The sequence below is a fragment of the Cetorhinus maximus genome, unplaced genomic scaffold, assembly GCF_964194155.1.
Source record: "Cetorhinus maximus unplaced genomic scaffold, sCetMax3.hap1.1 HAP1_SCAFFOLD_936, whole genome shotgun sequence".
Lineage (NCBI taxonomy): Eukaryota > Metazoa > Chordata > Chondrichthyes > Lamniformes > Cetorhinidae > Cetorhinus > Cetorhinus maximus.
Window position 1 is genome coordinate 19151 of NW_027596878.1, and position 72089 is coordinate 91239.

The window sequence follows — 72089 nt, forward strand, 5'->3', positions numbered from 1 at the left end:
CTCACTCCCCGCACCCTTTAATATCCCACCCAGTCTAATCCCACCCTCCCCCTCACTCCCGGCACCCTTTAATATCCCACCCAGTCTAATCCCGCCCTCTCCCTCACTCCCCGCACCCTTTAATATCCTACCCAGTCTAATCCCACCTCCCGCTCACTCCCCGCACCGTTTAATATCCCACCCAGTCTAATCCCACCCTCCGACTCACTCCCCGCACCCTTTAATAACCCACCCAGTCTAATCCAACTCTCCCCCTCACTCCCCGCACCCTTTAATATCCCACCAACTCTAACCCCATACTCCCCCTCACTCCCCACAGCCTTTAATATCCCACCCAGTCTAATCCCACCCTCCCCCTCACTCCCCACACCCTTTAATATCCCACCCAGTCTAATCCCACCCTCCCCCTCACTCCCGGCACCCTTTAATATCCCACCCAGTCTAATCCCACTCTCTCCCTCACTCCCCGCACCCTTTAATATCCCACCCAGTCTAATCCCACTCTCCCCCTCACTCCCCGCACCGTTTAATATCCCACCCAGTCTAATCCCACCTCCCGCTCACTCCCCGCACCGTTTAATATCCCATCCAGTCTAATCCCACCCTCCGACTCACTCCCCGCACCCTTTAATAACCCACCCAGTCTAACCCAACTCTCCCCCTCACTCCCCGCACCCATTAATATCCCACCCACTCTAACCCCATTCTCCCCCTCACTCCCCACACCCTTTAATATCCCACCCAGTCTAATCCCACCCTCCGACTCACTCCCCGCACCCTTTAATAACCCACCCAGTCTAATCCAACTCTCCCCCTCACTCCCCGCACCCTTTAATATCCCACCCAGTCTAATCCCACTCGCCCCCTCACTCCCCGCACCGTTTAATATCCCACCCAGTCTAATCCCACCTCCCGCTCACTCCCCGCACCGTTTAATATCCCATCCAGTCTAATCCCACCCTCCGACTCACTCCCCGCACCCTTTAATATCCCACCCACTCTAATCCCATTCTCCCCCTCACTCCCTGCACCCTTTAATATCCCACCCAGTCAATTCCCACTCACCCCGTCACCCTTTAATATCCCATCCAGTCTAATCCCACTCTCCCCCTCATTCCCCGCACCCTTTAATATCCCACCCAGTCAAATTCCACTCTCCCCCTCACTCCCCACACCCTTTAATATCCACTCAGTCTAAACCCACTCTCCCCCTCACTCCCCACACCATTTAATATTCCACCCAGTCTAATCCCACTCTCCCCCTCACTCCCCGCACTCTTTAATATCCCTCCCACTCTAATCCAACTCTCCCCCGCACTCCCCGCACCCTTTAATATCCCACCCAGTCTAATCCCACTCTCCCCCTCACTCTCCGCACCCTTAAATATCCCACCCAGTCTAATCCCACTCTCCCCCTCACTCTCCGCACCCTTAAATATCCCACCCAATCTAATCCAACTCTCCCCCTCACTCCCCACACCCTTTAATATCCCACTCAGTGTAATCCCACTCTCCCCCTCACTCCCCACACCCTTTAATATCCCACCCAGTGTAATCCCACTCACCCTTTAATATCCCACCCAGTCTAATCCCACTCTCCCCCTCACTCCCCATACCCTTTAATATCCACTCAGTCTAAACCCACTCTCCCCCTCACTCCCCACACCATTTAATATTCCACCCAGTCTAATCCCACTCTCCCCCTCACTCCCCGCACTCTTTAATATCCCTCCCACTCTAATCCAACTCTCCCCCGCACTCCCCGCACCCTTTAATATCCCACCCAGTCTAATCGCACTCTCCCCCTCACTCCCCGCACCCTTTAATATCCCACCCACTCTAATCCCACTCTCCCCCTTACACCCTACACCCTTTAATATCCCACCCAGTCTAATCCCACTCTCCCACTCACTCCCCGCCCCCTTTAATATCCCACCCAGTCTAATCTCACTCTACCCCTCACTCCCCGCAGCCTTTAATATCTCACCCAGTCTAATCCCATTCCCCCCTCACTCCCCACACCCTTTAATATCCCACCCAGTCTAATCCCACTCTCCCCCTCACTCCCCGCACCCTTTAATATCCCACCCAGTCTAATCCCACTCTCCCCCTCACTCCCCGCACCCGTTCATATCCCACCCACTCTAACCCCATTCTCCCCCTTACGCGCTGCACCCATTAATAACCGACTCAGTCAAATCCCACTCACCCCCTCACTCTTTAATATCCCATCCAGTCTAATCCCTCTCTCCCCCCTCACTCCCTGTAACCTTTAATCCCCCATCCAGTCTAATCCCACTATTCCCCTCACGCCCTGCAACATTTAACGTCCCATCCAGTCTAATCCCACTCTCCCCCTCACTCTCCACAACCTTTAATATCCCACCCAGTCTAATCCCACTCTCCCCCTCACTCTCCGCACCCTTAAATATCCCACCCAATCTAATCCAACTCTCCCCCTCACTCCCCACACCCTTTAATATCCCACCCAGTGTAATCCCACTCTCCCCCTCACTCCCCACACCCTTTAATATCCCACCCAGTGTAATCCCGCTCACCCTTTAATATCCCACCCAGTCTAATCCCACTCTCCCCCTCACTCCCCATACCCTTTAATATCCACTCAGTCTAAACCCACTCTCCCCCTCACTCCCCACACCATTTAATATTCCACCCAGTCTAATCCCACTCTCCCCCTCACTCCCCGCACTCTTTAATATCCCTCCCACTGTAATCCAACTCTCCCCCGCACTCCCCGCACCCTTTAATATCCCACCCAGTCTAATCGCACTCTCCCCCTCACTCCCCGCACCCTTTAATATCCCACCCAGTCAAATTCCACTCTCCCCCTCACTCCCCACACCCTTTAATATCCACTCAGTCTAAACCCACTCTCCCCCTCACTCCCCACACCATTTAATATTCCACCCAGTCTAATCCCACTCTTCCCCTCACTCCCCGCACTCTTTAATATCCCTCCCACTCTAATCCAACTCTCCCCTGCACTCCCCGCACCCTTTAATATCCCACCCAGTCTAATCGCACTCTCCCCCTCACTCCCCGCACCCTTTAATATCCCACCCACTCTAATCCCACTCTCCCCCTTACACCCTACACCCTTTAATATCCCACCCAGTCTAATCCCACTCTCCCACTCACTCCCCGCCCCCTTTAATATCCCACCCAGTCTAATCTCACTCTACCCCTCACTCCCCGCAGCCTTTAATATCTCACCCAGTCTAATCCCATTCCCCCCTCACTCCCCACACCCTTTAATATCCCACCCAGTCTAATCCCACTCTCCCCCTCACTCCCCGCACCCTTTAATATCCCACCCAGTCTAATCCCACTCTCCCCCTCACTCCCTGCACCCTTTAATATCCCACCCAGTCTAATCCCACTCTCCCCCTCACTCCCCGCACCCTTTAATATCACACCTAGTCTAATCCCACCCTCTCCCTCACTCCCCGCACCCTTTAATATCCCACCCAGTCTAATCCCACTCAACCCCTCACTCCCCACACCCTTTAATATCCCACCCAGTCTAATCCCACTCTCCCCCTCACTCCCCACAACCTTTAATATCCCACCCAGTCTAATCCCACCTCCCCCTCACTTCCCACACCCTTTAATATCCCACCCAGTCTAATCCCACCCTCCCCCTCACTCCCCGCACCCTTTAATATCCCACCCAGTCTAATCCCACCCTCCCCCTCACTCCCGGCACCCTTTAATATCCCACCCAGTCTAATCCCGCCCTCTCCGTCACTCCCCGCAACCTTTAATATCCCACCAACTCTAACCCCATACTCCCCCTCACTCCCCACAGCCTTTAATATCCCACCCAGTCTAATCCCACTCTCCCCCTCACTCCCCACACCCTTTAATATCCCAATAAGTCTAATCGCACCCTCCCCCTCACTCCCGGCACCCTTTAATATCCCACCCAGTCTAATCCCACTCGTTCCCTCACTCCCCGCACCCTTTAATATCCCACCCAGTCTAATCCCACTCTCCCCCTCACTCCCCGCACCGTTTAATATCCCACCCAGTCTAATCCCACCTCCCGCTCACTCCCCGCACCGTTTAATATCCCATCCAGTCTAATCCCACCCTCCGACTCACTCTCCGCACCCTTTAATAACCCACCCAGTCTAATCCCACTCTCCCCCTCACCCCCCGCACCCGTTCATATCCCACCCACTCTAACCCCATTCTCCCCCTTACGCGCTGCACCCATTAATAACCGACCCAGTCAAATCCCACTCACCCCCTCACTCTTTAATATCCCATCCAGTCTAATCCCTCTCTCCCCCCTCACTCCCTGTAACCTTTAATCCCCCATCCAGTCTAATCCCACTATTCCCCTCACGCCCTGCAACATTTAACATCCCATCCAGTCTAATCCCACTCTCCCCCTCACTCTCCGCAACCTTTAATATCCCACCCAGTCTAATCCCACTCTCCCCCTCACTCTCCGCACCCTTAAATATCCCACCCAATCTAATCCAACTCTCCCCCTCACTCCCCACACCCTTTAATATCCCACCCAGTGTAATCCCACTCTCCCCCTCACTCCCCACACCCTTTAATATCCCACCCAGTGTAATCCCGCTCACCCTTTAATATCCCACCCAGTCTAATCCCACTCTCCCCCTCACTCCCCATACCCTTTAATATCCACTCAGTCTAAACCCACTCTCCCCCTCACTCCCCACACCATTTAATATTCCACCCAGTCTAATCCAACTCTCCCCCTCACTCCCCGCACTCTTTAATATCCCTCCCACTGTAATCCAACTCTCCCCCGCACTCCCCGCACCCTTTAATATCCCACCCAGTCTAATCCCACTCTCCCCCTCACTCCCCGCACCCTTTAATATCCCACCCAGTCTAATCCCACTCTCCCCCTCACTCCCCACACCCTTTAATATCCACTCAGTCTAAACCCACTCTCCCCCTCACTCCACACACCATTTAATATTCCACCCAGTCTAATCCCACTCTTCCCCTCACTCCCCGCACTCTTTAATATCCCTCCCACTCTAATCCAACTCTCCCCCGCACTCCCCGCACCCTTTAATATCCCACCCAGTCTAATCCCACTCTCCGCACCCTTAAATATCCCACCCAATCTAATCCAACTCTCCCCCTCACTCCCCGCACCGTTTAATATCCCACCCAGTCTAATCCCACTCTCCCCCTCACTCCCCGCACCCTTTAATATCCCACCCAGTCTAATCCCACTCTCCCCCTCACTCCCCGCACCCTTTAATATCCCACCCGGTCTAATCCCGCTCTCCCCCTCACTCCCCGCACCCTTTAATATCCCACCCAGTGTAATCCCGCTCTCCCTCTCACTCCCCCCACCCTTTAATATCCCACCCAGTCTAATCCCACTCTCCCCCTCACTTCCCGCACCCTTTAATATCCCACACAGTCAAATTCCACTCTCCCCCTCACTCCCCGCACCCTTTAATATCCCACCCAGTCTAATCCCACTCTCCCCCTCACTCCCCGCACCCGTTCATATCCCACCCACTCTAACCCCATTCTCCCCCTTACGCGCTGCACCCATTAATATCCGACCCAGTCAAATCCCACTCACCCCCTCACCCTTTAATATCCCACCCAGTCTAATCCCTCTCTCCCCCCTCACTCCCTGTAACCTTTAATCCCCCATCCAGTCTAATCCCACTATTCCCCTCACGCCCTGCAACATTTAACATCCCACCCAGTGTAATCCCGCTCTCCCTCTCACTCCCCCCACCCTTTAATATCCCACCCAGTCTAATCCCGCTCTCCCTCTCACTCCCCCCACCCTTTAATATCCCACCCAGTCTAATCCCACTCTCCCCCTCACTTCCCGCACCCTTTAATATCCCACCCAGTCAAATTCCACTCTCCCCCTCACTCCCCACATCCTTTAATATCCACTCAGTCTAAACCCACTCTCCCCCTCACTCCCCACACCATTTAATATTCCACCCAGTCTAATCCCACTCTCCCACTCACTCCCCGCACTCTTTAATATCCCTCCCACTCTAATCCAACTCTCCCCCGCACTCCCCGCACCCTTTAATATCCCACCCAGTCTAATCGCACTCTCCCCCTCACTCCCCGCACCCTTTAATATCCCACCCACTCTAATCCCACTCTCCCCCTTACACCCTACACCCTTTAATATCCCACCCAGTCTAATCCCACTCTCCCACTCACTCCCCGCCCCCTTTAATATCCCACCCAGTCTAATCTCACTCTACCCCTCACTCCCCGCAGCCTTTAATATCTCACCCAGTCTAATCCCATTCCCCCCTCACTCCCCACACCCTTTAATATTCCACCCAGTCTAATCCCACTCTCCCCCTCACTCCCCGCACCCTTTAATATCCCACCCAGTCTAATCCCACTCTCCCCCTCACTCCCTGCACCCTTTAATATCCCACCCAGTCTAATCCCACTCTCCCCCTCACTCCCCGCACCCTTTAATATCACACCTAGTCTAATCCCACCCTCTCCCTCACTCCCCGCACCCTTTAATATCCCACCCAGTCTAATCCCACTCAACCCCTCACTCCCCACACCCTTTAATATCCCACCCAGTCTAATCCCACTCTCCCCCTCACTCCCCACAACCTTTAATATCCCACCCAGTCTAATCCCACCTCCCCCTCACTTCCCACACCCTTTAATATCCCACCTAGTCTAATCCCACCCTCCCCCTCACTCCCCGCACCCTTTAATATCCCACCCAGTCTAATCCCACCCTCCCCCTCACTCCCGGCACCCTTTAATATCCCACCCAGTCTAATCCCGCCCTCTCCCTCACTCCCCGCACCCTTTAATATCCCACCAACTCTAACCCCATACTCCCCCTCACTCCCCACAGCCTTTAATATCCCACCCAGTCTAATCCCACTCTCCCCCTCACTCCCCACACCCTTTAATATCCCAATAAGTCTAATCGCACCCTCCCCCTCACTCCCGGCACCCTTTAATATCCCACCCAGTCTAATCCCACTCGTTCCCTCACTCCCCGCACCCTTTAATATCCCACCCAGTCTAATCCCACTCTCCCCCTCACTCCCCGCACCGTTTAATATCCCACCCAGTCTAATCCCACCTCCCGCTCACTCCCCGCACCGTTTAATATCCCATCCAGTCTAATCCCACCCTCCGACTCACTCTCCGCACCCTTTAATAACCCACCCAGTCTAATCCAACTCTCCCCCTCACTCCCCGCACCCTTTAATATCCCACCCACTCTAACCCCATTCTCCCCCTCACTCCCCGCACCCTTTAGTATCCCACCCACTCTAATCCCATTCTCCCCCTCACTCCCTGAACCCTTTAATTTCCCACCCAGTCAATTCCCACTCACCCTTTCACCCTTTAATATCCCATCCAGTCTAATCCCACTCTCACCCTCATTCCCCGCACCCTTTACTATCCCACCCAGTCAAATTCCACTCTCCCCCTCACTCCCCACACCCTTTAATATCCACTCAGTCTATACCCACTCTCCCCCTCACTCCCCACACCATTTAATATTCCACCCAGTCTAATCCCACTCTCCCCCTCACTCCCCGCACTCTTTAATATCCCTCCCACTCTAATCCAACTCTCCCCTGCACTCCCCGCACCCTTTAATATCCCACCCAGTCTAATCCCACTCTCCCCCTCACTCTCCGCACCCTTAAATATCCCACCCAATCTAATCCAACTCTCCCCCTCACTCCCCGCACCGTTTAATATCCCACCCAGTCTAATCCCACTCTCCCTCTCACTCCCTGCACCCTTTAATATCCCACCCAGTGTAATCCCACTCTCCCCCTCACTCCCCGCACCCCTTTCATATCCCACCCAGTCAAATTCCACTCTCCCCCTCACTCCCCACACCCTTTAATATCCACTCAGTCTAAACCCACTCTCCCCCTCACTCCCCACACCATTTAATATTCCACCCAGTCTAATCCCACTCTCCCCCTCACTCCCCGCACTCTTTAATATCCCTCCCACTCTAATCCAACTCTCCCCCGCACTCCCCGCACCCTTTAATATCCCACCCAGTCTAATCGCACTCTCCCCCTCACTCCCCGCACCCTTTAATATCCCACCCACTCTAATCCCACTCTCCCCCTCACACCCTACACCCTTTAATATCCCACCCAGTCTAATCTCACTCTACCCCTCACTCCCCGCATCCTTTAATATCCCACCCAGTCTAATCCCACTCTCCCTCTCACTCCCCCCACCTTTAATATCCCACCCAGTCTAATCCCACTCTCCCCCTCACTCCCCACACCCTTTAATATCCCACCCAGTCAAATTCCACTCTCCCCCTCACTCCCCACACCCTTTAATATCCACTCAGTCTAAACCCACTCTCCCCCTCACTCCCCACACCATTTAATATTCCACCCAGTCTAATCCCACTCTCCCCCTCACTCCCCGCACTCTTTAATATCCCTCCCACTCTAATCCAACTCTCCCCCGCACTCCCCGCACCCTTTAATATCCCACCCAGTCTAATCGCACTCTCCCCCTCACTCCCCGCACCCTTTAATATCCCACCCACTCTAATCCCACTCTCCCCCTCACACCCTACACCCTTTAATATCCCACCCAGTCTAATCTCACTCTACCCCTCACTCCCCGCATCCTTTAATATCCCACCCAGTCTAATCCCACTCTCCCTCTCACTCCCCCCACCCTTTAATATCCCACCCAGTCTAATCCCACTCTCCCCCTCACTCCCCACACCCTTTAATATCCCACCCAGTCAAATTCCACTCTCCCCCTCACTCCCCACACCCTTTAATATCCACTCAGTCTAAACCCACTCTCCCCCTCACTCCCCACACCATTTAATATTCCACCCAGTCTAATCCCACTCTCCCCCTCACTCCCCGCACTCTTTAATATCCCTCCCACTCTAATCCAACTCTCCCCCGCACTCCCCGCACCCTTTAATATCCCACCCAGTCTAATCGTACTCTCCCCCTCACTCCCCGCACCCTTTAATATCCCACCCACTCTAATCCCACTCTCCCCCTCACACTCTACAGCCTTTAATATCCCACCCAGTCTAATCCCACTCTCCCACTCACTCCCCACACCCTTTAATATCCCACCCAGTCTAATCCCACTCTCCCCCTCACTCCCCGCACCCTTTAATATCCCACCCAGTCTAATCTCACTCTCCCCCTCACTCCCTGCACTCTTTAATATCCCACCCAGTCTAATCCCACCCTCTCCCTCACTCCCCGCACCCTTTAATATCCCACCCACTCTAACCCCATTCTCCCCCTCACTCCCCGCACCCTTTAATATCCCACCCACTCTAATCCCATTCTCCCCCTCACTCCCTGCACCCTTTAATTTCCCACCCAGTCAATTCCCACTCACTCCGTCACCCTTTAATATCCCATCCAGTCTAATCCCACTCTCCCCCTCATTCCCCGCACCCTTTAATATCCCACCCAGTCTAATCCCCCACTCCCCCCTCACTCCCCGCACCCTTTTATATCCCACCCAGTCTAATCCCACTCTCCCCCTCACTCTCCGCACCCTTAAATATCCCACCCAATCTAATCCAACTCTCCCCCTCACTCCCCGCACCGTTTAATATCCCACCCAGTCTAATCCCACTCTCCCTCTCACTCCCTGCACCCTTTAATATCCCACCCAGTGTAATCCCGCTCTCCCTCTCACTCCCCGCACTCTTTAATATCCCTCCCACTCTAATCCAACTCTCCCCCGCACTCCCCGCACCCTTTAATATCCCACCCAGTCTAATCGCACTCTCCCCCTCACTCCCCGCACCCTTTAATATCCCACCCACTCTAATCCCACTCTCCCCCTCACACCCTACACCCTTTAATATCCCACCCAGTCTAATCTCACTCTACCCCTCACTCCCCGCATCCTTTAATATCCCACCCAGTCTAATCCCACTCTCCCTCTCACTCCCCCCACCCTTTAATATCCCACCCAGTCTAATCCCACTCTCCCCCTCACTCCCCACACCCTTTAATATCCCACCCAGTCAAATTCCACTCTCCCCCTCACTCCCCACACCCTTTAATATCCACTCAGTCTAAACCCACTCTCCCCCTCACTCCCCACACCATTTAATATTCCACCCAGTCTAATCCCACTCTCCCCCTCACTCCCCGCACTCTTTAATATCCCTCCCACTCTAATCCAACTCTCCCCCGCACTCCCCGCACCCTTTAATATCCCACCCAGTCTAATCGCACTCTCCCCCTCACTCCCCGCACCCTTTAATATCCCACCCACTCTAATCCCACTCTCCCCCTCACACCCTACACCCTTTAATATCCCACCCAGTCTAATCTCACTCTACCCCTCACTCCCCGCATCCTTTAATATCCCACCCAGTCTAATCCCACTCTCCCTCTCACTCCCCCCACCCTTTAATATCCCACCCAGTCTAATCCCACTCTCCCCCTCACTCCCCACACCCTTTAATATCCCACCCAGTCAAATTCCACTCTCCCCCTCACTCCCCACACCCTTTAATATCCACTCAGTCTAAACCCACTCTCCCCCTCACTCCCCACACCATTTAATATTCCACCCAGTCTAATCCCACTCTCCCCCTCACTCCCCGCACTCTTTAATATCCCTCCCACTCTAATCCAACTCTCCCCCGCACTCCCCGCACCCTTTAATATCCCACCCAGTCTAATCGCACTCTCCCCCTCACTCCCCGCACCCTTTAATATTCCACCCACTCTAATCCCACTCTCCCCCTCACACTCTACAGCCTTTAATATCCCACCCAGTCTAATCCCACTCTCCCACTCACTCCCCACACCCTTTAATATCCCACCCAGTCTAATCCCACTCTCCCCCTCACTCCCCGCACCCTTTAATATCCCACCCAGTCTAATCTCACTCTCCCCCTCACTCCCTGCACTCTTTAATATCCCACCCAGTCTAATCCCACCCTCTCCCTCACTCCCCGCACCCTTTAATATCCCACCCACTCTAACCCCATTCTCCCCCTCACTCCCCGCACCCTTTAATATCCCACCCACTCTAATCCCATTCTCCCCCTCACTCCCTGCACCCTTTAATTTCCCACCCAGTCAATTCCCACTCACTCCGTCACCCTTTAATATCCCATCCAGTCTAATCCCACTCTCCCCCTCATTCCCCGCACCCTTTAATATCCCACCCAGTCTAATCCCACACTCCCCCCTCACTCCCCGCACCCTTTTATATCCGACCCAGTCTAATCCCACTCTCCCCCCTCACTCCCCGCACCCTTTAATATCCCACCCAGTCTAATCCCACTCTCCCCCCTCACTCCCTGTAACCTTTAATCCCCCATCCAGTCTAATCCCCCTCTCCCCCTCACTCCCCGCACCCTTAAATATCCCACCCAGTCTAATCCCACTCTCCCCCTACTCCCCGCACCCTTTAATATCCCACCCAGTCTAATCCCACTCACCCCCTCACTCCCCACACCCTTTAATATCCCACCCAGTCTAATCCCACTCTGCCCCTCGCTCCCCACACCCTTTGATATCTCTCCAAGTCTAATCCCACCCTCCCTCTCACTCCCCGCACTCTTTAATATCCCACCCAGTCAAATCCCACTCACCCCCTCACCCTTTAATATCCCACCCAGTCTGATCCCACTCTCCCACTCACTCCCCGCACCCTTTAATATCCCACCCAGTCTAATCTCACTCTACCCCTCACTCCCCGCACCCTTTAATATCCCACCCAGTCTAATCCCACTCTCCCCCTCACTCCCCACACCCTTTAATATCCCACCCAGTCTAATCCCACTCTCCCACTCACTCCCCGCACCCTTTAATATCCCACCCAGTCTAACCTCACTCTACCCCTCACTCCCCGCACCCTTTAATGTCCCACGCAGTCTAATCCCACTCTCCCCCTCACTCCCCTCACCCTTTAATATCCCAACCGGTCTAATCCCACACTGCCCCTCACTCCCCGCACCCTTTAATAACCCACCTAGTCTAATCCCATTCTCCCGTCACTCCCCGCACCCTTTAATATCCCGCCCTGTCTAATCCCACTATCCCCCTCACTACCCGCACCCTTTAATAGCCCACCCAGTCATTCCCCCTCTCCCCCTCACTCCCCACACCCTTTAATATCCCACCCAGTCTAATCCCACTCTCCCCCTCACTCCCCGCACCCTTTAATATCTCACCCAGTCTAATCCTACTCTCCCCACACTCCCCGCACCCTTTAATATCCCACCCAGTCTAATCCCACTCTCCCCCTCATCCCCACACACTTTAATATCCCACCCAGTCTAATCCCACTCTCCCCCTCATCCCCACACCCTTTAATATCCCACCCAGTCTTACCCCACTCTCCCCCTCACTCCCCTCATCCTTTAATATCCCACGCAGTCTAATCCCACTCTCCTCCTCACTCCCCACACCATTTAATAACCCATCCAGTCTCATCCCACTCTCCCCCTCATTCCCCGCACCCTTTAATATCCCACACAGTCTAATCCCTCTCTCCCCCTCACTGCCTGCAACCTTTAATATCCCACCCAGTCTAATCCCACTCTCCCCCTTCCCTCCCTGTAACCTTTAATACCCCATCCAGTCTAATCCCACTATTCCCCTCACGCCCTGCAACATTTATCATCCCATCCAGTCTAATCCCACTCTCCCCCTCACTCCCCGCACCCTTTAATATCACACCCAGTCTAATCCCACTCTCCCCCTCACTCCCCTCACCCTTTAATATCCCACGCAGTCTAATCCCACTCTCCCCCTCACTCCCCACACCATTTAATATCCCACCCAGTCTAATCCCACTCTCCCCCTCACTCCCCACACCCTTTAATATCCCACCCAGTCTAATCCCACTCTCCCCCTCACTCCCCGCACCCTTTAATATCACACCCAGTCTAATCCCACTCTCCCCCTCACTCCCCTCACCCTTTAATATCCCACCCAGTCTATTCCCACTCTCCCCGCACCCTTTAATATCCCACCCAGTCTAATGCCACTCTCCCCCTCACTCCCCGCACCCTTTAATATCCCACCCAGTCTAATCCCACCCTCCCCCTCACTCCCCGCACCCTTGAATATCCCACCCAGTCTAATCCCACCCTCCCCCTCACTCCCCGCACCCTTTAATATCCCACCCAGTCTAATCCCACTCTCCCCCTCACTCCCTGCACCCTTTAATATCCCACCCAGTCTAATCCCACTCTCCCCCTCACTCCCCGCACTGTTTAATATCCCACCCAGTCTAATCCCACTCTCCCCCTCACTCCCCGCACCCTTTAATATCCCACCCAGCCTAATCGCACTCTCCCTCTCACACCCCACACCCTTTAATATCCCACCCAGTCTAATCCCACTCTCCCCCTCACTCCCCACACCCTTTAATATCCCACCCATCTAATCCTACTCTCCCCACACTCCCCGCACCCTTTAATATCCCACCCAGTCTAATCCCACTCTCCCCCTCACTCCCCACACCCTTTAATATCCCACCCATCTAATCCTACTCTCCCCACACTCCCCGCACCCTTTAATATCCCACCCAGTCTAATCCCACTCTCCCCCTCACTCCCCACAGCCTTTAATATCCCACCCAGTCTAATCCCACTCTCCCCCTCACTCCCCACACCCTTTAATATCCCACCCAGTCTAATCCCACTCTCCCCCTTACTCCCCGCACCCTTTAATATCCCACCCAGTCTAATCCCACTCTCCCCGCACCCTTTAATATCCCACCCAGTCTAGTGCCACTCTCCCCCTCACTCCCTGCACCCTTGAATATCCCACCCAGTCTAATCCCACCCTCCCCCTCACTCCCCGCACCCTTTACCATCCCACCCAGTCTAATCCCACTCTCCCCCTCACTCCCCGCTCCCTTTACCATCCCACGCAGTGAGACTGCTGAGTTTCCTGCCACAATGATCACACTTTGAAACAACCTCCTTCATTGTCTGCGGAGTGCTTTGGGATGTTTCAGGTGGTGAAATCTGCTGGAGGAATGGTCGCTGTTGCTTAGACAGTCCAATGGACATCAACTGGCTGCTGGCTGTCAGTAGCACTAACCCAGAGTCAGCTAGCTACACTGTGAAGCATCCCCCTCTCTGCCGCCTGTTTGCAGTTGAACGTGTAGCGCCAGGCACTGAACATGCTGAGCCGCGAGGAAGCGTGCAGGGAGGCTCTGTACACTGATATCAGTCTGCCCACAGGGCGGCGAGGGACACTGCAGTGAGAATCACCCTCTTTCTGCCGGGCTGGGACAGACCTGCGAGAGTTTCAACTGAACATCTCCAGGCGCCTCCCGAACTCCACTCGTTGCACAATCTCTTCCAACTGGTGGCAACTTTCACGTTTCATTATGTTCTCATTTGTCACGGGGTATTAAGAGCCATGGAACCAAGGTGGGTAAATGGAGTTAAGACTGACTGTTCCAGGGGCTCAACACTCTCTCTCCTCCTCCTCCTCCTCGTCGTTTCCTACCTCAGCTCACCCTGCCATAAACTGTGAGGAACGCCAGAGGGCAGCGCTTCCCCATTTAACTGACCAGTGCTGTCAGCGGCAGCAACAACAGTTTGGGTGCATTCTGCAACCTTAACAGGGTTGGACGTCACCCAAAAACACCAATAAATCCGGGAGACAATAGGACAGGTGATCAACAGCTCTTAAAGGAGGACAGAGAGGCGGAGAGGTTTAATGGGGGGCAATTCCAGAGCTTCGGGACCCCAGGAAGCTGAAGGCACGGTGGCCAATGGCGGAGCGATGGGAATCGGGGGATGGTCAAGAGGCCGGAATTGGAGCAGCGCAGAGAACTCAGAGGGTTGTAGGATGTTACAGAGATAGGGAAGGTTGTAGGGGCTGGGGGAGGTTACAGAGATAGGGAGGGTTGTAAGGGCTGGAGGAGGTTACAGAGATAGGGAGGGGTGTAGGGGGCTGGAGGGGGTTACAGAGATAGGGAGGGTTGTAGAGGCTGGAGGAGGTTACAGAGATAGGGAGGGGTGTAGGGGGCTGGAGGGGGTTACAGAGATAGGGAGGGTTGTAGAGGCTGGAGGAGGTTACAGAGATAGGGAGGGTTGTAGGGGTTGGAGGAGGTTACAGAGAGAGGGAGGGTTGTAGGGGCTGGAGGAGGTTACAGAGATAGGGAGGGGTGTAGGGGCTGGAGGAGGTTACAGAGAGAGGGAGGGTTGTAGGGGCTGGAGGGGGTTACAGAGATAGGGAGGGTTGTAGGGGCTGGAGGAGGTTACAGAGATAGGGAGGGGTGTAGGGGCTGGAGGAGGTTACAGAGATAGGGAGGGTTGTAGGGACTGGAGGAGGTTACAGAGATAGGGAGGGGTGTAGGGGCTGGAGGAGGCTACAGAGATGGGGGGGGTAGGGACTGGAGGAGGTTACAGAGATAGGGAGGGTTGTAGGGGCTGGAGGAGGTTACAGAGATAGGGAGGGGTGTAGGGGCTGGAGGAAGTTACAGAGCTAGGGAGGGTTGTAGGGGCTGGAGGAGATTACAGAGATAGGGAGGGGTGTAGGGGCTGGAGGAGGTTACAGAGATAGGGAGGGTTGTAGGGACTGGAGGAGGTTACAGAGATAGGGGTGTAGGGGCTGGAGAAGGTTACAGAGATAGGGAGGGGTGTAGGGGCTGGAGGAGGTTACAGAGATAGGGAGGGGTGTAGGGGCTGGAGGAGGTTACAGAGATAGGGAGGGTTGTAGGGGCTAGAGGAGGTTACAGAGATAGGGAGGGTTGTAGGGGCTGGAGGAGGTTACAGAGATAGGGAGGGTTGTAGGGACTGGAGGAGGTTACAGAGATAGGGAGGGTTGTAGGGGCTGGAGGAGGTTACAGAGATAGGGAGGGGTGTAGGGGCTGGAGGAGGTTACAGGGATAGGGAGGGGTGTAGGGGCTGGAGGAGGTTACAGAGATAGGGAGGGTTGTAGGGGCTAGAGGAGGTTACAGAGATAGGGAGGGTTGTAGGGGCTGGAGGAGGTTACAGAGATAGGGAGGGGTGTAGGGGCTGGAGGAGGTTACAGAGATAGGGAGGGTTGTAGGGGCTGGAGGGGGTTACAGAGATAGGGAGGGTTGTAGGGGTTGGGGGAGGTTATGGAGATAGGGAGGGTTGTAGGGGCTGGAGGAGGTTACAGAGATAGGGAGGGGTGTAGGGGCTGGAGGGGGTTACAGAGATAGGGAGGGGTGTAGGGGCTGGAGGAGGTTACAGAGATAGGGAGGGGTGTAGGGGCTGGAGGGGGTTACAGAGATAGGGAGGGGTGTAGGGGCTGGAGGAGGTTACAGAGATAGGGAGGGGTGTAGGGGCTGGAGGAGGTTACAGAGATAGGGAGGGGTGTAGGGGCTGGAGGAGGTTACAGAGATAGGGAGGGGTGTAGGGGCTGGAGGAGGTTACAGAGATAGGGAGGGGTGTAGGGGCTGGAGGAGGTTACAGAGATAGGGAGGGTTGTAGGGGCTGGAGGGGGTTACAGAGATAGGGAGGGGTGTAGGGGCTGGAGGAGGTTACAGAGATAGGGAGGGTTGTAGGGGCTGGAGGGGGTTACAGAGATAGGGAGGGTTGTAGGGGCTGGAGGGGGTTACAGAGATAGGGAGGGGTATAGGGGCTGGAGGAGGTTACAGAGATAGGGAGGGTTGTAGGGGCTGGAGGAGGTTACAGAGATAGGGAGGGGTGTAGGGGCTGGAGGAGGTTACAGAGATAGGGAGGGGTGTAGGGGCTGGAGGAGGTTACAGAGATAGGGAGGGGTGTAGGGGCTGGAGGGGGTTACAGAGATAGGGAGGGATGTAGGGGTTGGGGGAGGTTATGGAGATAGGTGTGAGCCCATGTAAAGATTTGAAAACAAGGATGAGAAGTTTAAAACGAAGGGATCGTTTGACCGGGAGCCAGTGTGGGTCACTGAGTACCCGGGGCGATGGGTTGTCAGTTCACAAAGTTATCAAGAACTCTCCTGCCTCGGAATAATAAGGGGATAGAACATGGGAAACCGGCTGTGTGTTGGAATAGTTGAGTCTGGAGGTGACAAAGATGTGGGTGATGGTTCCAGCAGCAGATGAGCTGAGGCAGGAGTGGAATCGAGTGAAGTTACAGAGGTGGAAAAAAAGACGGTCTTAGTAGTGGCGCAATATATAGGGTCGAAAGCACGTCTCAGGATCGTACGTGACAGCAAGTTTGCAAAGAGCGTGGTTCAGTGTCAGACAGATACCTGGGAGAGGGAGACAGTCGGTGTCTCCGGACCGGTGATGCTCCCAGACTCTGACCGACCTGCTGGGAGAAGGGCAGGGGGAACACGGGCTGGGCTGGCATCTTCATTCTTTCCTCGCTCCCGGCTCTGGGTCGTCCTCAAGGTGTGTGCCCTCTCAGTGTAGATGGGGCACGGGTCCCCAGGGGTCTGAGTCAGCAGGAGGGTTGGCCTTGTTATCAAAAAGACAAACGAAATGAAAATTTGCAGCACCGAGCCTTAACGTTTGCTCACATGCACCGTCCCCCATCCCTCCCAATCACTCTCCCAGTCTCGGCTTCTCTTCACTGCCTCTCTGTCCCTCTGCTTCTCTCTCTCAGTCCGATGTTCCCCTGCGCCTGCTGCCCTTGTCCTTCTCGGTGGTCGTGGTCAGGTGTTTGGCAGGATCTTTTCGACGAAGCCCCTAGTGAGTTGTAGGAGTGCAGCCTGTCCGAGGGTACCCGCTGCAGCCACCCTTGTGCAGCAGTGAGGGGGGGGGAAGAGTGAATACCAAGGGCAGTGGTTTATCCTCCCCCCCCCCCCCCAACTTTGACCTGGACGGTGTCGAGCTTCTCGAGTGTTGTTGGAGCTGCAACTCACCCAGACAGGTGGAGAGTGTTCTCCAGACCTGTTGCTCCTGGAGCCGGTCTGAGGGGGGTGGTGGGTCAGGAGATGGGGATTGGATCAGAGGGTGAAGTGTCTCAGAGTCCCTTTAAACGGCGGCCTCATCTGTGTCAGCAAAACATTGGGATGAATTGAATCTGACTCTCAGAATAGAACAAGTTCATTCCATTCCAGAGAGGGGGGAGAGACAAACAGAGAGAGAGAGAGAGAGTGTGGGGTGAAACTAGTTGAAGCACCAGACCCAAGTTTTATTTAAATATCACAGTTAAAAGGTTTTGGTGTTCTTTAGGCCCTTGTCTTTAGATAGGGTTTGTTCGGAGTCATGAAGAACGAGGATTATACAATGGTCGATCTGGAGGAGCACACTCCTGATCGTGAAGCCAGCAGAGAACTGACACCGGAACCCACACAACACAGCGGCTCCCCTGAGCAGGAGAACAGAGACCCAAAGGGGATGAATCAGTACCTCAAGGTATTTTAAGCAGCAGGCTCTTTATACCCGGGCAGTTAGCGCCAGGATTCGGGAGGAGAGGAGACGAGGGGGAACTGTCCCAACGTGGGATACTGAAATGTCCAGGGAGACTCAGCGCTGAGACTGGTGCAAAAGATTGAGATTGTGGTGGGGGGGGTCAGGGGTGTGGAAAGGATGGCCAACTGCAGTGCCTGAGGATTAACCCGGGGATCTGTGTGGATCACACACGTGGATCTGCGCGGATCACACACGTGGATCTGCGTGGATCACACTTGGGGATCTGTGTGGATCACACCTGGGGATCTGCGTGGATCACACTTGGGGATCTGCGTGGATCACACATGGGGATCTGCATGGATCACACCTGGGGATCTGTGTGGGTCATACACAGGGATCTGTGTGGATCACACCTGGGGAGAATCAAACATGGGGATCTGTGTGGATCACACCTGGGGATCTGCGTGGATCACACATGGGGATCTGCGTGGATCGCACATGGGGATCTGCGTGGATCATACATGGGGATCTGTGTGGATCACACCTGGGGAGAATCAAACATGGGGATCTGTGTGGATCACACCTGGGGATCTGTGTGGATCACACATGGGGATCTGCGTGGATCATACCTGGGGATCTGTGTGGATCACACCTGGGGATCTGCGTGGATCATACAGGGGGATCTGTGTGGATCACACATGGGGATCTGTGTGGATCACACCTGGGGATCTGCGTGGATCACACACGGGGATCTGCGTGGATCATACAGGGGGATCTGTGTGGATCACACCTGGGGATCTGTGTGGATCACACCTGGGGATCTGCGTGGATCATACAGGGGGATCTGTGTGGATCACACATGGGGATCTGTGTGGATCACACCTGGGGATCTGCATGGATCACACACGGGGATCTGTGTGGATCACACCTGGGGAGAATCAAACATGGGGATCTGTGTGGATCACACCTGGGGATCTGCGTGGATCACACATGGGGATCTGCGTGGATCGCACATGGGGATCTGTGTGGATCGCACCTGGGGATCTGTGTGCATCACACCTGGGGATCTGCGTGGATCATACAGGGGGATCTGTGTGGATCACACTTGGGGATCTGTGTGGATCACACCTGGGGATCTGTGTGGATCACACCTGGGGATCTGCGTGGATCATACACGGGGATCTGCGTGGATCATACACGGGGATATGCGTGGATCACACATGGGGATCTGTGTGGATCACACACGGTGATCTGTGTGGATCACACCTGGGGGTCTGCGTGGATCACGCACGGGGATCTGTGTGGATCACACCTGGGGAGGATCATACACGTGGATCTGCGTGGATCACACCTGGGGATCTGTGTGGATCATACACAGGAATCTGTGTGGATCACACCTGGGGATGATCATACACCTGGGGTTCTGCATGGATCACACCTGGGGGTCTGTGTGGATCACACCTGGGGATCTGCGTGGATCATACACAGGGATCTGTGTGGATCACACCTGGGGAGGATCACACCTGGGGATCTGTGTGGATCACACCTGGGGATCTGTGTGGATCGCACACGGGGATCTGCGCAGATTGCACCCAGGGATCTGCGTAGATCACACCTGGAGATCTGCGTGGATCACACATGTGGATCTGTGTGGATCACACATGGGGAGGCAGGGGAAAGTGGAGAGCGAGGAGATGATGGAGGGGGTGGAATGCGGGAGAGGAATGGGGTAGGGAGAGGTTCAGGGAGGGGATGAGGGAGGGGGTTGGAATGCGGGAGAGGAATGGGGTAGGGAGAGGTTCAGAGAGGGGATGAGGGAGGGGGTTGGAATGCGGGAGAGGGATGGGGTAAGGAAGGTGGAGAGGGCAATGCACGGGGCCTGTGCTGAGAACACTGGATCTGGGAATTGTCTCCATCATTCCTGCAGGTGGATTTCCCCGAGGTTATTGCTGAACCTGCCACTGCTCACAGTTTCGACAAGGTCTGGGCCTCCAGTAATGTCTCCTTCGAAGTCTGCAAACTCTGGACTTATAGGATCATCTCACTGCTCTGTGCCATCCCCGCCTCCATTCTCACCGGCTGTCTCTTCTCCTTGGTCACTTGTCTGCACATATGGTGAGTGTTAATGCCCCACGGGGCAGGGGACACCAGGGGAAGGGACCACGGTGCAGGGGACACCAGGGGAAGGGCCCACGGTGCAGGGGACACCAGGGGAAGGGCCCACGGTGCAGGGGACACCAGGGGAAGGGCCCACGGTGCGGGGGACACCAGGGGAAGGGCTCACGGTGCAGGGGACACCAGGGGAAGGGCCCACGGTGCAGGGGACACCAGGGGAAGGGCTCACGGTGCAGGGGACACCAGGGGAAGGGCCCACGGTGCAGGGGACACCAGGGGAAGGGCCCACGGGGACGGGGACGGGCTCACAGTGCAGGGGACACCAGGGGAAGGGCCCACGGTGGAAGTTTGCAGGTTTTGGGATTTCAGGAAGTCTCGGAAGGAGCGATTGCTGAAGGGTTGGGGGATGTGTGAGTTGCTGGGTCCGTGGAGAAGCTGCTAGGCCATGGGCTGAAGTTCCTGTTTCTTGTTCCTAGGTGCCTGATACCCTGTGTGAGGATCTGTCTCCTCTGTCGGCCTACCTGTCAGAAGGCTTGCCACAGCCTGACGGACATCATCGTCAGTCCGCTCTGCTCCAGCATGGGGCGCTGCTTCCAGAGAGCTCACCTGCACGTGGCCAGATACTAGGAGTCTTCCCAACACAGAGAGTCACCCCAGGCACCAACCACTCCACTCCCCCAGGCCCCAACCACTCCACTCCCCCAGGCCCCAACCACTCCCCCCAGGCCCCAACCACTCCACATCCCCCAGGCCCCAACCACTCCCCCCAGGCCCCAACCACTCCACTCCCCCAGGCCCCAACCACTCCCCCCAGGCCCACAATCACTCCACTCCCCCAGGCCTCATCCACTCCACTCCCCCAGGCCCCAACCACTCCCCTCAGGCCCCAACCACTCCACTCCCCCAGGCCCCAACCACTCCCCCCAGGCCCACAATCACTCCACTCCCCCAGGCCTCAACCACTCCACTCCCCCAGGCCCCAACCACTCCCCTCAGGTCCCAACCACTCCACTCCCCGAGGCCCCAACCACTCCCCCCAGGCCCCAACCACTCCCCCCAGGCCCCAACCACTCCACTCAAGCCCCAACCACTCCACTCCCCCAGGCCCCAACCACTCCACTCCCCCAGGCCCCAACCACTCCCCCCAGGCCCCAACCACTCCACTCCCCCAGGCCCCAACCACTCCACTCCCCCAGGCCCACAATCAGTCCACTCCCCCAGGCCCCAACCACTCCCCCAGGCCCCAACCACTCCCCCCAGGCCCACAATCACTCCACTCCCCCAGGCCCCAACCACTCCCCCAGGCCCCAACCACTCCCCCAGGCCCCAACCACTCCCCCCAGGCCCACAACCACTCCACTCCCCCAGGCCCCAACCACTCCCCCAGGCCCCAACCACTCCCCCAGGCCCCAACCACTTCCCCCAGGCCCACAATCACTCCACTCCCCCAGGCCCCAACCGCTCCCCCAGGCCCCAACCACTCCCCCCAGGCCCACAACCACTCCACTCCCCCAGGCCCCAATTACTCCACTCCCCCAGGCCCCAACCACTCCTTCCAGGCCCCAGCCACTCCACTCCCCCAGGCCCCAATCACTCCACTCCCCCAGGCCCACATGCACTCCCCCCAAGCCCCAGCCACTCCCCCAGGCCCCAACAACTCCCCCAGGCCCCAACCGCTCCACTCCCCCAGGCCCCAACCGCTCCACTCCCCCAGGCCCCAACCACTCCCCCAGGTCCCAATCACTCCCCCAGGTCCCAACCACTCCCCCCAGGCCCACAATCACTCCACTCCCCCAGGCCCCAACCACTCCCCCAGGCCCCAACCACTCCCCCCAGGCCCACAACCACTCCACTCCCCCAGGCCCCAACCACTCCCCCAGGCCCCAACCACTCCCCCAGGCCCCAACCACTCCCCCAGGCCCCAACCACTTCCCCCAGGCCCACAATCACTCCACTCCCCCAGGCCCCAACCACTCCCCCAGGCCCCAACCACTCCCCCCAGGCCCACAACCACTCCACTCCCCCAGGCCCCAATCACTCCACTCCCCCAGGCCCACATGCACTCCCCCCAAGCCCCAGCCACTCCCCCGGGCCCCAACAACTCCCCCAGGCCCCAACCGCTCCACTCCCCCAGGCCCCAACAACTCCCCCAGGCCCCAACCGCTCCACTCCCCCAGGCCCCAACCACTCCCCCAGGTCCCAATCACTCCCCCAGGTCCCAATCACTCTCGCAGGCCCCAACCACTCCCCCAGGCCCACACCCACTCCCCAGGCCCCAACTACTCTCCCAGGCCCACACCCACTCCCCAGGCCCCAACTACTCTCCCAGGCCCACACCCACTCCCCAGGCCCCAACCACTCCCCCAGGCCCACACCCACTCCCCAGGCCCCAACCACTCCCCCAGGCCCACACCCACTCCCCAGGCCCCAACTACTCTCCCAGGCCCACACCCACTCCCCAGGCCCCAACTACTCTCCCAGGCCCACACCCACTCCCCCAGTCCCCAACCACTCTTGCAGGCCCCAGCCACTCTCGCAGGCCCCAACCACTCCCCCAGGACCCAACCACTCCCCCAGGACCCAACCACTCCCCCAGGCCCACACCCTCTCCCCCAGGCCCACACCCTCTCCCCCAGGCCCACACCCCCTCCCCCAGGTCCACACCCCCTCCCCCAGGTCCACACCCTCTCCCCCAGGCCCACACCCCCTTCCCCAGGCCCACACCCACACCCCCAGGCCCACCCCACTCCTGCTTTCTAGGACCCCCATTCCTTCTCCCAGCCTCGAACCACATAAGGGCCGCCAATGATATTATAGTTTGCCCCCCTTCTTCTCCTCCCTCCCCCCTCCTTGTCCCCCACAGCCTGCCTGGGCTCACATGTGGGTCACAGGGGGAACCGAAGAGAGTCAGGAGATGAGTTGGCGGGGGTGCGGGGCTGGGGGTGGAGTTACGGGGCGGAGGCAGCAATCGCTGCACAGGAGGGGAAGGGAAACCAGTACCGGGCTAGCAAGAGTCTCTCTAATTCAATATTGGGAAGACAAAAAGCCACCTTCTGCAATCCCCCTCAAACCTCCGGTTGACAGATTCCCCATCTCCATTCTTCTCCCTGGTAACTGTCTGGCTGTGAACCAGACTCTTCACAACCTGAGCCCATGGTCGCTCCCATCCACCTTCACTCTCGAACACCGCCCAGCTCCACCCAGTCTCAGCTCATCCGGCTGCTCAAACCCTAGCCCAGCGCCCTCGCTACCTCCACACTCGACTATCCCCACACACTCCCACATTCCACACTCCCTAAACTTCAGCTCATCAGCAACTTTGCTGCACCCCCCCCCCCAGTGTCCCAACTCACACCGAGTCCCGTTCACCCGTCACCCCCCCCACCTGTGCTCGCTGACCCAAATTGGCTCCCGGTCCGGCAACACCTCCATTTTCAAATTCACACCCTCGTTTTCAAATCCTTCCATGGCCTCCTCACTCCCCTATCTGTAACCTCCTCCAGTCCCTATACCCCTCCCTATCTCTGTAACCTCCTCCAGTCCCTATACCCCTCCCTATCTCTGGAACCTCCTCCAGCCCCTACAGCCCTCCCTATCTCTGTAACCTCCTCCAGCCCCTACAACCCTCCCTATCTCTGTAACCTCCTCCAGCCCCTACAACCCTCCCTATCTCTGTAACCTCCTCCAACCCCTACAACCCTCCCTATCTCTGTAACCTCCTCCAGCCCCTACAACCCTCCGAGATCTCTGCGCTCCTCCAATTCCGGCCTCCCATCGCTCCGCCATTGGCGGCCGGGCCTTCAGCTGCCTGGGGAGCCCTAAGCTCTGGAATTCCCTCCCTAAACCTCTTCACCTCTCTCTCTCTCTCCCTCTCCTCCTTTCAGATGCTCCTTTAAACCGACCTCTTGGACCGAGCTTTGGGCCACCTGTCCCTGACATCTCCCTGTGTGTCTCAGTGACTGATGTTGTTGATAACACTCCTGTAAATGCCTTGTGATGTTTTACTGTGTTAATGGAGCCGTATGCATACAAGTTGTTTTTATTAAAAATGGTAGGCAATCAAACAATTATTAAATAATCTTCTGGATTATCTTTGAATTGTGTGTAACGTCAGGGATTGTAGAATCCACAGTTACTGTGAGGGAAGTATAAACAGGGACGAATAGAGAATAATTTATTTCTGACAACATTGAATATCAGGTACACTGGCTGGGATTCTGCCCGTGTGTTCATTACACCCGGACTCCCTCTGGTTACCCATCGGACTCTCTCCGGATACCCACCGGTCTCTGTATGGTTACCCAACGGACTCCCTCCGGATACCCATCGGACTCTGTATGATTACCCATCGGACTCCCTCCAGATACCCATCAGACTCTGTAAGATTACCCACCGGACTCTGTATGGTTACCCATCGGACTCTGTATGGTTACCCATCGGACTCTGTATGTTTACCCACCGGACTCTGTATGGTTACCCATCGGACTCCTTCCAGATACCCATCGGACTCTGTATGGTTACCCATCGGACTCCCTCCAGATACCCATCGGACTCTGTATGGTTACCCATCGGATTCCCTCTTGTTACCCATCGGACTCTGTATGGTTACCCATCGGACACCCTCTTGTTACCCATCGGACTCTGTATGGTTACCCATCGGACTCTGTATGGTTACCCATCGGACTCCCTCTGGATACCCATCGGATTCCCTCTTGTTACCCATCGGACTCTGTATGGTTACCCATCGGACTCCCTCCGGATACCCATCGGACTCTGTACGGTTACCCATCGGATTCCCTCTTGTTACCCATCGGACTCCCCCTGGTTACCCATCGGACTCTGTATGGTTACCCACCGGACTCCCTCTGGATACCCATCGGACTCTGTATGGTTACCCATCGGACTCTGTATGGTTACCCACCGGACTCCCTCTGGATACCCATCGGACTCTGTATGGTTACCCATCGGACTCCCTCCGGATACCCATCGGACTCTGTATGGTTACCCATCGGACTCTGTATGGTTACCCATCGGACTCTGTATGGTTACCCATCGGACTCCCTCTTGTTACCCATCGGACTCTGTATGGTGACCCATCGGACTCTATGGTTACCCATTGGACCCCCTCCGGATACCCATTGGACTCAGTATGGTGACCCATCGGACTCTGTATGGTTACCCATCGGACTCTGTATGGTTACCCATCGGACTCTGTATGGTTACCCATCGGACTCCCTCTGGATACCCATCGGACTCTGTACGGTTACCCATCGGACTCTGTACGGTTACCCATCGGACTCCCTCCGATTACCCATCGGACTCCTTCCGGTTACCCATCGGACTCCCTCCGGTTATCCATCGGACACCCTCCGGATACCCATCGGACTCTGTATGGTTACCCATCGGACTCCCCCTGGATACCCATCGGACTTTGTATGGTTACCCATCGGACTCCCTCCGGTTACCCATCGGACTCCCTCCGGTTACCCATCGGACACCCTCCGGATACCCATCGGACTCTGTATGGTTACCCATCGGACTCCCTCCGGTTACCCATCGGACACCCTCCGGTTACCCATCGGACACCCTCCGGATACCCATCGGACTCTGTATGGTTACCCATCGAACTCCCTCCGGTTACCCATCGGACTCCCTCCGGTTACCCATCGGACTCCCTCCGGTTACCCATCGGACTCTGTATGGTTACCCATCAGACACCCTCCGGATACCCATCGGACACCCTCCGGATACCCATCGGACTCTGTATGGTTACCCATCGGACTCCCTCCGGATACCCATCAGACTCTGTATGGTTACCCATCGGACTCTGTATGGTTACCCATCGGACTCTGTATGGTTACCCATCGGACTCCCTCTTGTTACCCATCGGACTCTGTATGGTTACCCATCGGACTCCCTCTTGTTACCCATCGGACTCTGTATGGTGACCCATCGGACTCTATGGTTACCCATTGGACTCAGTATGGTGACCCATCGGACTCCCTCTTGTTACCCATCGGACTCTGTATGGTGACCCATTGGACTCTATGGTTACCCATCGGACTCCCTCCGGATACACGTCGGACTCTGTACGGTTACCCACCGGACTCCCTCTGGATACCCATCGGACTCTGTATGGTTACCCATCGGACTCCCTCCGGATACCCATCGGACTCTGTATGGTTACCCATCGGACTCTGTATGGTTACCCATCGGACTCTGTATGGTTACCCATCGGACTCTGTATGGTTACCCATCGGACTCTGTATGGTTACCCATCGGACTCCCTCTGGATACCCATCGGACTCCCTCTGGATACCCATCGGACTCTGTACGGTTACCCATCGGACTCTGTACGGTTACCCATCGGACTCCCTCCGGTTACCCATCGGACTCCCTCCGGTTACCCATCGGACTCCCTCCGGTTACCCATCGGACACCCTCCGGATACCCATCGGACGTATGGTTACCCATCGGACTCCCCCTGGATACCCATCGGACTCTGTATGGTTACCCATCGGACTCCCTCCGGTTACCCATCGGACTCCCTCCGGTTACCCATCGGACTCCCTCCGGTTACCCATCGGACACCCTCCGGATACCCATCGGACTCTGTATGGTTACCCATCGGACTCCCTCCGGTTACCCATCGGACACCCTCCGGATACCCATCGGACTCTGTATGGTTACCCATCGGACTCCTTCCAGATACCCATCGGACTCTGTATGGTTACCCATCGGACTCCCTCCAGATACCCATCGGACTCTGTATGGTTACCCATCGGATTCCCTCTTGTTACCCATCGGACTCTGTATGGTTACCCATCGGACTCTGTATGGTTACCCATCGGATTCCCTCTTGTTACCCATCGGACTCTGTATGGTTACCCATCGGACTCTGTATGGTTACCCATCGGACTCCCTCTGGATACCCATCGGATTCCCTCTTGTTACCCATCGGACTCTGTATGGTTACCCATCAGACTCCCTCCGGATACCCATCGGACTCTGTACGGTTACCCATCGGATTCCCTCTTGTTACCCATCGGACTCCCCCTGGTTACCCCTCGGACTCTGTATGGTTACCCACCGGACTCCCTCTGGATACCCATCGGACTCTGTATGGTTACCCATCGGACTCTGTATGGTTACCCACCGGACTCCCTCTGGATACCCATCGGACTCTGTATGGTTACCCATCGGACTCCCTCCGGATACCCATCGGACTCTGTATGGTTACCCATCGGACTCTGTATGGTTACCCATCGGACTCTGTATGGTTACCCATCGGACTCTGTATGGTTACCCATCGGACTCTGTATGGTTACCCACCGGACTCCCTCTGGATACCCATCGGACTCTGTATGGTTACCCATCGGACTCTGTATGGTTACCCACCGGACTCCCTCTGGATACCCATCGGACTCTGTATGGTTACCCATCGGACTCCCTCCGGATACCCATCGGACTCTGTATGGTTACCCATCGGACTCTGTATGGTTACCCATCGGACTCCCTCTTGTTACCCATCGGACTCTGTATGGTGACCCATGGGACTCTATGGTTACCCATTGGACCCCCTCCGGATACCCATTGGACTCAGTATGGTGACCCATCGGACTCTGTATGGTTACCCATCGGACTCTGTATGGTTACCCATCGGACTCTGTATGGTTACCCATCGGACTCTGTATGGTTACCCATCGGACTCCCTCTGGATACCCATCGGACTCTGTACGGTTACCCATCGGACTCTGTACGGTTACCCATTGGACTCTGTACGGTTACCCATCGGACTCCCTCCGGTTACCCATCGGACTCCCTCCGGTTACCCATCGGACTCCCTCCGGTTATCCATCGGACACCCTCCGGATACCCATCTGACTCTGTATGGTTACCCATCGGACTCCCCCTGGATACCCATCGGACTTTGTATGGTTACCCATCGGACTCCCTCCGGTTACCCATTGGACTCCCTCCGGTTACCCATCGGACTCCCTCCGGATACCCATCGGACTCTGTATGGTTACCCACCGGACTCCCTCCGGATACCCATCGGACTCTGTATGGTTACCCATCGGACTCTGTATGGTTACCCATCGGACTCTGTATGGTTACCCATCGGACTCCCTCTTGTTACCCATCGGACTCTGTATGGTGACCCATCGGACTCTATGGTTACCCATTGGACCCCCTCCGGATACCCATTGGACTCAGTATGGTGACCCATCGGACTCTGTATGGTTACCCATCGGACTCTGTATGGTTACCCATCGGACTCTGTATGGTTACCCATCGGACTCTGTATGGTTACCCATCGGACTCCCTCTGGATACCCATCGGACTCCCTCTGGATACCCATCGGACTCTGTACGGTTACCCATCGGACTCTGTACGGTTACCCATTGGACTCTGTACGGTTACCCATCGGACTCCCTCCGGTTACCCATCGGACTCCCTCCGGTTACCCATCGGACTCCCTCCGGTTATCCATCGGACACCCTCCGGATACCCATCTGACTCTGTATGGTTACCCATCGGACTCCCCCTGGATACCCATCGGACTTTGTATGGTTACCCATCGGACTCCCTCCGGTTACCCATCGGACTCCCTCCGGTTACCCATCGGACTCCCTCCGGATACCCATCGGACTCTGTATGGTTACCCATCGGACTCTGTATGGTTACCCATCGGACTCCCTCCGGTTACCCATCGGACACCCTCCGGATACCCATCGGACTCTGTATGGTTACCCATCGATCTCCCTCCGGTTACCCATCGGACTCCCTCCGGTTACCCATCGGACTCCCTCCGGTTACCCATCGGACTCTGTATGGTTACCCATCGGACTCCCTCCGGATACCCATCGGACTCTGTATGGTTACCCATCGGACTCTGTATGTTTACCCATCGGACTCTGTATGGTTACCCATCGGACTCCCTCTTGTTACCCATCGGACTCTGTATGGTGACCCATCGGACTCCCTCTTGTTACCCATCGGACTCTGTATGGTGACCCATCGGACTCTATGGTTACCCATCAGACTCCCTCCGGATACCCATCGGACTCTGTACGGTTACCCACCGGACTCCCTCTGGATACCCATCGGACTCTGTATGGTTACCCACCGGACTCCCTCTGGATACCCATCGGACTCTGTATGGTTACCCATCGGACTCTGTATGGTTACCCATCGGACTCTGTATGGTTACCCATCGGACTCTGTATGGTTACCCATCGGACTCCCTCTTGTTACCCATCGGACTCTGTATGGTGACCCATCGGACTCTATGGTTACCCATTGGACCCCCTCCGGATACCCATTGGACTCAGTATGGTGACCCATCGGACTCTGTATGGTTACCCATCGGACTCTGTATGGTTACCCATCGGACTTTGTATGGTTACCCATCGGACTCCCTCCGGTTACCCATCGGACTCCCTCCGGTTACCCATCGGACACCCTCCGGATACCCATCGGACACTGTATGGTTACCCATCGGACTCCCTCCGGTTACCCATCGGACACCCTCCGGATACCCATCGGACTCTGTATGGTTACCCATCGAACTCCCTCCGGTTACCCATCGGACTCCCTCCGGTTACCCATCGGACTCTGTATGGTTACCCATCAGACACCCTCCGGATACCCATCGGACACCCTCCGGATACCCATCGGACTCCCTCCGGATACCCATCGGACTCTGTATGGTTACCCATCGGACTCCCTCCGGATACCCATCAGACTCTGTATGGTTACCCATCGGACTCTGTATGGTTACCCATCGGACTCTGTATGGTTACCCATCGGACTCCCTCTTGTTACCCATCGGACTCTGTATGGTTACCCATCGGACTCCCTCTTGTTACCCATCGGACTCTGTATGGTGACCCATCGGACTCTATGGTTACCCATTGGACTCAGTATGGTGACCCATCGGACTCCCTCTTGTTACCCATCGGACTCTGTATGGTGACCCATTGGACTCTATGGTTACCCATCGGACTCCCTCCGGATACACATCGGACTCTGTACGGTTACCCACCGGACTCCCTCTGGATACCCATCGGACTCTGTATGGTTACCCATCGGACTCCCTCCGGATACCCATCGGACTCTGTATGGTTACCCATCGGACTCTGTATGGTTACCCATCGGACTCTGTATGGTTACCCATCGGACTCTGTATGGTTACCCATCGGACTCCCTCTTGTTACCCATCGGACTCCCTCTGGATACCCATCGGACTCTGTACGGTTACCCATCGGACTCTGTACGGTTACCCATCGGACTCTGTACGGTTACCCATCGGACTCCCTCCGGTTACCCATCGGACTCCCTCCGGTTACCCATCGGACTCCCTCCGGTTACCCATCGGACACCCTCCGGATACCCATCGGACACCCTCCGGATACCCATCGGACGTATGGTTACCCATCGGACTCCCCCTGGATACCCATCGGACTCTGTATGGTTACCCATCGGACTCCCTCCGGTTACCCATCGGACTCCCTCCGGTTACCCATCGGACTCCCTCCGGTTACCCATCGGACACCCTCCGGATACCCATCGGACTCTGTATGGTTACCCATCGGACTCCCTCCGGTTACCCATCGGACACCCTCCGGATACCCATCGGACTCTGTATGGTTACCCATCGGACTCCTTCCAGATACCCATCGGACTCTGTATGGTTACCCATCGGACTCCCTCCAGATACCCATCGGACTCTGTATGGTTACCCATCGGATTCCCTCTTGTTACCCATCGGACTCTGTATGGTTACCCATCGGACTCTGTATGGTTACCCATCGGACTCCCTCTGGATACCCATCGGATTCCCTCTTGTTACCCATCGGACTCTGTATGGTTACCCATCAGACTCCCTCCGGATACCCATCGGACTCTGTACGGTTACCCATCGGATTCCCTCTTGTTACCCATCGGACTCCCCCTGGTTACCCCTCGGACTCTGTATGGTTACCCACCGGACTCCCTCTGGATACCCATCGGACTCTGTATGGTTACCCATCGGACTCTGTATGGTTACCCACCGGACTCCCTCTGGATACCCATCGGACTCTGTATGGTTACCCATCGGACTCCCTCCGGATACCCATCGGACTCTGTATGGTTACCCATCGGACTCTGTATGGTTACCCATCGGACTCTGTATGGTTACCCATCGGACTCCCCCTGGTTACCCATCGGACTCTGTATGGTTACCCACCGGACTCCCTCTGGATACCCATCGGACTCTGTATGGTTACCCATCGGACTCTGTATGGTTACCCACCGGACTCCCTCTGGATACCCATCGGACTCTGTATGGTTACCCATCGGACTCCCTCCGGATGCCCATCGGACTCTGTATGGTTACCCATCGGACTCTGTATGGTTACCCATCGGACTCTGTATGGTTACCCATCGGACTCCCTCTTGTTACCCATCGGACTCTGTATGGTGACCCATGGGACTCTATGGTTACCCATTGGACCCCCTCCGGATACCCATTGGACTCAGTATGGTGACCCATCGGACTCTGTATGGTTACCCATCGGACTCTGTATGGTTACCCATCGGACTCTGTATGGTTACCCATCGGACTCTGTATGGTTACCCATTGGACTCCCTCCGGTTACCCATCGGACTCCCTCCGGTTACCCATCGGACTCCCTCCGGTTATCCATCGGACACCCTCCGGACACCCATCTGACTCTGTATGGTTACCCATCGGACTCCCCCTGGATACCCATCGGACTTTGTATGGTTACCCATCGGACTCCCTCCGGTTACCCATCGGACTCCCTCCGGTTACCCATCGGACTCCCTCCGGATACCCATCGGACTCTGTATGGTTACCCATCGGACTCTGTATGGTTACCCATCGGACTCCCTCCGGTTACCCATCGGACACCCTCCGGATACCCATCGGACTCTGTATGGTTACCCATCGATCTCCCTCCGGTTACCCATCGGACTCCCTCCGGTTATCCATCGGACTCTGTATGGTTACCCATCAGACACCCTCCGGATACCCATCGGACACCCTCCGGATACCCATCGGACTCCCTCCGGATACCCATCGGACTCTGTATGGTTACCCATCGGATTCCCTCTTGTTACCCATCGGACTCTGTATGGTTACCCATCGGACTCTGTATGGTTACCCATCGGACTCCCTCTTGTTACCCATCGGACTCTGTATGGTTACCCATCGGACTCTGTATGGTTACCCATCGGACTCCCTCTGGATACCCATCGGATTCCCTCTTGTTACCCATCGGACTCTGTATGGTTACCCATCAGACTCCCTCTGGATACCCATCGGACTCTGTATGGTTACCCATCAGACTCTGTATGGTTACCCACCGGACTCCCTCTGGATACCCATCGGACTCTGTATGGTTACCCACCGGACTCCCTCTGGATACCCATCGGACTCTGTATGGTTACCCATCGGACTCTGTATGGTTACCCATCGGACTCTGTATGGTTACCCATCGGACTCCCTCTTGTTACCCATCGGACTCTGTATGGTGACCCATCGGACTCTATGGTTACCCATTGGACCCCCTCCGGATACCCATTGGACTCAGTATGGTGACCCATCGGACTCTGTATGGTTACCCATCGGACTCTGTATGGTTACCCATCGGACTCTGTATGGTTACCCATCGGACTCTGTATGGTTACCCATCGGACTCCCTCTGGATACCCATCGGACTCCCTCTGGATACCCATCGGACTCTGTACGGTTACCCATCGGACTCTGTACGGTTACCCATTGGACTCTGTACGGTTACCCATCGGACTCCCTCCGGTTACCCATCGGACTCCCTCCGGTTACCCATCGGACTCCCTCCGGTTATCCATCGGACACCCTCCGGATACCCATCTGACTCTGTATGGTTACACATCGGACTCCCCCTGGATACCCATCGGACTTTGTATGGTTACCCATCGGACTCCCTCCGGTTACCCATCGGACTCCCTCCGGTTACCCATCGGACTCCCTCCGGATACCCATCGGACTCTGTATGGTTACCCATCGGACTCTGTATGGTTACCCATCGGACTCCCTCCGGTTACCCATCGGACACCCTCCGGATACCCATCGGACTCTGTATGGTTACCCATCGATCTCCCTCCGGTTACCCATCGGACTCCCTCCGGTTACCCATCGGACTCCCTCCGGTTACCCATCGGACTCTGTATGGTTACCCATCAGACACCCTCCGGATACCCATCGGACACCCTCCGGATACCCATCGGACTCCCTCCGGATACCCATCGGACTCTGTATGGTTACCCATCGGACTCTGTATGGTTACCCATCGGACTCTGTATGGTTACCCATCGGACTCTGTATGGTTACCCATCGGACTCCCTCTTGTTACCCATCGGACTCTGTATGGTGACCCATCGGACTCTATGGTTACCCATTGGACCCCCTCCGGATACCCATTGGACTCAGTATGGTGACCCATCGGACTCTGTATGGTTACCCATCGGACTCTGTATGGTTACCCATCGGACTCCCTCCGGTTACCCATCGGACTCCCTCCGGTTACCCATCGGACTCCCTCCGGTTACCCATCGGACACCCTCCGGATACCCATCGGACACTGTATGGTTACCCATCGCACACCCTCCGGTTACCCATCGGACACCCTCCGGATACCCATCGGACTCTGTATGGTTACCCATCGAACTCCCTCCGGTTACCCATCGGACTCCCTCCGGTTACCCATCGGACTCCCTCCGGTTACCCATCGGACTCTGTATGGTTACCCATCAGACACCCTCCGGATACCCATCGGACACCCTCCGGATACCCATCGGACTCCCTCCGGATACCCATCGGACTCTGTATGGTTACCCATCGGACTCCCTCCGGATACCCATCAGACTCTGTATGGTTACCCATCGGACTCTGTATGGTTACCCATCGGACTCTGTATGGTTACCCATCGGACTCCCTCTTGTTACCCATCGGACTCTGTATGGTTACCCATCGGACTCCCTCTTGTTACCCATCGGACTCTGTATGGTGACCCATCGGACTCTATGGTTACCCATTGGACTCAGTATGGTGACCCATCGGACTCCCTCTTGTTACCCATCGGACTCTGTATGGTGACCCATTGGACTCTATGGTTACCCATCGGACTCCCTCCGGATACACATCGGACTCTGTACGGTTACCCACCGGACTCCCTCTGGATACCCATCGGACTCTGTATGGTTACCCATCGGACTCCCTCCGGATACCCATCGGACTCTGTATGGTTACCCATCGGACTCTGTATGGTTACCCATCGGACTCTGTATGGTTACCCATCGGACTCCCTCTTGTTACCCATCGGACTCCCTCTGGATACCCATCGGACTCTGTACGGTTACCCATCGGACTCTGTACGGTTACCCATCGGACTCTGTACGGTTACCCATCGGACTCTGTACGGTTACCCATCGGACTCCCTCCGGTTACCCATCGGACTCCCTCCGGTTACCCATCGGACTCCCTCCGGTTACCCATCGGACTCCCTCCGGTTACCCATCGGACACCCTCCGGATACCCATCGGACGTATGGTTACCCATCGGACTCCCCCTGGATACCCATCGGACTCTGTATGGTTACCCATTGGACTCCCTCCGGTTACCCATCGGACTCCCTCCGGTTACCCATCGGACTCCCTCCGGTTACCCATCGGACACCCTCCGGATACCCATCGGACTCTGTATGGTTACCCATCGGACTCCCTCCGGTTACCCATCGGACACCCTCCGGATACCCATCGGACTCTGTATGGTTACCCATCGGACTCCTTCCAGATACCCATCGGACTCTGTATGGTTACCCATCGGACTCCCTCCAGATACCCATCGGACTCTGTATGGTTACCCATCGGATTCCCTCTTGTTACCCATCGGACTCTGTATGGTTACCCATCGGACTCTGTATGGTTACCCATCGGACTCCCTCTGGATACCCATCGGATTCCCTCTTGTTACCCATCGGACTCTGTATGGTTACCCATCAGACTCCCTCCGGATACCCATCGGACTCTGTACGGTTACCCATCGGATTCCCTCTTGTTACCCATCGGACTCCCCCTGGTTACCCCTCGGACTCTGTATGGTTACCCACCGGACTCCCTCTGGATACCCATCGGACTCTGTATGGTTACCCATCGGACTCTGTATGGTTACCCACCGGACTCCCTCTGGATACCCATCGGACTCTGTATGGTTACCCATCGGACTCCCTCCGGATACCCATCGGACTCTGTATGGTTACCCATCGGACTCTGTATGGTTACCCATCGGACTCTGTATGGTTACCCATCGGACTCCCCCTGGTTACCCATCGGACTCTGTATGGTTACCCACCGGACTCCCTCTGGATACCCATCGGACTCTGTATGGTTACCCATCAGACACCCTCCGGATACCCATCGGACACCCTCCGGATACCCATCGGACTCCCTCCGGATACCCATCGGACTCTGTATGGTTACCCATCGGACTCCCTCCGGATACCCATCAGACTCTGTATGGTTACCCATCGGACTCTGTATGGTTACCCATCGGACTCTGTATGGTTACCCATCGGACTCCCTCTTGTTACCCATCGCACTCTGTATTGTTACCCATCGGACTCCCTCTTGTTACCCATCGGACTCTGTATGGTGACCCATCGGACTCTATGGTTACCCATTGGACTCAGTATGGTGACCCATCGGACTCCCTCTTGTTACCCATCGGACTCTGTATGGTGACCCATTGGACTCTATGGTTACCCATCGGACTCCCTCCGGATACACATCGGACTCTGTACGGTTACCCACCGGACTCCCTCTGGATACCCATCGGACTCTGTATGGTTACCCATCGGACTCCCTCCGGATACCCATCGGACTCTGTATGGTTACCCATCGGACTCTGTATGGTTACCCATCGGACTCTGTATGGTTACCCATCGGACTCTGTATGGTTACCCATCGGACTCCCTCTTGTTACCCATCGGACTCCCTCTGGATACCCATCGGACTCTGTACGGTTACCCATCGGACTCTGTACGGTTACCCATCGGACTCTGTACGGTTACCCATCGGACTCCCTCCGGTTACCCATCGGACTCCCTCCGGTTACCCATCGGACTCCCTCCGGTTACCCATCGGACACCCTCCGGATACCCATCGGACACCCTCCGGATACCCATCGGACGTATGGTTACCCATCGGACTCCCCCTGGATACCCATCGGACTCTGTATGGTTACCCATCGGACTCCCTCCGGTTACCCATCGGACTCCCTCCGGTTACCCATCGGACTCCCTCCGGTTACCCATCGGACACCCTCCGGATACCCATCGGACTCTGTATGGTTACCCATCGGACTCCCTCCGGTTACCCATCGGACACCCTCCGGATACCCATCGGACTCTGTATGGTTACCCATCGGACTCCTTCCAGATACCCATCGGACTCTGTATGGTTACCCATCGGACTCCCTCCAGATACCCATCGGACTCTGTATGGTTACCCATCGGATTCCCTCTTGTTACCCATCGGACTCTGTATGGTTACCCATCGGACTCTGTATGGTTACCCATCGGACTCCCTCTGGATACCCATCGGATTCCCTCTTGTTACCCATCGGACTCTGTATGGTTACCCATCAGACTCCCTCCGGATACCCATCGGACTCTGTACGGTTACCCATCGGATTCCCTCTTGTTACCCATCGGACTCCCCCTGGTTACCCCTCGGACTCTGTATGGTTACCCACCGGACTCCCTCTGGATACCCATCGGACTCTGTATGGTTACCCATCGGACTCTGTATGGTTACCCACCGGACTCCCTCTGGATACCCATCGGACTCTGTATGGTTACCCATCGGACTCCCTCCGGATACCCATCGGACTCTGTATGGTTACCCATCGGACTCTGTATGGTTACCCATCGGACTCTGTATGGTTACCCATCGGACTCCCCCTGGTTACCCATCGGACTCTGTATGGTTACCCACCGGACTCCCTCTGGATACCCATCGGACTCTGTATGGTTACCCATCGGACTCTGTATGGTTACCCACCGGACTCCCTCTGGATACCCATCGGACTCTGTATGGTTACCCATCGGACTCCCTCCGGATGCCCATCGGACTCTGTATGGTTACCCATCGGACTCTGTATGGTTACCCATCGGACTCTGTATGGTTACCCATCGGACTCCCTCTTGTTACCCATCGGACTCTGTATGGTGACCCATGGGACTCTATGGTTACCCATTGGACCCCCTCCGGATACCCATTGGACTCAGTATGGTGACCCATCGGACTCTGTATGGTTACCCATCGGACTCTGTATGGTTACCCATCGGACTCTGTATGGTTACCCATCGGACTCTGTATGGTTACCCATCGGACTCCCTCCGGTTACCCATCGGACTCCCTCCGGTTACCCATCGGACTCCCTCCGGTTATCCATCGGACACCCTCCGGACACCCATCTGACTCTGTATGGTTACCCATCGGACTCCCCCTGGATACCCATCGGACTTTGTATGGTTACCCATCGGACTCCCTCCGGTTACCCATCGGACTCCCTCCGGTTACCCATCGGACTCCCTCCGGATACCCATCGGACTCTGTATGGTTACCCATCGGACTCTGTATGGTTACCCATCGGACTCCCTCCGGTTACCCATCGGACACCCTCCGGATACCCATCGGACTCTGTATGGTTACCCATCGATCTCCCTCCGGTTACCCATCGGACTCCCTCCGGTTATCCATCGGACTCTGTATGGTTACCCATCAGACACCCTCCGGATACCCATCGGACACCCTCCGGATACCCATCGGACTCCCTCCGGATACCCATCGGACTCTGTATGGTTACCCATCGGATTCCCTCTTGTTACCCATCGGACTCTGTATGGTTACCCATCGGACTCTGTATGGTTACCCATCGGACTCCCTCTTGTTACCCATCGGACTCTGTATGGTTACCCATCGGACTCTGTATGGTTACCCATCGGACTCCCTCTGGATACCCATCGGATTCCCTCTTGTTACCCATCGGACTCTGTATGGTTACCCATCAGACTCCCTCTGGATACCCATCGGACTCTGTATGGTTACCCATCAGACTCTGTATGGTTACCCACCGGACTCCCTCTGGATACCCATCGGACTCTGTATGGTTACCCACCGGACTCCCTCTGGATACCCATCGGACTCTGTATGGTTACCCATCGGACTCTGTATGGTTACCCATCGGACTCTGTATGGTTACCCATCGGACTCCCTCTTGTTACCCATCGGACTCTGTATGGTGACCCATCGGACTCTATGGTTACCCATTGGACCCCCTCCGGATACCCATTGGACTCAGTATGGTGACCCATCGGACTCTGTATGGTTACCCATCGGACTCTGTATGGTTACCCATCGGACTCTGTATGGTTACCCATCGGACTCTGTATGGTTACCCATCGGACTCCCTCTGGATACCCATCGGACTCCCTCTGGATACCCATCGGACTCTGTACGGTTACCCATCGGACTCTGTACGGTTACCCATTGGACTCTGTACGGTTACCCATCGGACTCCCTCCGGTTACCCATCGGACTCCCTCCGGTTACCCATCGGACTCCCTCCGGTTATCCATCGGACACCCTCCGGATACCCATCTGACTCTGTATGGTTACACATCGGACTCCCCCTGGATACCCATCGGACTTTGTATGGTTACCCATCGGACTCCCTCCGGTTACCCATCGGACTCCCTCCGGTTACCCATCGGACTCCCTCCGGATACCCATCGGACTCTGTATGGTTACCCATCGGACTCTGTATGGTTACCCATCGGACTCCCTCCGGTTACCCATCGGACACCCTCCGGATACCCATCGGACTCTGTATGGTTACCCATCGATCTCCCTCCGGTTACCCATCGGACTCCCTCCGGTTACCCATCGGACTCCCTCCGGTTACCCATCGGACTCTGTATGGTTACCCATCAGACACCCTCCGGATACCCATCGGACACCCTCCGGATACCCATCGGACTCCCTCCGGATACCCATCGGACTCTGTATGGTTACCCATCGGACTCTGTATGGTTACCCATCGGACTCTGTATGGTTACCCATCGGACTCTGTATGGTTACCCATCGGACTCCCTCTTGTTACCCATCGGACTCTGTATGGTGACCCATCGGACTCTATGGTTACCCATTGGACCCCCTCCGGATACCCATTGGACTCAGTATGGTGACCCATCGGACTCTGTATGGTTACCCATCGGACTCTGTATGGTTACCCATCGGACTCCCTCCGGTTACCCATCGGACTCCCTCCGGTTACCCATCGGACTCCCTCCGGTTACCCATCGGACACCCTCCGGATACCCATCGGACACTGTATGGTTACCCATCGCACACCCTCCGGTTACCCATCGGACACCCTCCGGATACCCATCGGACTCTGTATGGTTACCCATCGAACTCCCTCCGGTTACCCATCGGACTCCCTCCGGTTACCCATCGGACTCCCTCCGGTTACCCATCGGACTCTGTATGGTTACCCATCAGACACCCTCCGGATACCCATCGGACACCCTCCGGATACCCATCGGACTCCCTCCGGATACCCATCGGACTCTGTATGGTTACCCATCGGACTCCCTCCGGATACCCATCAGACTCTGTATGGTTACCCATCGGACTCTGTATGGTTACCCATCGGACTCTGTATGGTTACCCATCGGACTCCCTCTTGTTACCCATCGGACTCTGTATGGTTACCCATCGGACTCCCTCTTGTTACCCATCGGACTCTGTATGGTGACCCATCGGACTCTATGGTTACCCATTGGACTCAGTATGGTGACCCATCGGACTCCCTCTTGTTACCCATCGGACTCTGTATGGTGACCCATTGGACTCTATGGTTACCCATCGGACTCCCTCCGGATACACATCGGACTCTGTACGGTTACCCACCGGACTCCCTCTGGATACCCATCGGACTCTGTATGGTTACCCATCGGACTCCCTCCGGATACCCATCGGACTCTGTATGGTTACCCATCGGACTCTGTATGGTTACCCATCGGACTCTGTATGGTTACCCATCGGACTCCCTCTTGTTACCCATCGGACTCCCTCTGGATACCCATCGGACTCTGTACGGTTACCCATCGGACTCTGTACGGTTACCCATCGGACTCTGTACGGTTACCCATCGGACTCTGTACGGTTACCCATCGGACTCCCTCCGGTTACCCATCGGACTCCCTCCGGTTACCCATCGGACTCCCTCCGGTTACCCATCGGACTCCCTCCGGTTACCCATCGGACACCCTCCGGATACCCATCGGACGTATGGTTACCCATCGGACTCCCCCTGGATACCCATCGGACTCTGTATGGTTACCCATCGGACTCCCTCCGGTTACCCATCGGACTCCCTCCGGTTACCCATCGGACTCCCTCCGGTTACCCATCGGACACCCTCCGGATACCCATCGGACTCTGTATGGTTACCCATCGGACTCCCTCCGGTTACCCATCGGACACCCTCCGGATACCCATCGGACTCTGTATGGTTACCCATCGGACTCCTTCCAGATACCCATCGGACTCTGTATGGTTACCCATCGGACTCCCTCCAGATACCCATCGGACTCTGTATGGTTACCCATCGGATTCCCTCTTGTTACCCATCGGACTCTGTATGGTTACCCATCGGACTCTGTATGGTTACCCATCGGACTCCCTCTGGATACCCATCGGATTCCCTCTTGTTACCCATCGGACTCTGTATGGTTACCCATCAGACTCCCTCCGGATACCCATCGGACTCTGTACGGTTACCCATCGGATTCCCTCTTGTTACCCATCGGACTCCCCCTGGTTACCCCTCGGACTCTGTATGGTTACCCACCGGACTCCCTCTGGATACCCATCGGACTCTGTATGGTTACCCATCGGACTCTGTATGGTTACCCACCGGACTCCCTCTGGATACCCATCGGACTCTGTATGGTTACCCATCGGACTCCCTCCGGATACCCATCGGACTCTGTATGGTTACCCATCGGACTCTGTATGGTTACCCATCGGACTCTGTATGGTTACCCATCGGACTCCCCCTGGTTACCCATCGGACTCTGTATGGTTACCCACCGGACTCCCTCTGGATAACCATCGGACTCTGTATGGTTACCCATCGGACTCTGTATGGTTACCCACCGGACTCCCTCTGGATACCCATCGGACTCTGTATGGTTACCCATCGGACTCCCTCCGGATGCCCATCGGACTCTGTATGGTTACCCATCGGACTCTGTATGGTTACCCATCGGACTCTGTATGGTTACCCATCGGACTCCCTCTTGTTACCCATCGGACTCTGTATGGTGACCCATGGGACTCTATGGTTACCCATTGGACCCCCTCCGGATACCCATTGGACTCAGTATGGTGACCCATCGGACTCTGTATGGTTACCCATCGGACTCTGTATGGTTACCCATCGGACTCTGTATGGTTACCCATCGGACTCTGTATGGTTACCCATCGGACTCTGTATGGTTACCCATCGGACTCTGTATGGTTACCCATCGGACTCCCTCTGGATACCCATCGGACTCTGTACGGTTACCCATCGGACTCTGTACGGTTACCCATTGGACTCTGTACGGTTACCCATCGGACTCCCTCCGGTTACCCATCGGACTCCCTCCGGTTACCCATCGGACTCCCTCCGGTTATCCATCGGACACCCTCCGGACACCCATCTGACTCTGTATGGTTACCCATCGGACTCCCCCTGGATACCCATCGGACTTTGTATGGTTACCCATCGGACTCCCTCCGGTTACCCATCGGACTCCCTCCGGTTACCCATCGGACTCCCTCCGGATACCCATCGGACTCTGTATGGTTACCCATCGGACTCTGTATGGTTACCCATCGGACTCCCTCCGGTTACCCATCGGACACCCTCCGGATACCCATCGGACTCTGTATGGTTACCCATCGATCTCCCTCCGGTTACCCATCGGACTCCCTCCGGTTATCCATCGGACTCTGTATGGTTACCCATCAGACACCCTCCGGATACCCATCGGACACCCTCCGGATACCCATCGGACTCCCTCCGGATACCCATCGGACTCTGTATGGTTACCCATCGGATTCCCTCTTGTTACCCATCGGACTCTGTATGGTTACCCATCGGACTCTGTATGGTTACCCATCGGACTCCCTCTTGTTACCCATCGGACTCTGTATGGTTACCCATCGGACTCTGTATGGTTACCCATCGGACTCCCTCTGGATACCCATCGGATTCCCTCTTGTTACCCATCGGACTCTGTATGGTTACCCATCAGACTCCCTCTGGATACCCATCGGACTCTGTATGGTTACCCATCAGACTCTGTATGGTTACCCACCGGACTCCCTCTGGATACCCATCGGACTCTGTATGGTTACCCACCGGACTCCCTCTGGATACCCATCGGACTCTGTATGGTTACCCATCGGACTCTGTATGGTTACCCATCGGACTCTGTATGGTTACCCATCGGACTCTGTATGGTTACCCATCGGACTCCCTCTTGTTACCCATCGGACTCTGTATGGTGACCCATCGGACTCTATGGTTACCCATTGGACCCCCTCCGGATACCCATTGGACTCAGTATGGTGACCCATCGGACTCTGTATGGTTACCCATCGGACTCTGTATGGTTACCCATCGGACTCTGTATGGTTACCCATCGGACTCTGTATGGTTACCCATCGGACTCCCTCTGGATACCCATCGGACTCCCTCTGGATACCCATCGGACTCTGTACGGTTACCCATCGGACTCTGTACGGTTACCCATTGGACTCTGTACGGTTACCCATCGGACTCCCTCCGGTTACCCATCGGACTCCCTCCGGTTATCCATCGGACACCCTCCGGATACCCATCTGACTCTGTATGGTTACACATCGGACTCCCCCTGGATACCCATCGGACTTTGTATGGTTACCCATCGGACTCCCTCCGGTTACCCATCGGACTCCCTCCGGTTACCCATCGGACTCCCTCCGGATACCCATCGGACTCTGTATGGTTACCCATCGGACTCTGTATGGTTACCCATCGGACTCCCTCCGGTTACCCATCGGACACCCTCCGGATACCCATCGGACTCTGTATGGTTACCCATCGATCTCCCTCCGGTTACCCATCGGACTCCCTCCGGTTACCCATCGGACTCCCTCCGGTTACCCATCGGACTCTGTATGGTTACCCATCAGACACCCTCCGGATACCCATCGGACACCCTCCGGATACCCATCGGACTCCCTCCGGATACCCATCGGACTCTGTATGGTTACCCATCGGACTCTGTATGGTTACCCATCGGACTCTGTATGGTTACCCATCGGACTCTGTATGGTTACCCATCGGACTCCCTCTTGTTACCCATCGGACTCTGTATGGTGACCCATCGGACTCTATGGTTACCCATTGGACCCCCTCCGGATACCCATTGGACTCAGTATGGTGACCCATCGGACTCTGTATGGTTACCCATCGGACTCTGTATGGTTACCCATCGGACTCCCTCCGGTTACCCATCGGACTCCCTCCGGTTACCCATCGGACTCCCTCCGGTTACCCATCGGACACCCTCCGGATACCCATCGGACACTGTATGGTTACCCATCGCACACCCTCCGGTTACCCATCGGACACCCTCCGGATACCCATCGGACTCTGTATGGTTACCCATCGAACTCCCTCCGGTTACCCATCGGACTCCCTCCGGTTACCCATCGGACTCCCTCCGGTTACCCATCGGACTCTGTATGGTTACCCATCAGACACCCTCCGGATACCCATCGGACACCCTCCGGATACCCATCGGACTCCCTCCGGATACCCATCGGACTCTGTATGGTTACCCATCGGACTCCCTCCGGATACCCATCAGACTCTGTATGGTTACCCATCGGACTCTGTATGGTTACCCATCGGACTCTGTATGGTTACCCATCGGACTCCCTCTTGTTACCCATCGGACTCTGTATGGTTACCCATCGGACTCCCTCTTGTTACCCATCGGACTCTGTATGGTGACCCATCGGACTCTATGGTTACCCATTGGACTCAGTATGGTGACCCATCGGACTCCCTCTTGTTACCCATCGGACTCTGTATGGTGACCCATTGGACTCTATGGTTACCCATCGGACTCCCTCCGGATACACATCGGACTCTGTACGGTTACCCACCGGACTCCCTCTGGATACCCATCGGACTCTGTATGGTTACCCATCGGACTCCCTCCGGATACCCATCGGACTCTGTATGGTTACCCATCGGACTCTGTATGGTTACCCATCGGACTCTGTATGGTTACCCATCGGACTCCCTCTTGTTACCCATCGGACTCCCTCTGGATACCCATCGGACTCTGTACGGTTACCCATCGGACTCTGTACGGTTACCCATCGGACTCTGTACGGTTACCCATCGGACTCTGTACGGTTACCCATCGGACTCCCTCCGGTTACCCATCGGACTCCCTCCGGTTACCCATCGGACTCCCTCCGGTTACCCATCGGACTCCCTCCGGTTACCCATCGGACACCCTCCGGATACCCATCGGACGTATGGTTACCCATCGGACTCCCCCTGGATACCCATCGGACTCTGTATGGTTACCCATCGGACTCCCTCCGGTTACCCATCGGACTCCCTCCGGTTACCCATCGGACTCCCTCCGGTTACCCATCGGACACCCTCCGGATACCCATCGGACTCTGTATGGTTACCCATCGGACTCCCTCCGGTTACCCATCGGACACCCTCCGGATACCCATCGGACTCTGTATGGTTACCCATCGGACTCCTTCCAGATACCCATCGGACTCTGTATGGTTACCCATCGGACTCCCTCCAGATACCCATCGGACTCTGTATGGTTACCCATCGGATTCCCTCTTGTTACCCATCGGACTCTGTATGGTTACCCATCGGACTCTGTATGGTTACCCATCGGACTCCCTCTGGATACCCATCGGATTCCCTCTTGTTACCCATCGGACTCTGTATGGTTACCCATCAGACTCCCTCCGGATACCCATCGGACTCTGTACGGTTACCCATCGGATTCCCTCTTGTTACCCATCGGACTCCCCCTGGTTACCCCTCGGACTCTGTATGGTTACCCACCGGACTCCCTCTGGATACCCATCGGACTCTGTATGGTTACCCATCGGACTCTGTATGGTTACCCACCGGACTCCCTCTGGATACCCATCGGACTCTGTATGGTTACCCATCGGACTCCCTCCGGATACCCATCGGACTCTGTATGGTTACCCATCGGACTCTGTATGGTTACCCATCGGACTCTGTATGGTTACCCATCGGACTCCCCCTGGTTACCCATCGGACTCTGTATGGTTACCCACCGGACTCCCTCTGGATAACCATCGGACTCTGTATGGTTACCCATCGGACTCTGTATGGTTACCCACCGGACTCCCTCTGGATACCCATCGGACTCTGTATGGTTACCCATCGGACTCCCTCCGGATGCCCATCGGACTCTGTATGGTTACCCATCGGACTCTGTATGGTTACCCATCGGACTCTGTATGGTTACCCATCGGACTCCCTCTTGTTACCCATCGGACTCTGTATGGTGACCCATGGGACTCTATGGTTACCCATTGGACCCCCTCCGGATACCCATTGGACTCAGTATGGTGACCCATCGGACTCTGTATGGTTACCCATCGGACTCTGTATGGTTACCCATCGGACTCTGTATGGTTACCCATCGGACTCTGTATGGTTACCCATCGGACTCTGTATGGTTACCCATCGGACTCCCTCTGGATACCCATCGGACTCTGTACGGTTACCCATCGGACTCTGTACGGTTACCCATTGGACTCTGTACGGTTACCCATCGGACTCCCTCCGGTTACCCATCGGACTCCCTCCGGTTACCCATCGGACTCCCTCCGGTTATCCATCGGACACCCTCCGGACACCCATCTGACTCTGTATGGTTACCCATCGGACTCCCCCTGGATACCCATCGGACTTTGTATGGTTACCCATCGGACTCCCTCCGGTTACCCATCGGACTCCCTCCGGTTACCCATCGGACTCCCTCCGGATACCCATCGGACTCTGTATGGTTACCCATCGGACTCTGTATGGTTACCCATCGGACTCCCTCCGGTTACCCATCGGACACCCTCCGGATACCCATCGGACTCTGTATGGTTACCCATCGATCTCCCTCCGGTTACCCATCGGACTCCCTCCGGTTATCCATCGGACTCTGTATGGTTACCCATCAGACACCCTCCGGATACCCATCGGACACCCTCCGGATACCCATCGGACTCCCTCCGGATACCCATCGGACTCTGTATGGTTACCCATCGGATTCCCTCTTGTTACCCATCGGACTCTGTATGGTTACCCATCGGACTCTGTATGGTTATCCATCGGACTCCCTCTTGTTACCCATCGGACTCTGTATGGTTACCCATCGGACTCTGTATGGTTACCCATCGGACTCCCTCTGGATACCCATCGGATTCCCTCTTGTTACCCATCGGACTCTGTATGGTTACCCATCAGACTCCCTCTGGATACCCATCGGACTCTGTATGGTTACCCATCAGACTCTGTATGGTTACCCACCGGACTCCCTCTGGATACCCATCGGACTCTGTATGGTTACCCACCGGACTCCCTCTGGATACCCATCGGACTCTGTATGGTTACCCATCGGACTCTGTATGGTTACCCATCGGACTCTGTATGGTTACCCATCGGACTCTGTATGGTTACCCATCGGACTCCCTCTTGTTACCCATCGGACTCTGTATGGTGACCCATCGGACTCTATGGTTACCCATTGGACCCCCTCCGGATACCCATTGGACTCAGTATGGTGACCCATCGGACTCTGTATGGTTACCCATCGGACTCTGTATGGTTACCCATCGGACTCTGTATGGTTACCCATCGGACTCTGTATGGTTACCCATCGGACTCCCTCTGGATACCCATCGGACTCCCTCTGGATACCCATCGGACTCTGTACGGTTACCCATCGGACTCTGTACGGTTACCCATTGGACTCTGTACGGTTACCCATCGGACTCCCTCCGGTTACCCATCGGACTCCCTCCGGTTACCCATCGGACTCCCTCCGGTTATCCATCGGACACCCTCCGGATACCCATCTGACTCTGTATGGTTACCCATCGGACTCCCCCTGGATACCCATCGGACTTTGTATGGTTACCCATCGGACTCCCTCCGGTTACCCATCGGACTCCCTCCGGTTACCCATCGGACTCCCTCCGGATACCCATCGGACTCTGTATGGTTACCCATCGGACTCTGTATGGTTACCCATCGGACTCCCTCCGGTTACCCATCGGACACCCTCCGGATACCCATCGGACTCTGTATGGTTACCCATCGATCTCCCTCCGGTTACCCATCGGACTCCCTCCGGTTACCCATCGGACTCCCTCCGGTTACCCATCGGACTCTGTATGGTTACCCATCAGACACCCTCCGGATACCCATCGGACACCCTCCGGATACCCATCGGACTCCCTCCGGATACCCATCGGACTCTGTATGGTTACCCATCGGACTCCCTCCGGATACCCATCGGACTCTGTATGGTTACCCATCGGACTCTGTATGGTTACCCATCGGACTCTGTATGGTTACCCATCGGACTCCCTCTTGTTACCCATCGGACTCTGTATGGTTACCCATCGGACTCCCTCTTGTTACCCATCGGACTCTGTATGGTGACCCATCGGACTCTATGGTTACCCATTGGACCCCCTCCGGATACCCATTGGACTCAGTATGGTGACCCATCGGACTCCCTCTTGTTACCCATCGGACTCTGTATGGTGACCCATCGGACTCTATGGTTACCCATCAGACTCCCTCCGGATACCCATCGGACTCTGTACGGTTACCCACCGGACTCCCTCTGGATACCCATCGGACTCTGTATGGTTACCCATCGGACTCTGTATGGTTACCCATCGGACTCTGTATGGTTACCCATCGGACTCTGTATGGTTACCCATCGGACTCCCTCTTGTTACCCATCGGACTCTGTATGGTGACCCATCGGACTCTATGGTTACCCATTGGACCCCCTCCGGATACCCATTGGACTCAGTATGGTGACCCATCGGACTCTGTATGGTTACCCATCGGACTCTGTATGGTTACCCATCGGACTCTGTATGGTTACCCATCGGACTCCCTCTGGATACCCATCGGACTCTGTATGGTTACCCATCGGACTCTGTATGGTTACCCATCGGACTCTGTATGGTTACCCATCGGACTCCCTCTTGTTACCCATCGGACTCTGTATGGTGACCCATCGGACTCTATGGTTACCCATTGGACCCCCTCCGGATACCCATTGGACTCAGTATGGTGACCCATCGGACTCTGTATGGTTACCCATCGGACTCTGTATGGTTACCCATCGGACTCTGTATGGTTACCCATCGGACTCCCTCTGGATACCCATCGGACTCTGTACGGTTACCCATCGGACTCTGTACGGTTACCCATCGGACTCCCTCCGATTACCCATCGGACTCCTTCCGGTTACCCATCGGACTCCCTCCGGTTATCCATCGGACACCCTCCGGATACCCATCGGACTCTGTATGGTTACCCATCGGACTCCCCCTGGATACCCATCGGACTTTGTATGGTTACCCATCGGACTCCCTCCGGTTACCCATCGGACTCCCTCCGGTTACCCATCGGACACCCTCCGGATACCCATCGGACTCTGTATGGTTACCCATCGGACTCCCTCCGGTTACCCATCGGACACCCTCCGGTTACCCATCGGACACCCTCCGGATACCCATCGGACTCTGTATGGTTACCCATCGAACTCCCTCCGGTTACCCATCGGACTCCCTCCGGTTACCCATCGGACTCCCTCCGGTTACCCATCGGACTCTGTATGGTTACCCATCAGACACCCTCCGGATACCCATCGGACACCCTCCGGATACCCATCGGACTCTGTATGGTTACCCATCGGACTCCCTCCGGATACCCATCAGACTCTGTATGGTTACCCATCGGACTCTGTATGGTTACCCATCGGACTCTGTATGGTTACCCATCGGACTCCCTCTTGTTACCCATCGGACTCTGTATGGTTACCCATCGGACTCCCTGTTGTTACCCATCGGACTCTGTATGGTGACCCATCGGACTCTATGGTTACCCATTGGACTCAGTATGGTGACCCATCGGACTCCCTCTTGTTACCCATCGGACTCTGTATGGTGACCCATTGGACTCTATGGTTACCCATCGGACTCCCTCCGGATACACGTCGGACTCTGTACGGTTACCCACCGGACTCCCTCTGGATACCCATCGGACTCTGTATGGTTACCCATCGGACTCCCTCCGGATACCCATCGGACTCTGTATGGTTACCCATCGGACTCTGTATGGTTACCCATCGGACTCTGTATGGTTACCCATCGGACTCTGTATGGTTACCCATCGGACTCTGTATGGTTACCCATCGGACTCCCTCTGGATACCCATCGGACTCCCTCTGGATACCCATCGGACTCTGTACGGTTACCCATCGGACTCTGTACGGTTACCCATCGGACTCCCTCCGGTTACCCATCGGACTCCCTCCGGTTACCCATCGGACTCCCTCCGGTTACCCATCGGACACCCTCCGGATACCCATCGGACGTATGGTTACCCATCGGACTCCCCCTGGATACCCATCGGACTCTGTATGGTTACCCATCGGACTCCCTCCGGTTACCCATCGGACTCCCTCCGGTTACCCATCGGACTCCCTCCGGTTACCCATCGGACACCCTCCGGATACCCATCGGACTCTGTATGGTTACCCATCGGACTCCCTCCGGTTACCCATCGGACACCCTCCGGATACCCATCGGACTCTGTATGGTTACCCATCGGACTCCTTCCAGATACCCATCGGACTCTGTATGGTTACCCATCGGACTCCCTCCAGATACCCATCGGACTCTGTATGGTTACCCATCGGATTCCCTCTTGTTACCCATCGGACTCTGTATGGTTACCCATCGGACTCTGTATGGTTACCCATCGGATTCCCTCTTGTTACCCATCGGACTCTGTATGGTTACCCATCGGACTCTGTATGGTTACCCATCGGACTCCCTCTGGATACCCATCGGATTCCCTCTTGTTACCCATCGGACTCTGTATGGTTACCCATCAGACTCCCTCCGGATACCCATCGGACTCTGTACGGTTACCCATCGGATTCCCTCTTGTTACCCATCGGACTCCCCCTGGTTACCCCTCGGACTCTGTATGGTTACCCACCGGACTCCCTCTGGATACCCATCGGACTCTGTATGGTTACCCATCGGACTCTGTATGGTTACCCACCGGACTCCCTCTGGATACCCATCGGACTCTGTATGGTTACCCATCGGACTCCCTCCGGATACCCATCGGACTCTGTATGGTTACCCATCGGACTCTGTATGGTTACCCATCGGACTCTGTATGGTTACCCATCGGACTCTGTATGGTTACCCATCGGACTCTGTATGGTTACCCACCGGACTCCCTCTGGATACCCATCGGACTCTGTATGGTTACCCATCGGACTCTGTATGGTTACCCACCGGACTCCCTCTGGATACCCATCGGACTCTGTATGGTTACCCATCGGACTCCCTCCGGATACCCATCGGACTCTGTATGGTTACCCATCGGACTCTGTATGGTTACCCATCGGACTCCCTCTTGTTACCCATCGGACTCTGTATGGTGACCCATGGGACTCTATGGTTACCCATTGGACCCCCTCCGGATACCCATTGGACTCAGTATGGTGACCCATCGGACTCTGTATGGTTACCCATCGGACTCTGTATGGTTACCCATCGGACTCTGTATGGTTACCCATCGGACTCTGTATGGTTACCCATCGGACTCCCTCTGGATACCCATCGGACTCTGTACGGTTACCCATCGGACTCTGTATGGTTACCCATTGGACTCTGTACGGTTACCCATCGGACTCCCTCCGGTTACCCATCGGACTCCCTCCGGTTACCCATCGGACTCCCTCCGGTTATCCATCGGACTCCCCCTGGATACCCATCGGACTTTGTATGGTTACCCATCGGACTCCCTCCGGTTACCCATCGGACTCCCTCCGGTTACCCATCGGACTCCCTCCGGATACCCATCGGACTCTGTATGGTTACCCACCGGACTCCCTCCGGATACCCATCGGACTCTGTATGGTTACCCATCGGACTCTGTATGGTTACCCATCGGACTCTGTATGGTTACCCATCGGACTCCCTCTTGTTACCCATCGGACTCTGTATGGTGACCCATCGGACTCTATGGTTACCCATTGGACCCCCTCCGGATACCCATTGGACTCAGTATGGTGACCCATCGGACTCTGTATGGTTACCCATCGGACTCTGTATGGTTACCCATCGGACTCTGTATGGTTACCCATCGGACTCTGTATGGTTACCCATCGGACTCCCTCTGGATACCCATCGGACTCCCTCTGGATACCCATCGGACTCTGTACGGTTACCCATCGGACTCTGTACGGTTACCCATTGGACTCTGTACGGTTACCCATCGGACTCCCTCCGGTTACCCATCGGACTCCCTCCGGTTACCCATCGGACTCCCTCCGGTTATCCATCGGACACCCTCCGGATACCCATCTGACTCTGTATGGTTACCCATCGGACTCCCCCTGGATACCCATCGGACTTTGTATGGTTACCCATCGGACTCCCTCCGGTTACCCATCGGACTCCCTCCGGTTACCCATCGGACTCCCTCCGGATACCCATCGGACTCTGTATGGTTACCCATCGGACTCTGTATGGTTACCCATCGGACTCCCTCCGGTTACCCATCGGACACCCTCCGGATACCCATCGGACTCTGTATGGTTACCCATCGATCTCCCTCCGGTTACCCATCGGACTCCCTCCGGTTACCCATCGGACTCCCTCCGGTTACCCATCGGACTCTGTATGGTTACCCATCAGACACCCTCCGGATACCCATCGGACACCCTCCGGATACCCATCGGACTCCCTCCGGATACCCATCGGACTCTGTATGGTTACCCATCGGACTCCCTCCGGATACCCATCGGACTCTGTATGGTTACCCATCGGACTCTGTATGTTTACCCATCGGACTCTGTATGGTTACCCATCGGACTCCCTCTTGTTACCCATCGGACTCTGTATGGTGACCCATCGGACTCCCTCTTGTTACCCATCGGACTCTGTATGGTGACCCATCGGACTCTATGGTTACCCATCAGACTCCCTCCGGATACCCATCGGACTCTGTACGGTTACCCACCGGACTCCCTCTGGATACCCATCGGACTCTGTATGGTTACCCACCGGACTCCCTCTGGATACCCATCGGACTCTGTATGGTTACCCATCGGACTCTGTATGGTTACCCATCGGACTCTGTATGGTTACCCATCGGACTCTGTATGGTTACCCATCGGACTCCCTCTTGTTACACATCGGACTCTGTATGGTGACCCATCGGACTCTATGGTTACCCATTGGACCCCCTCCGGATACCCATTGGACTCAGTATGGTGACCCATCGGACTCTGTATGGTTACCCATCGGACTCTGTATGGTTACCCATCGGACTTTGTATGGTTACCCATCGGACTCCCTCCGGTTACCCATCGGACTCCCTCCGGTTACCCATCGGACACCCTCCGGATACCCATCGGACACTGTATGGTTACCCATCGGACTCCCTCCGGTTACCCATCGGACACCCTCCGGATACCCATCGGACTCTGTATGGTTACCCATCGAACTCCCTCCGGTTACCCATCGGACTCCCTCCGGTTACCCATCGGACTCTGTATGGTTACCCATCAGACACCCTCCGGATACCCATCGGACACCCTCCGGATACCCATCGGACTCCCTCCGGATACCCATCGGACTCTGTATGGTTACCCATCGGACTCCCTCCGGATACCCATCAGACTCTGTATGGTTACCCATCGGACTCTGTATGGTTACCCATCGGACTCTGTATGGTTACCCATCGGACTCCCTCTTGTTACCCATCGGACTCTGTATGGTTACCCATCGGACTCCCTCTTGTTACCCATCGGACTCTGTATGGTGACCCATCGGACTCTATGGTTACCCATTGGACTCAGTATGGTGACCCATCGGACTCCCTCTTGTTACCCATCGGACTCTGTATGGTGACCCATTGGACTCTATGGTTACCCATCGGACTCCCTCCGGATACACATCGGACTCTGTACGGTTACCCACCGGACTCCCTCTGGATACCCATCGGACTCTGTATGGTTACCCATCGGACTCCCTCCGGATACCCATCGGACTCTGTATGGTTACCCATCGGACTCTGTATGGTTACCCATCGGACTCTGTATGGTTACCCATCGGACTCTGTATGGTTACCCATCGGACTCCCTCTTGTTACCCATCGGACTCCCTCTGGATACCCATCGGACTCTGTACGGTTACCCATCGGACTCTGTACGGTTACCCATCGGACTCTGTACGGTTACCCATCGGACTCCCTCCGGTTACCCATCGGACTCCCTCCGGTTACCCATCGGACTCCCTCCGGTTACCCATCGGACACCCTCCGGATACCCATCGGACACCCTCCGGATACCCATCGGACGTATGGTTACCCATCGGACTCCCCCTGGATACCCATCGGACTCTGTATGGTTACCCATCGGACTCCCTCCGGTTACCCATCGGACTCCCTCCGGTTACCCATCGGACTCCCTCCGGTTACCCATCGGACACCCTCCGGATACCCATCGGACTCTGTATGGTTACCCATCGGACTCCCTCCGGTTACCCATCGGACACCCTCCGGATACCCATCGGACTCTGTATGGTTACCCATCGGACTCCTTCCAGATACCCATCGGACTCTGTATGGTTACCCATCGGACTCCCTCCAGATACCCATCGGACTCTGTATGGTTACCCATCGGATTCCCTCTTGTTACCCATCGGACTCTGTATGGTTACCCATCGGACTCTGTATGGTTACCCATCGGACTCCCTCTGGATACCCATCGGATTCCCTCTTGTTACCCATCGGACTCTGTATGGTTACCCATCAGACTCCCTCCGGATACCCATCGGACTCTGTACGGTTACCCATCGGATTCCCTCTTGTTACCCATCGGACTCCCCCTGGTTACCCCTCGGACTCTGTATGGTTACCCACCGGACTCCCTCTGGATACCCATCGGACTCTGTATGGTTACCCATCGGACTCTGTATGGTTACCCACCGGACTCCCTCTGGATATCCATCGGACTCTGTATGGTTACCCATCGGACTCCCTCCGGATACCCATCGGACTCTGTATGGTTACCCATCGGACTCTGTATGGTTACCCATCGGACTCTGTATGGTTACCCATCGGACTCCCCCTGGTTACCCATCGGACTCTGTATGGTTACCCACCGGACTCCCTCTGGATACCCATCGGACTCTGTATGGTTACCCATCGGACTCTGTATGGTTACCCACCGGACTCCCTCTGGATACCCATCGGACTCTGTATGGTTACCCATCGGACTCCCTCCGGATGCCCATCGGACTCTGTATGGTTACCCATCGGACTCTGTATGGTTACCCATCGGACTCTGTATGGTTACCCATCGGACTCCCTCTTGTTACCCATCGGACTCTGTATGGTGACCCATGGGACTCTATGGTTACCCATTGGACCCCCTCCGGATACCCATTGGACTCAGTATGGTGACCCATCGGACTCTGTATGGTTACCCATCGGACTCTGTATGGTTACCCATCGGACTCTGTATGGTTACCCATCGGACTCTGTATGGTTACCCATCGGACTCCCTCTGGATACCCATCGGACTCTGTACGGTTACCCATCGGACTCTGTACGGTTACCCATTGGACTCTGTACGGTTACCCATCGGACTCCCTCCGGTTACCCATCGGACTCCCTCCGGTTACCCATCGGACTCCCTCCGGTTATCCATCGGACACCCTCCGGACACCCATCTGACTCTGTATGGTTACCCATCGGACTCCCCCTGGATACCCATCGGACTTTGTATGGTTACCCATCGGACTCCCTCCGGTTACCCATCGGACTCCCTCCGGTTACCCATCGGACTCCCTCCGGATACCCATCGGACTCTGTATGGTTACCCATCGGACTCTGTATGGTTACCCATCGGACTCCCTCCGGTTACCCATCGGACACCCTCCGGATACCCATCGGACTCTGTATGGTTACCCATCGATCTCCCTCCGGTTACCCATCGGACTCCCTCCGGTTATCCATCGGACTCTGTATGGTTACCCATCAGACACCCTCCGGATACCCATCGGACACCCTCCGGATACCCATCGGACTCCCTCCGGATACCCATCGGACTCTGTATGGTTACCCATCGGATTCCCTCTTGTTACCCATCGGACTCTGTATGGTTACCCATCGGACTCTGTATGGTTACCCATCGGACTCCCTCTTGTTACCCATCGGACTCTGTATGGTTACCCATCGGACTCTGTATGGTTACCCATCGGACTCCCTCTGGATACCCATCGGATTCCCTCTTGTTACCCATCGGACTCTGTATGGTTACCCATCAGACTCCCTCTGGATACCCATCGGACTCTGTATGGTTACCCATCAGACTCTGTATGGTTACCCACCGGACTCCCTCTGGATACCCATCGGACTCTGTATGGTTACCCACCGGACTCCCTCTGGATACCCATCGGACTCTGTATGGTTACCCATCGGACTCTGTATGGTTACCCATCGGACTCTGTATGGTTACCCATCGGACTCCCTCTTGTTACCCATCGGACTCTGTATGGTGACCCATCGGACTCTATGGTTACCCATTGGACCCCCTCCGGATACCCATTGGACTCAGTATGGTGACCCATCGGACTCTGTATGGTTACCCATCGGACTCTGTATGGTTACCCATCGGACTCTGTATGGTTACCCATCGGACTCTGTATGGTTACCCATCGGACTCCCTCTGGATACCCATCGGACTCCCTCTGGATACCCATCGGACTCTGTACGGTTACCCATCGGACTCTGTACGGTTACCCATTGGACTCTGTACGGTTACCCATCGGACTCCCTCCGGTTACCCATCGGACTCCCTCCGGTTACCCATCGGACTCCCTCCGGTTATCCATCGGACACCCTCCGGATACCCATCTGACTCTGTATGGTTACACATCGGACTCCCCCTGGATACCCATCGGACTTTGTATGGTTACCCATCGGACTCCCTCCGGTTACCCATCGGACTCCCTCCGGTTACCCATCGGACTCCCTCCGGATACCCATCGGACTCTGTATGGTTACCCATCGGACTCTGTATGGTTACCCATCGGACTCCCTCCGGTTACCCATCGGACACCCTCCGGATACCCATCGGACTCTGTATGGTTACCCATCGATCTCCCTCCGGTTACCCATCGGACTCCCTCCGGTTACCCATCGGACTCCCTCCGGTTACCCATCGGACTCTGTATGGTTACCCATCAGACACCCTCCGGATACCCATCGGACACCCTCCGGATACCCATCGGACTCCCTCCGGATACCCATCGGACTCTGTATGGTTACCCATCGGACTCTGTATGGTTACCCATCGGACTCTGTATGGTTACCCATCGGACTCTGTATGGTTACCCATCGGACTCCCTCTTGTTACCCATCGGACTCTGTATGGTGACCCATCGGACTCTATGGTTACCCATTGGACCCCCTCCGGATACCCATTGGACTCAGTATGGTGACCCATCGGACTCTGTATGGTTACCCATCGGACTCTGTATGGTTACCCATCGGACTCCCTCCGGTTACCCATCGGACTCCCTCCGGTTACCCATCGGACTCCCTCCGGTTACCCATCGGACACCCTCCGGATACCCATCGGACACTGTATGGTTACCCATCGCACACCCTCCGGTTACCCATCGGACACCCTCCGGATACCCATCGGACTCTGTATGGTTACCCATCGAACTCCCTCCGGTTACCCATCGGACTCCCTCCGGTTACCCATCGGACTCCCTCCGGTTACCCATCGGACTCTGTATGGTTACCCATCAGACACCCTCCGGATACCCATCGGACACCCTCCGGATACCCATCGGACTCCCTCCGGATACCCATCGGACTCTGTATGGTTACCCATCGGACTCCCTCCGGATACCCATCAGACTCTGTATGGTTACCCATCGGACTCTGTATGGTTACCCATCGGACTCTGTATGGTTACCCATCGGACTCCCTCTTGTTACCCATCGGACTCTGTATGGTTACCCATCGGACTCCCTCTTGTTACCCATCGGACTCTGTATGGTGACCCATCGGACTCTATGGTTACCCATTGGACTCAGTATGGTGACCCATCGGACTCCCTCTTGTTACCCATCGGACTCTGTATGGTGACCCATTGGACTCTATGGTTACCCATCGGACTCCCTCCGGATACACATCGGACTCTGTACGGTTACCCACCGGACTCCCTCTGGATACCCATCGGACTCTGTATGGTTACCCATCGGACTCCCTCCGGATACCCATCGGACTCTGTATGGTTACCCATCGGACTCTGTATGGTTACCCATCGGACTCTGTATGGTTACCCATCGGACTCCCTCTTGTTACCCATCGGACTCCCTCTGGATACCCATCGGACTCTGTACGGTTACCCATCGGACTCTGTACGGTTACCCATCGGACTCTGTACGGTTACCCATCGGACTCTGTACGGTTACCCATCGGACTCCCTCCGGTTACCCATCGGACTCCCTCCGGTTACCCATCGGACTCCCTCCGGTTACCCATCGGACTCCCTCCGGTTACCCATCGGACACCCTCCGGATACCCATCGGACGTATGGTTACCCATCGGACTCCCCCTGGATACCCATCGGACTCTGTATGGTTACCCATCGGACTCCCTCCGGTTACCCATCGGACTCCCTCCGGTTACCCATCGGACTCCCTCCGGTTACCCATCGGACACCCTCCGGATACCCATCGGACTCTGTATGGTTACCCATCGGACTCCCTCCGGTTACCCATCGGACACCCTCCGGATACCCATCGGACTCTGTATGGTTACCCATCGGACTCCTTCCAGATACCCATCGGACTCTGTATGGTTACCCATCGGACTCCCTCCAGATACCCATCGGACTCTGTATGGTTACCCATCGGATTCCCTCTTGTTACCCATCGGACTCTGTATGGTTACCCATCGGACTCTGTATGGTTACCCATCGGACTCCCTCTGGATACCCATCGGATTCCCTCTTGTTACCCATCGGACTCTGTATGGTTACCCATCAGACTCCCTCCGGATACCCATCGGACTCTGTACGGTTACCCATCGGATTCCCTCTTGTTACCCATCGGACTCCCCCTGGTTACCCCTCGGACTCTGTATGGTTACCCACCGGACTCCCTCTGGATACCCATCGGACTCTGTATGGTTACCCATCGGACTCTGTATGGTTACCCACCGGACTCCCTCTGGATACCCATCGGACTCTGTATGGTTACCCATCGGACTCCCTCCGGATACCCATCGGACTCTGTATGGTTACCCATCGGACTCTGTATGGTTACCCATCGGACTCTGTATGGTTACCCATCGGACTCCCCCTGGTTACCCATCGGACTCTGTATGGTTACCCACCGGACTCCCTCTGGATAACCATCGGACTCTGTATGGTTACCCATCGGACTCTGTATGGTTACCCACCGGACTCCCTCTGGATACCCATCGGACTCTGTATGGTTACCCATCGGACTCCCTCCGGATGCCCATCGGACTCTGTATGGTTACCCATCGGACTCTGTATGGTTACCCATCGGACTCTGTATGGTTACCCATCGGACTCCCTCTTGTTACCCATCGGACTCTGTATGGTGACCCATGGGACTCTATGGTTACCCATTGGACCCCCTCCGGATACCCATTGGACTCAGTATGGTGACCCATCGGACTCTGTATGGTTACCCATCGGACTCTGTATGGTTACCCATCGGACTCTGTATGGTTACCCATCGGACTCTGTATGGTTACCCATCGGACTCTGTATGGTTACCCATCGGACTCTGTATGGTTACCCATCGGACTCCCTCTGGATACCCATCGGACTCTGTACGGTTACCCATCGGACTCTGTACTGTTACCCATTGGACTCTGTACGGTTACCCATCGGACTCCCTCCGGTTACCCATCGGACTCCCTCCGGTTACCCATCGGACTCCCTCCGGTTATCCATCGGACACCCTCCGGACACCCATCTGACTCTGTATGGTTACCCATCGGACTCCCCCTGGATACCCATCGGACTTTGTATGGTTACCCATCGGACTCTGTATGGTTACCCATCAGACACCCTCCGGATACCCATCGGACTCTGTATGGTTACCCATCGATCTCCCTCCGGTTACCCATCGGACTCCCTCCGGTTATCCATCGGACTCTGTATGGTTACCCATCAGACACCCTCCGGATACCCATCGGACACCCTCCGGATACCCATCGGACTCCCTCCGGATACCCATCGGACTCTGTATGGTTACCCATCGGATTCCCTCTTGTTACCCATCGGACTCTGTATGGTTACCCATCGGACTCTGTATGGTTACCCATCGGACTCCCTCTTGTTACCCATCGGACTCTGTATGGTTACCCATCGGACTCTGTATGGTTACCCATCGGACTCCCTCTGGATACCCATCGGATTCCCTCTTGTTACCCATCGGACTCTGTATGGTTACCCATCAGACTCCCTCTGGATACCCATCGGACTCTGTATGGTTACCCATCAGACTCTGTATGGTTACCCACCGGACTCCCTCTGGATACCCATCGGACTCTGTATGGTTACCCACCGGACTCCCTCTGGATACCCATCGGACTCTGTATGGTTACCCATCGGACTCTGTATGGTTACCCATCGGACTCTGTATGGTTACCCATCGGACTCTGTATGGTTACCCATCGGACTCCCTCTTGTTACCCATCGGACTCTGTATGGTGACCCATCGGACTCTATGGTTACCCATTGGACCCCCTCCGGATACCCATTGGACTCAGTATGGTGACCCATCGGACTCTGTATGGTTACCCATCGGACTCTGTATGGTTACCCATCGGACTCTGTATGGTTACCCATCGGACTCTGTATGGTTACCCATCGGACTCCCTCTGGATACCCATCGGACTCCCTCTGGATACCCATCGGACTCTGTACGGTTACCCATCGGACTCTGTACGGTTACCCATTGGACTCTGTACGGTTACCCATCGGACTCCCTCCAGTTACCCATCGGACTCCCTCCGGTTACCCATCGGACTCCCTCCGGTTATCCATCGGACACCCTCCGGATACCCATCTGACTCTGTATGGTTACCCATCGGACTCCCCCTGGATACCCATCGGACTTTGTATGGTTACCCATCGGACTCCCTCCGGTTACCCATCGGACTCCCTCCGGTTACCCATCGGACTCCCTCCGGATACCCATCGGACTCTGTATGGTTACCCATCGGACTCTGTATGGTTACCCATCGGACTCCCTCCGGTTACCCATCGGACACCCTCCGGATACCCATCGGACTCTGTATGGTTACCCATCGATCTCCCTCCGGTTACCCATCGGACTCCCTCCGGTTACCCATCGGACTCCCTCCGGTTACCCATCGGACTCTGTATGGTTACCCATCAGACACCCTCCGGATACCCATCGGACACCCTCCGGATACCCATCGGACTCCCTCCGGATACCCATCGGACTCTGTATGGTTACCCATCGGACTCCCTCCGGATACCCATCGGACTCTGTATGGTTACCCATCGGACTCTGTATGGTTACCCATCGGACTCTGTATGGTTACCCATCGGACTCCCTCTTGTTACCCATCGGACTCTGTATGGTTACCCATCGGACTCCCTCTTGTTACCCATCGGACTCTGTATGGTGACCCATCGGACTCTATGGTTACCCATTGGACCCCCTCCGGATACCCATTGGACTCAGTATGGTGACCCATCGGACTCCCTCTTGTTACCCATCGGACTCTGTATGGTGACCCATCGGACTCTATGGTTACCCATCAGACTCCCTCCGGATACCCATCGGACTCTGTACGGTTACCCACCGGACTCCCTCTGGATACCCATCGGACTCTGTATGGTTACCCATCGGACTCTGTATGGTTACCCATCGGACTCTGTATGGTTACCCATCGGACTCTGTATGGTTACCCATCGGACTCCCTCTTGTTACCCATCGGACTCTGTATGGTGACCCATCGGACTCTATGGTTACCCATTGGACCCCCTCCGGATACCCATTGGACTCAGTATGGTGACCCATCGGACTCTGTATGGTTACCCATCGGACTCTGTATGGTTACCCATCGGACTCTGTATGGTTACCCATCGGACTCCCTCTGGATACCCATCGGACTCTGTACGGTTACCCATCGGACTCTGTACGGTTACCCATCGGACTCTGTACGGTTACCCATCGGACTCCCTCCGGTTACCCATCAGACTCCCTCCGGTTACCCATCGGACTCCCTCCGGATACCCATCGGACTCTGTATGGTTACCCATCGGACTCCCCCTGGATACCCATCGGACTCCCTCCGGTTACCCATCGAACCTCCTCTGGTTACCCATCGGACTCCCTCCGGTTACCCATCGGACTCCCTCCGGTTACCCATCGGACTCCCTCCGGTTACCCATCGGACTCCCTCCGGATACCCATCGGACACCCTCCGGATACCCATCGGACTCCCTCCGGATACCCATCGGACTCCCTCCGGATACCCATCGGACTCCCTCCGGTTGCCCATCGGACTCCCTCCGGATACCCATCGGACACCCTCCGGATACCCATTGGACTCCCTCCGGTTACCCATCGGACTCCCTCTGGATACCCATCGGACTCCCTCTGGATACCCATCGGACTCCCTCTGGATACCCATCGGACTCTGTATGGTTACCCATCGGACTCTGTATGGTTACCCATCGGACTCTGTATGGTTACCCATCGGACTCTGTATGGTTACCCATCGGACTCCCTCTGGATACCCATCGGACTCTGTACGGTTACCCATCGGACTCTGTCTGGTTACCCATCGGACTCTGTATGGTTACCCATCGGACTCCCTCCGGTTACCCATCGGACACCCTCCGGATACCCATGGGACTCTGTGTGGTTACCCATCGGACTCCCCCGGGATACCCATCGGACTCTGTATGGTTACCCATCGAACTCCCTCTGGTTACCCATCGGACTCTGTATGGTTACCCATCGAACTCCCTCTGGTTACCCATCGGACTCTGTATGGTTACCCATCGGACTCCCTCCGGTTACCCATCGGACTCTGTATGGTTACCCATCGGACTCCCTCCGGTTACCCATCGGACTCCCTCCGGTTACCCACCGGACTCCCTCCAGATACCCATCGGACTCTGTATGGTTACCCATCGGACTCTGTATGGTTACCCATCGGACTCTGTATGGTTACCCATCGGACTCCCTCTGGTTCACCATCGGACTCTGTATGGTTACCCATCGGACTCCCTCTGGTTACCCATCGGACTCCCTCTGGTTACCCATCGGACTCCCTCCGGTTACCCATCGGACTCCCTCCGGTTACCCATCGGACTCCCTTCGGATACCCATCGGACTCCCTCCGGATACCCATCGGACTCCCTCCAGATACCCATCGGACTCTGTATGGTTACCCATTATACACTGCCTGGTTACCCACTAGACACCCACCAGTCTCCCATTGCACTATCGCCAGACTCCTGCCTTCTCTTCACACCTCGTTCTCTTTTCATCTCCCCCTCTCGTTCATCCCCCAACCCGACTCTCCACCATTTACTCTCTATTTCTATCTCTCTCCTATTCGCATTGTCAACTCATTTCAGTTCCCTCTCTCTCTATCTGAACCCTCTCTGTCTCTCTCTCTGATTCCTCTCTGTCTCTCTCCCTTTGATCCCTCTCTGTCTCTCTCTCTCTGATCCCTCTCTTTTTCTGATCCCTGTCTGTCTTTCTCTCTGATCCCTCTCTCTCTCTGATCCCTCTCTGTCTCACTCTCTGATCCCTCTCTCTCTTTCTCTGATCCCTCTAGCTCTCCCTCTCTCTCTGATCTCTCTCGCTGATCCGTCTCTCTCTCTCTCGCTGATGGCTCTCTCTCTGATCTCCCTTTCCCTCTCTTACCCCTCTCTCTGATCCCTCTCTCTCTATCTGATTCCTCTCTCTCTGATCCCGATCTCTTTCTCTGATCCCACTCTCCCTCTCTGATCCCTCTATCCCTCTCTCTGATTCTTCTCTCTCTGATTCCTCTCTCTCTCTGATCTCCCTCTCCCTCTCTGACCCCTCTCTCTTTCTGATCTCTCTTTCTATCTGATCTCTCACTCTCTCTCTAATCCCTCTATCTGCCTCTCTGATTCCTCACCCTCTCTCTCTCTGATCCCTCTCTCTCTCTCTCTGGTCCCCCTCTCTCTTATCCCTCTCTCTCTGATCCCGCACTCTCTCTGATCCCCCTCTTCTCTTATCCCTCTCTGATTCCTCTCTCTCTGATTCCTCTCTCTCTGATTCCTCTCTCTCTGATTCCTCTCTGATTGCCCTCTCTCTCTGATCCCTCACTCTCAATCTCTGATTCCTCTCTCTCAATCTCTGATTCCTCTCTCTCAATCTCTGATTCCTCTCTCTCAATCTCTGATTCCTCTCTCTCTGTCTCTGATCTCTCTCCCTGTCACTGATCCCTCTCTCCCTGATCCCTCTCTCTCTCTCTGATTCCTCTCTCTCTGATTCCTCTCTGATTGCCCTCTCTCTCTGATCCCTCACTCTCAATCTCTGATTCCTCTCTCTCAATCTCTGATTCCTCTCTCTCAATCTCTGATTCCTCTCTCTCAATCTCTGATTCCTCTCTCTCTGTCTCTGATCTCTCTCCCTGTCACTGATCCCTCTCTCCCTGATCCCTCTCTCTCTCTCTGAACCCTCTCTCTCTCTGATCCCGCTCTCTCTCTCTGATCCCTCTGTTGCTCTCTCTGATTCTTCTCTCTCTGATTCCTCTCTCTCTGATCTCCCTCTCGCTCTCTGACCCCTTTCTCTTACTGATCCCTCTCTCTATCTGATCTCTCACTCTCTCTCTGATCCATCTATCTGTCTCTCTGATTCCTGTCTCTCTCTCTTATTCCTTTATCTCTGATTCCTCGTTCTCTCTCTCTGATCCCCCTCTCTCTCTGATCTCTCTTGCTGATCCATTTCTCTATCTCTCTCTGATGGCTCTCTCTCTGATCTCCCTTTCCCTCTCTGACCCCTCTCTCTGATCCCTCTCTATCTGATTCCTCTCCCTCTCTATCTGATTCCTCTCCCTCTCTGATCAAGCCCTCTCTCTCTGATCCCTCTATCTCTGTCTCTGTCTCTGATCCCTCTATCGCTCTCTCTGATTCCTCTCTCTCTATCTGATTCCTCTCTCTCTGATCCCACTCTCTCTCTCTGATCCCTCTATCGCTCGCTCTGATTCCTCTCTCTTTCTGATCCCTCACTCTATCAGATCTCTCACTCTCTCTCTGATCCCTCTATCTGTCTCTCTGATCCTCTCCCTCTCTCTGATTCCTCTATCTCTCTGATCTTCTTCTCTCTCTCTGACTCCTCTCTCTTTCTGATCCCTCTCTCTATCTGATCTCTCACTCTCTCTCTGATCCCTCTATCTGTCTCTCTGATCCTCTCTCTCTCTGATTTTTCTCTCTCTGATTTCTCTCTCTCTCTGATCTCCCTCTCCCTCTCTGACCCCTCTCTCTTTCTGAACCCTCTCTCTATCTGATCTCTCACTCTCTCTCTGATCCCTCTATCTGTTTCTGATTCCTGTCTCTCTCTCTGATTCCTTTATCTCTGATTCCTCGATCTCTCTCTCTGAACCCCCTCTCTCTATGATTCCTCACTCTCTGTCTCTGACCTCTCTCCCTGTCACTGATCCCTCTCTCTCTCTGATCCCTCTCTCACTGATCCCTCCCTCTCTCTCTGATCCCACTCTCTCTCTCTCTGATCTCTCTATCGCTCTCTCTGATTCTTCTCTCTCTGATTCCTCTCTCTCTGATTCCTCTCTCTCTCTCTGATCTCCCTCTCACTCTGACCCCTCTCTCTTTCTGATCCCTCTCTCTCTCTGATCTCTCACTCTCTCGCTGACCCCTCTATCTGTCTCTCTGATTCCTGTCTCTCTCCCTGATTCCTCGTTCTCCCTGTCTGATCCCCCTCTCTCTCTGATCCCTCACTCTCAATCTCTGATTCCTCTCTCTCTGCCTCTGATCTCTCTCGCTGTCACTGATCCCTCTCTCTCTCATCCATCTCTCTCCCTGATCCCGCTCTCTCTCTCTCTGATTCCTCTCTAATCCCGCTCTCTCTCTCTCTGATTCCTTTCTCACTGATCCCTCTCTCTCTGATCCCTCTCTCTCTGATCCCTCTATCGGTCTCTCTGATCTCTCTATCGCTCTCTCTGATCCCTCTATCGCTCTCTCTGATTCTTCTCTCTCTGATTCCTCTCTCTCTCTGATCTCCCTCTCGCTCTCTGATCCCTCTCTCTTTCTAATCCCTCTCTCTATCTGATCCCTCTCTCTCTTATCCCCCTCTCTCTGACCCCTCTCTCCCTGATCTCTCTCTCTCTCTGATTCCTCTCTCTCTCGCTTATCCCTCTCTCTCTCTCCCTGATTCCTCTCTCACTGATTGCTCTCTTTCTCCGATCCCTCGCTCTCAATCTCTGATTCCTGTCTCTGTCTCTGATCTCAGCGAGTTTCTGATCTCTCCCTGTCACTGATCCCTTTCTCTCTCTTTGATGGCTCTCTCTCTGATCTCCTCTCCCTCTCTGACCCCTCTCTCTCTGTAATTCCTCTCTCTCTGATTCCTCTCTCTCTCTCTGATTCCTCTCTCTCACTATACGCTCTCTCTCTCTTTGATCCCTCTCTCTCGCTATACCCTCCCTCTCTCTGATCCCTCTCTCTGATTCCTCCCTCTGTGATTCCTCTCTCTCTGATTCCTCTCTCTCCCTGATTCCTCTCTGAAATTCCTCTCCCTCTGATTCCTCTCTCTCTCTCTCTCTCATTCCTCTCTCTCATTCCTCTCTCTCATTCCTCTCTCTCATTCCTCTCTCTCACTGACTCCTCTCTCTCTGATCCCACTCTGTCTCTCTGATCCCTCTATCGCTCTCTCTGATTCCTCTCTCTCTGACCCCTCTCTCTCTGATCCCTCTATCGCTCTCTCTGATTCTTCTCTCTCTGATCCCTCTCTCTCTCTGATCCCACTTTCCCTCTCTGATCCCACTCTCTCTCTCTGATCCCTCTATCTGTCTCTCTGATTCTTCTCTCTCTGATTCCTCTCTCTCTGATTCCTCTCTCTCTGATCTCCCTCTCACTATCTGACCCCTCTCTCTTTCTGATCCCTCTCTCTATCTGATCTCCCACTCTCTCTCTGATCCCTCTATCTGTCTCTCTGATCCCTTTATCTCTGATTCCTCGTTCTCTCTCTGATCCCTCACTCTCAATCTCTGATTCCTCTCTCTCTGTCTCTGATCTCTCTCCCTGTCACTGATCCCTGTCTCTCTCTGATCCCTCTCTCTCTCTGATCCCACTCTCTCTCTGATCCCTCTATCTGTTTCTCTGATTCCTCGTTCTCTCTCTCTGATCCCTCTCTCTCTCTAATCCCTCTCTCTCTGGTCTCTCTCTCTCTCTCTCTCTGATCCCTCTCTTATCCCTCTCTCTCTTATCCCTCTCTCTCTCTGATCTCTCTCTCTCTCTCTGATTCCTCTCTCTCTGATTCCTCTCTCTCTGATTGCTCTCTTTCTCTGATCCCTCGCTTTCAATCTCTGATTCCTGTCTCTGTCTCTGATCTCCCTGTCTCTGATCTCTCCCTGTCACTGATCCCTTTCTCTCTCTCTGATCTCCCTCTCCCTCTCTGACCCCTCTCTCTCTCTCTGTGATTCCTCTCTCTCTCTGATTCCTCTCTCTCTCTCTCTGATCCCACTTTGATTCCTCTCTCTCTGATTCCTCTCTCTGATTTCTCTCTCTCTGATTCCTCTCTGATTGCTCTATCTCTGATCCCTCGCTCTCAATCTCTGATTCCTCTCTCTGATTCCTCTCTCTCTTTCTGATCCCTCTCTCTCACTATACCCTCTCTCTCTCTTTGATCCCTCTCTCTCGCTATACCCTCCCTCTCTCTGATCCCTCTCTCTGTGATTCCCCTCTGTGATTCCTCTCTCTCTCTGATTCCTCTCTCTGATTCCTCTCTCTCTGATTCCTCTCTCTCTGATTCCTCTCTCTCTGATTCCTCTCTCTCTGATTCCTCTCTCTCTGATTCCTCTCTCTGATCCCGCTCTCTCTCTCTATGATCCCTCTATCGCTCTCTCTGATTCCTCTCTCTCTCTCTCTGATCACTCTTTCGCTCTCTCTGATTCTTATCTCTCTGATTCCTCTCTCTCTGATCCCTCTCTCTCTCTCTCTGATCACTCTTTCGCTCTCTCTGATTCTTATCTCTCTGATTCCTCTCTCTCTCTGATTCCTCTCTTTCTCTGATCCCACTCTCCCTCTTTGATCCCTCTATCCCTCTCTCTGATTCTTCTCTCTCTGATTCCGCTCTCTCTCTGATCTCCCTTTCCCTCTCTGACCCCTCTCTCTTTCTGATCGCTCTCTCTATCTGATCTCTCAATCTCTCTTTCTGATCCCTCTCTCTCTCTCTCTGATCCCTCTCTCTCCCTCTCTGATCCCCCTCTCTCTTATCCCTCTCTCTCTGACACCTCTCTCCCTGATCTCTCTCTCTCTGATTCCTCTCTCTGATTCCTCTCTCTCTGATTCCTCTCTCTCTGATTCCTCTCTCTCTGATTCCTCTCTCTGATTCCTCGCTCTCTGATCCCTCGCTCTCAGTCTCTGATTCCTGTCTCGGATCTCCCTGTCTCTGATCTCTCCCTGTCTCTGATCTCTCCCTGTCTCTGATCTCTCCCTGTCACTGATCCCTTTCTCTCTCTCTGATGGCTCTCTCTCTGATCTCCCTCTCCCTTTCTGACCCCTCTCTCTCTGTGATTCCTCTCTCTCTGATTCCTCTCTCTGATTCCTCTCTCTCTGATTCCTCTCTCTGATTCCTCTCTCTCTCTCTCTCTCTCTGTGATCCCTCTCTCTCACTATACCCTCTCTCTCTCTTTGATCCCTCTCTCTCGCTATACCCTCCCTCTCTCTGATCCCTCTCTGATTCCTCTCTCTCTGAGTCCTCTCTCTCTGAGTCCTCTCTCTCTCTGATTCCTCTCTCTGATTCCTCTCTCTCTAATTCCCCTCTGTGAGTCCTCTCTCTCTCTGATTCCTCTCTCTCATTCCTCTCTCTCTGATTCCTCTCTCTCTGATCCCTCTCTCTCTCTGATCCCGCTCTCTCTCTCTCTCTCTGATCCCTCTATCGCTCTCTCTGATTCCTCTCTCTCTGATCCCTCTCTCTCTGATTCCTCTATCGCTCTCTCTCTGATCCCTCCCTCTCTCTCTCTGATCCCGCTCTCTCTCTCTCTCTCTGATCCCTCTATCGCTCTCTCTGATTCCTCTCTCTCTGATCCCTCTCTCTCTGATTCCTCTATCGCTCTCTCTCTGATCCCTCCCTCTCTCTCTGATCCCGCTCTCTCTCTCTCTGATCCCTCTATCGCTCTCTCTGATTCCTCTCTCTCTGATCTCTCTCTCTCTGATCCCTCTTTCGCTCTCTCTGATTCTTCTCTCTCTGATTCCTCTCTCTCTGATGTCCCTCTCACTATCTGACCCCTCTCTCTCTGATCCCTCTCACTATCTGACCCCTCTCTCTCTGATCCCTCTATCTGTCTCTCTGATTCCTGTCTCTCTCTCTCTGATCCCTTTATCTCTGATTCCTCGTTCTCTCTCTGATCCCACTCTCTCTCTCTCTGATCCCTCGCTCTCAATCTCTGATTCCTCACTCTCTGTCTCTGATCTCTCTTGCTGTCACTGATCCCTGTCTCTCTCTGATCCCTCTCTCTGATCCCTCTCTCTTTCTCTTATCCCTCTCTCTCTGATTCCTCTCTCTCTGATTCCTCTCTCTCTGATTGCTCTCTTTCTCTGATCCCTCGCTCTCAATCTCTGATTCCTGTCTCTGTCTCTGATCTCCCTGTCTCTGATCTCTCCCTGTCACTGATCCCTTTCTCTCTCTCTGATCTCCCTCTCCTTCTCTGACCCCTCTCTCTCTCTCTGATTCCTCTCTCTCTCTCTCTCTGATCCCGCTCTCTCTCTCTCTGATCCCTCTATCGCTCTCTCTGATTCTTCTCTCTCTGATTCCTCCCTCTCTGATCCCTCTCACTCTCTGATCCCTCTCTCTCTCTGATCCCTCACTCTCAATCTCTGATTCCTCTCTCTCTGTCTCTGATCTCTCTCCCTGTCACTGATCCCTGTCTCTCTCTGATCCTGCTCTCTCTCTGATCCCTCTATCTATCTCTCTGATTCCTCATTCTCTCTCTGATCCCACTCTCTCTCTCTGATCCCTGTCTCTCTGATCCCACCCTGATCTCTCTCTCTCTCTCTGATCCCGCTCTCTCATCCCTCTCTCTCTGATTCCTCTCTCTCTGATTCCTCTCTCTCTGATTGCTCTCTCTCTGATTGCTCTCTCTCTCCGATCCCTCGCTCTCAATCTCTGATTCCTCTCTCTGTCTCTGATCTCCCTGTCTCTGATCTCTCCCTGTCACTGATCCCTCTCTCTCTCTGATGGCTCTCTCTCTGATCTCCCTCTCCCTCTCTGACCCCTCTCTCTCTGTGATTCCTCTCTCTCTCTGATCCCTCCCTCAATCTCTGATCCCTCTCTCTCTGATCCCTCTATCTCTCTGCTTCTTCTCTCTGATCCCTCTCTCTCTGATCCCTCTATCTCTCTCTGCTTCTTCTCTCTGATCCCTCTCTCTCTGATTCTGCTCTCTCACTGATCCCCCTCTTTCTCTCTCTGATCTCCCTCTCTGACCCCCCTCTCTCTCTGTGATTCCTCTCTCCCTCTCTGAACCCTCTCTCTCTGATCCCTCTATCTCTCTCTTTCTGATTCTTCTCTCTCTCTCTGATTCCCCTCTGTGATTCCCCTCTCTCTGATTCCTCTCTCTGATTACTCTCTCTCTCTCTGATTCCTCTCTCTCTCTCTCTGATCCTTCTCTCTCGCTATACCCTCCCTCTCTCTCTCTGATCCCTCTCTCTCTTATCCCTCTCTCTCTCTGATTCCTCTCTCTCTCTCTGATTCCTCTCTCTGATTCCTCTCTTTCTGATTCCCCTCTGTGATTCCTCTCTCTCTCTTTCTCCCTGATCCCTCTCTCTCTGATTCCTCTCTCTCTCATTCTGCTCTCTGATCCCTCTCTCTGATCCCTTTCTCTGATTCCCCCTGTGATTCCTCTCTCTCTCTCATTCCTCTCTCCCCCTCTGACCTCTCTCTCTCTCTGATCCCTCTCTCTCTTATCCCTCTCTCTCTCTGATTCCTCTCTCTCTCTCTGATTCCTCTCTCTCTGATTCCTCTCTCTGATTCCTCTCTCTCTGATTCCTCTCTCTCTGATTCCTCTCTCTCTGATTCCTCTCTCTCTGATTCCACTCTCTCACACTCTCTCTGATAACCCCCTCTCTCTCTCTGATTCCTCTCTGATTCCTCTCTCTCTGATCCCTCGCTCTCTCTCTGATTCCCCCCTCTCTCTCCGATCCCTCGCTCTCTCTCTGATTCCCCCCTCTCTCTCTGATTCCTCTCTCTCTGATTCCTCTCTCTGATTCCACTCTCTCTCTGATTCCACTCTCTCTCTGATTCCACTCTCTCTCTGTCTCTGATTCCTCTCTCTCTGATTCCTGTCTCTCTCTGATTCCACTCTGTCTCTGATTCCTCTCTCTCTGATTCCTCTCTCTCTGATTCCACTCTCTCTCTCTCTCTCTGATTCCTCTCTCTCTGATTCCTCTCTCTCTCTGATTCCACTCTCTCTCTGATAACCCCCTCTCTCTCTCTGATTCCTCTCTGATTCCTCTCTCTCTGATCCCTCGCTCTCTCTCTGATTCCCCTCTCTCTCTCTGATTCCTCTCTCTCTGATCCCTCGCTCTCACTCTCTGATTCCTCTCTCTCTCTCTGATTCCTCTCTCTCTGATTCCTCTCTCTCTCTGATTCCACTCTCTCTCTGTCTCTGATTCCTCTCTCTCTGATTCCACTCTCTCTCTCTCTCTGATTCCTCTCTCTCTGATTCCTCTCTCTCTCTCTGATTCCTCTCTCTCTGATTCCTCTCTCTCTGATTCCTCTCTCTCTCTCTGATTCCTCTCTCTCTGATTCCTCTCTCTCTCTGATTCCACTCTCTCTCTGTCTCTGATTCCTCTCTCTCTGATTCCACTCTCTCTCTCTCTCTGATT

At 55.1% G+C, this 72089-nt stretch overlaps 1 protein-coding gene across 1 annotated transcript; it reads left to right on the top strand.

The window, feature by feature from the left end:
- Positions 1-17968: 17968 nt before the first annotated feature.
- LOC144675292 (caveolin-2-like) lies at positions 17969-21095 on the top strand. Its single transcript, XM_078536152.1, has 3 exons — positions 17969-18330; positions 20255-20442; positions 20919-21095. Exons 1-3 carry the CDS (start codon positions 18181-18183, stop codon positions 21067-21069), a joined length of 489 nt encoding a protein of 162 aa, XP_078392278.1. The 5' UTR covers positions 17969-18180; the 3' UTR covers positions 21070-21095.
- The last annotated feature ends 50994 nt before the right edge of the window (positions 21096-72089 follow it).

Coding starts and splice junctions, on each gene's coding strand:
- LOC144675292 (XM_078536152.1), top strand. CDS start 18,181: ATGAAGAACGAGGATTATACAATGGTCGATCTGGAGGAGCACACTCCT. Junction 18,331..20,254: donor GGATGAATCAGTACCTCAAG/GTATTTTAAGCA, acceptor TCATTCCTGCAG/GTGGATTTCCCCGAGGTTAT. Junction 20,443..20,918: donor GTCACTTGTCTGCACATATG/GTGAGTGTTAAT, acceptor TCTTGTTCCTAG/GTGCCTGATACCCTGTGTGA.